This window comes from Grammomys surdaster, unplaced genomic scaffold (assembly GCF_004785775.1).
Source record: "Grammomys surdaster isolate TR1022 unplaced genomic scaffold, NIH_TR_1.0 125688, whole genome shotgun sequence".
Classification (NCBI taxonomy): Eukaryota; Metazoa; Chordata; class Mammalia; order Rodentia; family Muridae; genus Grammomys; species Grammomys surdaster.
The window spans coordinates 533,321-605,097 of record NW_021620524.1 but is presented as its reverse complement, the minus strand read 5'-3'; the positions used below and the strand labels follow the sequence as shown (position 1 = coordinate 605,097).

The following is a 71,777-nucleotide window of genomic DNA, read 5'->3' as shown; positions in this document are numbered from 1 at the left end:
GAAATCTGTCTGACTCTGCTCTGGTTCCTGAGTGCTGGGGTTAAAGGTCCACACTCTAAGCCCGGTGTTTATGAGCATTTTAACATGAAGAACTAGAGTTCCCTGTGCTCCATTCTGTCCCTAAAGCCGTAGATGTCTCCATGAGGGTCACTCCATAAAGGCTGGCCCGGAGGTCTAGCACCTGGTATTTATGTCTACCAGAGCTCAGCTGTCAGAGCTCTAGCTACTTGTTGTCCAGCCTGTGTGCTCTATACTCCTCTAGGCTGTGCTTGTGCATCATTAGTCTGTCATGGTTCTCAGAATTACTAATTATAACTTAAGCCTTGTGAGTTAGGGAACTGACTGACTCCCCGTCAGGCCCCTGTCTTGGTCCATTTGTGTTACTGTAACAGTATCTTAACACTAGAGAGGTCATAATTAGTAAAAAAACTTACTGTCTCTTAAGGTTGTTGGCCTGGTCAATATCAAGGCACTATCTACTTTGAAAACCTTCCTGGTGTGGCAGAAGGCAGGGTTGCTTGTTATTTTATAATGCATGCAGTCCCTCATAATGGCTCTAATTTACTGTGAGAACAGTCTTGATGCTGAAGCCACCGCAGTGACACTGTGTCCTGAGTTGGTGCTCTGTCTACACTTCCCAGACACATGTATTTGAGGGTATATATCTTCTTCCAGTTAGATTTCTGTCGTCACAGGAGGAGGGCATGCAGTGAGGACTGCAGAGCAGCTCTTGTTTTCAGCAGTGCTCTCAGCTTCTTAGCCTTGGCCTGGGGGGGAGGCTCTCCTGCCTGTGTTTGTCACAGCTCAGAGCCGGCGGGCAGAACCTGTGTGGGAACCATCTGTAGCAGAAGTGCACAAACTGGAGCTGAGGAAGAATACCACAGCATGAGGCTGAGGAGTGAGATTTGAGTTTCCAGATAGGCTGGAGATAGCCTGTGCCTAAGGATGCCCAGGCCACTTTCTCAGGCCCTGAGCACTGTGTCCTGCACACTTTAGGAATGATTAGGCATAGCCATGCTCAGCGTCAGCCACATGGGGAGGAGCTGAAAAGGGTAGCTAGTGCCTTCTCCATAGCTGCTTGATGACATGATTGCCACTGACAGTTGGATATGCCCTTCCCAGATTTTAACATGTTTTCCCAAGTCCCCATGGCAGCTCACGCTGCATGTACAATGGAGTAAGGATTGACAGAGCTTGCCTTGCATGCACAAGACCCTGGGTTCTATCCCCCAGCCTTAAAGAAGTAATAAAAACAGGCTGAGTGTGAGACAAGAGCAGGGTCTCCTTCTCCTCCATGGGTGTGTTCATGCTGTGATTATGTCTACTGGTGCCTGTGAGTTACAGGGCTCTGCTCTAAAGAATGGAACTTGAAGGGGCCTTGTCTACTTGGGCTGGAGGACAGGATTCTTTCCCTTTGTACGCAGTGAGGTGGTGTGAAGCAGCCAGTGTGTTCTTTCTGGGTTGTTCAGCTTGAGCCTTGTTCCCCTGGGACGTGATGACTTACATATATCAGGAATACCACCACCTGTGACAGGATAGCTTAAGCTTGAAAGAACAGTAGCAACCTCCCATTGGCACCTGTATTCTGGAGCTATCTAGAGAAACAACCAGCATGGCTTAATGTACGTGAATGTATGCAGTTAGGAGAAAAGAGACCTTGCAGGTTGTGGTGGCACGTGCTGGTAATACATGCAGGAGGATCACAACTTGAGAAAAATAGACCCAAAGTACTCTGCTCACTGGGGTGTGACATACAGACTTTCTGGACAGAAGAGAGGATTGCTGCAGTAGAAGGGCTGAGTGGAAACAGGACTCTTCTTCACTGAGAGTCCTCAGTCTTGTTCCTCAGTTAATGTAGTGAGAGGCCCATCTAGGTTGGCAGGTAATTCACTTTGCTCGGTGTTTATCTTACAATAGCTTTGACAGAAACTCTCAGATTCATTGTGTTAATAGTTAGGCACCTAACTAGTTAATAGGTAATAGTGGTTCCCTCAGACAAACTGACATGCAAGACTGCCTACTGCCTCAGCTGGAAGTTAGCCTTTAGAATATCAGGGCTGGGTGTGCTGTTGCACCTTTTTAATTCTGGCACTCTGGAGGCGGGGGTGGGATGGGTCTCTATGAATTCCAAAGCCACATAGTGAGACTCAATTAAAAATTAAAAGGAAGGGGGTTGGTGAGATGTGGGTATCTATCTATCTCCTAGATGCTCCCCACCAAAAAAAAATTTATTGCATAGGGGGGCATGCACATGAAGGTCAAGAGAGTAACTTGTGGGTCAGCTTTTTCCTTTCACCATGTATGTTCTGAGTATAGAATTCAAGTTCTCAGGCTTGGGTGGCAAGTTCTAAGCTATCTTCCTAGTGTAAGCATGTCTTCTTTGTAGATGACATATGCTTTAGATAATGTCTTGAACAGTTGAGAAATGGCTCTCAAACCACCAGAACAGCCTTATTTCTTATTTGGAGGGAACAGTTCTCTATCTTCCCAGTGAACAGAAGCCTCCTTGCCATGGCAGTTTTGAGATCTACAGTGACTTGTGCTTTTTGTAGAAGCTACAGAGGTCTTCTCACTGATGGGAATTGGCTTCCTCTGCTTTCCTCTGCCCAGGAACCTCTGGCTTTGGCCCTGTAGGGCTCTCCCTGGGGTTCTGTGTAAGGCTCAGAGGGTGTGGTTTATGCAATAGCATGGGTTCTGATTCACTGTATCCCTTCAGCAGTGGCAAGTCCTCTCCATATGTTGGCCACCCATGCGTCAGCATCGGCATCCCTGCCCACAAAGCGCCAGAATGGTGACCAGGCAGAGCAGCCGGAGCTCAAGCGAGTTAAAGCAGAAGATGGCGAGAGCATCGTCATTGCCCTGAGTGTGGACGCACCACCAGCAGCTGTGAGAGAAAAGGCAGTCCAGAACTAGCTGCGGGAGACCTTTTCTTCAGACATCAACTTTGTGGTGCCAAAAGGAGATGCTGCCTCTCACTGAAGCAGGGAGCACATCCTCAGTGGGTAAAGGGCCCTGCGGTTAGACTTCACCTCTCAGCACTGAAACCATGAACCCAGGTGGCCTTAAAACTTCTTAATTTAAAGACATCTTACACTTGAACAGACCCACAGCAGCAACCCTGGTTCCAGAGGTGGTGTCTCCGACAGAGCACTCGCTGGGCTGTCGTCTGTGGGCTCAGCTTTTACTACAAGCAAGAACTCCAGGTCCCAAAGGACTGAGTCTCCTGTGAGGACCCAGCACCTGCTACAAGTGGATCTCGCTGGCTTTCCTTTAGGAGACAGAGCCACAGCCACCTGCTGCCCTCATGGGAACTGCTGGCTGTGGCTGAGAGACAAGACAGTATTTTGTTGTCCACATGTGGAATTAGAATACTTGGGGATGTCCTTTCTTTACTAAATAATGGGGTCTTTGACATTTCATATCACTCCATTTCTACTCTGGAAATTTTAGGTTCATTTGGGGGAAAGAGCGTCATTCTGTTTGTTTCTGTGGTTTGATTTTAGCCCGTGGGATGGTTTGCTCTAGTCTGTCCTGCCTGTGTTTGGGTGGCTCTTCTTTAGGACACCAACCTGCCCATTTCCGTTTAGAGCAGTTACCTGATGAATTTGACCTACCTTGTGCCATTGTAGAGGGTGGGTGGGCTGAGGCTGCATGGACCCATGAGGCCAGGGGGCATCGGGACAAGAGACTCTGGGAGCCTTCTAGCCTTCAGGCTGCACGTACCTGCTCTAACTTGCGGGTTTTGTTGTCTGTTTCTTTATGTAGACTTTGTCCTTGGCGTAATTTCCCACTCTAGTAAAACAAGTCTCCTACATATTGTGTATGCTTAAAGCAACAGATCCCTTCCTCCCTCCTTGGGAAACAGATCCGGGCCTATATCACGTCTTTTTAGACCAAGGTCATATATCTCTCCCAGAACCTGGGGAATCTTAGGGGTCAGCTCTGGCTTTTGACTGGTTATCTGCATGGCACACTCATAGCAAGAGCTGTTGGAGAGATGTTGCCAGTTAACTTGAGGGTCTTGGGAATAAGACCCTGTGGCCAAGTATCAAGCATACAGGCCATTTTTTGATTCTCAAGAGGTTTCTCTGGCTTTTCAGCAAGACGTCCCACACTAATCCTGGCTTATGTCACATAGTAAGTAAAACTAAGAGGGAAGGGTGACGGGAGGTGGGAGGCCAGCAGCCCAGCAGCCCAGCCCACACTCAGGATCACCGCTCACCTTTCCGGAGAATTCTGGACTTAGAACTGAGCAACAGGCAGAGGGTGTTAGCCTCATTGTGAGTTTTGTTTCCTAATGTCATCATCATAACGTTATTTATTTAAATGTAGTTATTTTGGTATTTAATTTTTTTTAAGAGAGGGGGGGAACCCTGTATTTTCCTGGTAGAATGAAATGGCTCAGAATGGTATATTTAGGCAATTTAAAACATTATTTACATAAAGACCAAATATGATAAGTCTGTTCTAAGTATTGCTTCACCCACAGTACAGAGCTGTCACAATGTTACTGCAGATGATGCGTGTTGATGTGGAGTCACTGCACACAGCTGGATTTCTATAACTCAGCCTCTTAAACAATAAAGGTGAGACATCATGTGAGTGAGAACGCATGTGCCCACAGCAGTCTGCCTCCTCCATCGTTTTGCAGGTAACCTCGGAATGTCTATTTCGTCTAGGTTTGCAGTATGCAGAGTACTTTAAAGAACTTTGGGTGTATTGTGTCCAGCATGTGTGTCCAGACTATGGGCCTCAGTTAACATGGTGCGCTGGCAGGAGGCCACCCTAGTCACGGGTGGGCTCAGGTACCACCAACTGGACACACTGTGTATCTTGGAGATGTGTATGTAGCATGATCGACCAGGACTTGTTCCCTATGTGAGTGAGGTCTGCAGACTCATTACCTCTGAGCCCCAAACAGACCTTAGGGGTCTGCAGGAGTTTCTTTTGGGGATCATAGAAAAAAAATTAAAGGTGGAAGGAGAATTTTCTTTTTCTTTAAGGCCACCTTCTCAGTCTCAAGTGAGTGAAGTGTGCCAATGAGTACACACTCATCTTTTCTCCTTGCTGCTGTATGGGCCTTGCTGCTGCTTTGGTACATAGGAATGTAAAGCTGCCAAGGAGAGGGCAGAAGCTGAACCATAGGTTAACTGAGTACTAAACCCAGGTTTTCTTCCCAGTGTTTAAGGCACTGCTTTAGTTTTATGTTCATCTGAGTTCCCAGAAGCCCCTCCTCACCCCAGAGCTGGGCTCATGTGCGTTAGCCCTCAACAGGTGTCTGATGTGGGGACATACGACACAGGTAGCTTGCAGCAGTCCCCAGGTCCTTTGCAGCACCACTGTTGAATGCTTAAGGAGTCTTTCTTTGACCTTTACCAAACTTCTGAGCTCCCTCAGGGACTAGATAACTTCAGCAGCATTGGCTTGAACCACACAGAACACAAAGGGAAACTCACCTGTGTCCTGGGTACGCTGCATTCCAGAATGTGTGTGGTATGACTTTGTATAGCTATCCCCACACTGCAGAATATGTTCACAGACAGCAGCTGGTCTCCGTAAACACCCCACCCCACTTCCTTGTCCTCTGCTGGGGGCCTGGTCACAGAGTAGCTGTAGGAGTTCAGAACTGGGTGGGGAGCATCAGGACTTGGGTTTTCTATGCTGTGTGATACAAGGAGAGAAGTGACAATCGTGAAGTCCAAGCATCTGCGGTTCCAGAGTAAGCAGAGTGCTGATCTGTGTGCAAAGATTTGGAATTTTTAAAAAGTACCAAGTTCCTGAAATTCAATAAAATATTTTTATTAATTTTAATTGAATACAGAGTATCATTGTCTTCTGATAAGCAGATACGTCTATCTTACCTTTTAGCCTGTGCTGGGGAGACTGGACCAAGAACACAGATGGGCAGCAGCACAGGCTCCCTCAGAGCTGAGGGCACAGGGTACAGTCAACTGTGTGGCATCTTACTGACATCCATTGTTAGAGTTAAGAAAAGTATTCTGTGTTGTGATTGTCTGTCCCCACACATCCAATGCTTGCCCTTCGACCTAGGGTAATGAAAAGGTGTACAGATGTAGAAGTTCCCTGTAACACTGAATTGCTATCTTCCAGCTGCTGTCCCAGGCCACCCACACAACCAATAATAAATATATGGAAATGGCAGGTTCGGGAGGCATGTCCAAAGCCAGGAGCACCTACAGCCCACAGTGCTGACCTATACAGGGGCAGCATCCTGAGAAAGCAAGCATCCCATATAGGCAACAGTAGGAACTGCTCACAGTGCTCCTGCAAGCAGTGGCATTGGGAACACTGAAGACACAGGGCAAGGAATTGGGAAGGTTAGTTGGTAAATGTTTGTCTTGCATGTGCAAATGCCATTTGATCCCACTGTATGTGTGGTAATCCTTTAATCCTAGTAGTCAGAAGGTAGAGGCGGGAGAATCAAATTCAAGGTCATCCTTGACTACACAGCAAGTTTGAAGCCAGTCTGAGCTACATAAGACCAGCTCTTAAAAGAGGAGAATGGGACACTGGCTGATGGGTAGCTCTGATTGTTTCCTGTTGCTTCTGTCTGTTAGGACCCCAAGTTGAGCCAGTTGTAGTGTATAGAGAGACTAAGATGGGAACCTTTTCACGAACAGAAAGAATGCCAAGGAGACAGAGTCTGGGGATACCGGCATGCAGAGGGAGTTAGAAATTCCCTGTAATACTGTGCCCCGTATTTGCAGACATCATGGCAAAATTGACCTGAAGGAACTGAATTGTCTGAGCAATGCTTGCAGGGTGTTACCCAAGTAGCTCAGAAAAGGTGGGAGAATGGGCAAACATGAAGTCTGCTCAGCAGTGGTGCTTGCCAAGGTAAAACTCACTAAGCAAATGGCCAAAGGAAGCTCAACCTAAAGAGAACGGCTGTCAACACCAGTGGGACCCAAATGTAGGTAAAACAGATGGCATTAGATTAAAATTAGCTATGCTTCCTGAAGCTGAGCAAATGCTCTTTAAATACATCAACAAGTCATAGATCTTAGACGTAAATTGTTCAGTGGATAGAGCATTTGGAAATGAAAATAAGCTTCAGGGACATATATGTCCCTTGGTTCCCTGCAAAAGGAGAAAGATGGAGTTAGCTTAAAAGAAAAGTGAGTGGATGTGCTTGGGCCCATGGGTAGAGGCTATGCTCATGTAGCTCCACACAAGACAACAGTTATCTTAGGTCCATGGAGGGAGGGGACACTGAGCAAAACTGGAGATTTTAAAGACCTAAAGAACAAGCAAAACAAGTTGTTCTTGGAAAGTAAGAGTTCTGTAGAGCTTCTTACACTTGCTAAGGAAGTCCTTGTTTATTCATCTAATGGATTATAATATAACATGTAAAGGCTGAGAATTTTAAACCTTCAGCAATGAAAAAATACTGAGCTATTTGAGCAAATAAACTAATTTTCTCATGTTTTAAAAAATGTCATCTTCTAATTTGCCTCCCTATTAAAGTCATTCAAAGAAAATTTGCAATTTGGCTTTCAGAATTGTCATTGTTAAATTAGAACATTAATGTTGATTAATGTTCCATGAAGGAAGCAGAGTTTTGAAGTAAAATTCACACTGGAAAGTTAGCTTTTTATACTCTACTGTTCATTAATAACACCTAGTAAACATAGCTGAAAGTCCACAAGTGGATTTTTATTTTTCCTTTAAACAATTCAGAAAAATGCAGGAAAGAAAGTAGGGAGGGAAACAAACTTCATATACAGTAGAAATGCCAGTGATTAGCGTTAAGTGGTCTAAAATACCAGTTAAAGAGGCAGGGCTGTCAGGGCTTACTGGTATTTCCCTAGTACATGCAAAGCCCCAGCTTCAATTTCTCGTGAATGTAAAAAAAAGGAGAGAGAAGAAAAAATGGATCAAAGGACATGACTTCTAGGTATGATGGAGAAGTTTCTGTAGAGAAGGAAGAGAGCACAGGTAGAAGTACGGACAGGGACATCTGGGAGAGTCCTGAATGGACATGACCAGGCTCGGCTGGGCTGGGTGGGGAGAGCGGGAAGAAGGGGGAGAGGGAACCAGGTCCTGCAGCCAGGAGGCCAAAGACATAAAAGGGAAAATAACCAGAATGTCTGGATTAAATAGGGAAAAACAGTCGGGGTGGGGGGGAGAGGGGGGAATAGCAGCCCAGCCCAGCCCTAGCCTCTGGGCTGAAGAGTTCAGAATAGAGGGAAATAGGCACCTTAGCCCTTTGTTCCAGGTTTGAAACTTAAGACCTAACACTACAAAAATTAAATTTTTTTTAGATCTGGGATATAATTCAGTGACAGAGTCCCTTCCTAGAATGCAAAGGGCCCTGGGTTAAATTCCCAGCACAAAAATGTCAAAAACTGCAGATAATTTGGTTGTTGGGTGGTTTGTGACCCTTGTACAGAAAGCCAGTGAGTGTGATGCCAGCTGAGCCATAGGGCTGGACTTTCTTGGCAAGATGGCTCAGCAAGTAAAGGGGATTCCTGCCCAATCACCAAGACCACATGGTGGAAAGAAGAGAACTCCTGCAAGTTGTCCTTTAACCATCACACATGCCAAACATGGTCTGACTTGAATTTTTAAAAAAACAAAACAAAACAAAACAAAAAACCTCTAACCTGTTTGTAGGTTAAATGAGGGTGGCCCACTGGGTCATTGAATGTTTGGTCCGCAGATGTTGGAACTGAGTGGCAAAGATTAGGAGATGCATAACTGGGTGTAGACCCTGAGTTGTCCCTCCAGCTCCTTGTACCTCTTGCATATGGATGTGAGCACTCAGCTGCTGCTCCAGTGCCATGCCCGCTGCCATGCTCCCCCGTGACAGTCATGAGCTCAAACCCTCCATAAACTGTAAGCCTCCCATAAACTATTTTGTATGTTTGCTTTTCCAGAGGACTGAGGTTCAATTCCTAACACCGTCATGGTGGCTAACAACAACCTGTAACGCCAATGCCAGGAGGTCTGATGCCCTCTTCTGAACTCTGCAGGCACTGTTCACAAATGCAAATACATATAGGAAGACAAAATACATTAAATCTTTTTAAAAAGGAAATAAAAACACATTAAATCTTTTAAAAAAGAAAATAGATATAATCATTTTTATTAGATATTTTATTTTATTTACATTCCAAATGTTACCCCCTTTCCCAGTTTTCCCTCTGGAAACCCCCTATTCCATCCTCCCTCCCTGATATAATCATTTCTGTAAGCACAAAAAAATTGGACAAAGTTCAGTATTCCTAGTGGCATGCATGTGCCCTTGAGGCCTCCAATCCTCAGTGTACCCCAGTTTCCTTCCATGCTACCTGATCCCTAGAAGTGGAGTTACATACAGCTGTGATCTGCCATGTGGGTGCTGGGGATTGAACTTGGGTCCCCTGTTAGAGCAGCCAGTGCTCTTAACTGTGAGCCATCACTCCAGCCTGAGTCAGTTGTTTTCTATAGAGTAGTGCTTTGGGTTAGCAGGAAAACAATGAAGTGATAAATGACAACTGGGGTTTTTTGTTTTTATTTTTGTTTTTGTTTGTTTGAGACTGGCTAGCCATTTACTTCCTCAAGATTACAAGTGTCTACTATGCCTGTAATCCTTTGTACCACACTAGGACTTGAACTCAGTATCTTGTGTGTGTGTGTGTCTGTGTGTGTGTGTGTGTGTGCTAGCCATTCAACCAACTGAACTCCACCTGTAGCCCCAAGTGAGCCCAGCTTAAGCTAGAGACCAAGAGCCTGTCTCAAAAGACCAGTTGGCTACGGGAGGAAGGCGGGCATGGTGGTGCACACCTGTAGTTCAGCACTGAGGAGTTAAAGGCAGGAGAATCGGTTATTGAAGGTCAACCTGTGCTACATGAGACAATGAGCCAGAACAGTAAAAAATCGAAAGCTATACAGTTAAGAAATAAACACCTAAATCTATTTAATGCAAAGTCTTATAAAACAGGCACAGAAAGCGATAAGCACTTAAAAGTCACAGATGACTAACATACATGTTCAGACAATCCAATCTATTTACACATGAAGATCTTATTCTTCAAAGATTGGAAATGGGCTGGGCTAAGAGCAGAGCCTGTGATCCCAGGAAAGGCAAGAGGGAATACTGGCTTTGAGGCTGGACTGCATAGGAAGGCTGCTTCAATAAAGGTTTTAGAAATGTGCCTGCCATAGTCTGATCCTTGAGGTTTAAACAAGTGAGTGAGCACGGATGCTAAGAGCTCCTCTGGAGCCCTCTTGGTGCAAATGCCTTCAATTCTATCAATTCCAGCACTCCATAGGCAGAGGCTGAAGGTTCTCAGTTGGATATCAGCTTAGTCTACACAGCAAGTTCCAGGACAGCTTGCCATAAATAATAAAAACAAACAGATGTGTAAATAATGTATAAATAAGAACTGAAAACCTCCTGACCCAGCAATTACAGATCCTTTATTATACTAATAAAAAAAAATAGCCAAGTTTTTAAGTCTTTGTGCACAAGTATTCCCATCTTAACATTGGTCGTGCTAGCAAAAAGTGCAAGTATCTTTGCAGTCGCAGTATTTCTAACGTTAGAACTTGTTTTCTTTTTTTCAAGCAGCATTTGGAATGTGAAGGCTCAAGGAATTCATGGCCGTCTTTAGTCACATAATAATTTAAGCCCAACCTGGACTACATAAGACCATGTTCTCAAAAAAAAAACCAACTAGACAAACATTTCTAAAAAAAAAAAACTAAAAAAATCAGCACCTAATTATCTCTCATATCTTCTTACATCAAAGTCTAGGGTCTTTTCTGGTGGTGGAAGTATGGGACAATTCTACACTATTCCATTTCTCTGTTTCTAGTTCGAAGGACCTTCATGTAGCCAGGCATGGTTTAATTGCAGCACTCAGGAGGCAGAGTAGGGTGGATCTCTTGAGTTTGAAGCTAGCCTCATCTACATAGTGAGTTCCAGGACAGCAAGAGTTACACAGAAAACCTGTCTTTAAAAAAAAAAAATCCCTGCTTTTTTTTTTTTTTAACTATTAAGTACTTTCCAATCCATCTTGAAGAGAAAAAAAACTGGCAGAACATCAGTTCCAAAATGTAGAAGTCCATCAAATGTCTCTTACAGGCAACCGTAAGAGATTAACTGTACTATGGACCATGACTATGACCACCAGGCTATAAACCATGCTTCCACTTACAGGCATCCTTTGCCTGCAGAAAGAAAACATTAAACAAGAACCTTTGCTCCCACAGTGATGTTGGCCAAAAGGGCAGGAGGAATGACCAAAGATACACACAGGGCCAGTGTCATATATGGTGAGGTTCACTCAACCACGTAAGCCTGTGGTTTCTGAGAAAGTTGAATGAAGGGGAATGACTTGGCAGTTGCAGGGGAAAAAAGTGATATTTTATCTTGCAAGGCAGAGAATAAACTGCAGTTTTCGAATATCCATGGGGAAAATAGCTAATCAGGAGCTCCTGGAATCCCTGGGAGGGCATTCACAGTTGTGTCCCTTTTTGGGTCAGGCCCATACAGCAGCGGATGTTTGAAAACACTGTCTGCTGATCCCTGAAAACCTATAGAGCCCGGTAGTCCACTATTTTTTGCCTTTACTCAGAGACAAGCTCAAATCTGGGGAGCAGGCAGTTCTAGGATCTCCTTTTAACACTTTGCCACCCACAGGGAACAACGTGCACTCACTGTCCCTACAGAAGGAGTAGGAGCCTGAAAGACCCCCTGCAAGGTATGTCAAAGCTAATACCAACTTCAGATGTTGAAGGAGCCCCACCTCCAACCCCTCAGTTCTGAAGCACCAATTCACATCGTGGGAAGACCCACTCTTCTATACGGATTCTCTTAGCGTACCTTCAGGAACACAAGCTAGAAATAACACCACCTGCCCCCCAAAATTGCAAAATATTACACAAACCAGTGACACCAGCCGACGTCTATAGATGACTGTGTCTGTCTTATTATCTTCTAGCAGGGCAGCACGCTGACACCTATGAAACCAGGGAGCACAACACTTGTATAGCAGGGGGTAGAGACACCCACAACAAAACAAAAGAAAAAAACCCTGAAAATTCCTGAGTTATTTCATCTGTCCGTGTTCCCTGGCTTACCCTAAACCTTAAAAACTCTTTCTCTTTTCAATGGCTGTGCTGGTAAGGTGCCAACATAATAGGGCACTCTGCTACCGGGTCGACAGCCTGTAGGTCTGCCCTGAGGCAGGTTCGGGACCCCCAGTCCCATTCTATCAACAGGAGGAAGAGAACCCGTGGGTTCGATACACGTGGCTCTGCTTTTTACAGATAGAGTACAACAAAGTTAGTCACTTTTATTTCAAAGAAAACAGTACAAACAAGTGTGCAAAATTAAGTTTCATGATTAAATACACATACGGTAACATGCATACTTGACATCAAATCCACAGTTAGCCGATTACAGGAGCAGAAAGGAACTGGCAGAACTGAGAACCTGCTGCTGTACACAATTTAAATGTTTGCAACCTGAAATCAAAACCGCAAAACTGAGCTTCTTAGAAGATATGTAAAAAAAAAAAAACTAAACATATACCTCAAGTGGTACAGAAACACAGACTCTCTAGTCTGTGTCAGTACCAGGATGTGCCTGCCATCCCCGATGTTAGTGTGTTCCTATGGATGTTGGGAGAGATGAGACAGGATAGACGCCACAGGCCAAGGCAGTACCCTCCACACCAATGGGAGCTAGAGGCACAAGGACACTGCACGAGAAGGCCCCTAAGTAAAGTAATGCTTTTTCTGGGACTAATTTTTAAAGACTGTGTTACTCTGTTCCCTTCTGTTTTAACCCAAACTAAACCAGGAGACCGTGTCCCCCTTGCAGCCTGAGGACTGTGCCTCAAGCATTCTGCTCTCTGGTAGGTCTGGGATGGGACTCATTCTAATGGCTAAGGTCAGAACACCCCAGTGTGTGCTCTGAACAGTGCTCCTCATGTGCAGCAGAGGGTGCTCTACCAGACAAGTTGGTAGTATTATCTTATTGTCTAGTATGTGAGCCCTGACACACTCATTCCTACAAGCTTCCGTTGATTCGTGCTTGAATAGTTCCCAGGGACTGCAGGGAGCCTATTGGCATGAAGGTATGGTAATGCCACTAATGCTAGCATCACAGTTGAACTAAAGGGTAGTGGCCAGCAAGGGCACAAGATGCCCAGAGCCACGGAGTGTCTGCAGAACCATGATGATGATCCTTTTAATATGAGAATGAGAAGCCTTGCTCAGGAAGGCAGACAACCATGTATGGCTTCGAGACCAAGGTCCTCGAGGGGGTCCTTGAGCCCCTCACCTACAGGCCTGGGGCACTGGCACCAGCCCCAGGAATCCACAGGGCGGCTGGGTGGTGGCATCAACTGCACTCACAGGCACAGTCACAGCTTGTCATCGGTCATCTCCAGGAACTGTGCACACACGTCCCGGACACACTCGCCCTTAGGACTGAACAGGAACTTGTAGTAGCTGCCATCTGCACAGATAGCTGGGAGAGGAGACCAGATTGATACATAGCGTTACCTCCCAGAGTCAAACAAACAAGACTCAAGAAACCTGAGCACAGCTAGCCAGGAATTATAGCCTGCCAAGGTACATGCTTGTCCAGTGAGGGCTGACTTTGGAAAATAGCCTTGGGTCATCGTCACAATGCCCAGATCTGCTCTCAAAGCACTCCTGGGAACCTGGAAAGCAGGTACCAATAGTGCCCTCAACACTTGGGAGTTGGTGCAGCCTGGAGCACACACTGAGGCCCCCACAAGACAGACACTTACCAATGACTGCACTGGGCTCTGTTCCAAAGGCACAGATGCACGGAGAGCCTGAAGGAACCTGAAACTTGGAAAAACTCCACTTGGAGCTGAAGTATTTTGGAAGGAAACTGGCTGATGCCAAACTATAAGAACAAGAAGAAAAGAAAGGGTTTACACTCACAAAGATAATGACACAGAAGTCACTGGCTTAATTCCAGGGTGCTGATGAAAATTCTAAAAAGTCTTTACAGTGTAGGACTGGTTTTGTTTTTTTTTTTTAACTAATTTATTTTATGTGTATGGGTGTTGTGCCTGCACATATATCTGTGCAGCACATGAATGCCTGGTGCCCAGAAGAGGGCATCCAATCCCTGATAGTACAGTTACCATTGTGAGCTATAATATGGGTGCTGAGATCAATCTAAATTCAGTTTCAAACCCCACAAACATCAAATTAATAAGATATAATAAGCCCAGGTAATCCTATAATTTGGGGCTGTCCCCTGCCACAATACCCCTAAACCCACCTAGACTGTTTATTCCTTTTTGGATCTTCAGCTGCAAAAATGTGCACAGTGCCGTGATCACTGGACACACAGATGAGAGAAGCGTCCTGATTGAAGTTGATGCTGCAGGAAACCAGACAGAGCTTGGGTCAGACACAGAGGACCAGACATCCAACTCTCTTGCCCTCAACACACAGTGCACTAGCCCACACCCCTGGTCTCAGCATTGTCATATCAAAAGCAGTGATTTAAACATCTATTGTGGAGTCAGGATCCAGGCCAAAAGTCCAGGGAACCATCTATCTGTTCACCAGGGCCCCATAGGCACAACGGCTGATGCCTGCGTGCCAGTGAAAGGCGTGGGTTTCCTGAGATGACCTCCATGGCAGTCTCAGGAGGTTCAGGTGAGAAAGGCATACACTGAGCTATCAAGTGTGTTGTAGCAGGCCATGGCCATATGCATTCTGTACCGACAGCAGACATGTAGGAGAGTGTGCTACACACAAGGGCCAGTCCACACAGGTTAGTCTCCCAAATTTGGCTCAATACCCACAGGGCAGGGTGGTGTTATGGTGGGTACAGCTCTTGCTGTAGACATGGTATGAAATCTTGCCTGCCCGGGCTGTAGCACTACAGACAATGTGGGACCTCACAGACAAAGCACTCACTCTCGAAACCAAGTGGCTATAATAATTATAGACAAATCAGCAAGGCCTCTACCATAAATACCACAGAAAGCAAGCTGGAATAGAGGAGAGATGGATAGAATGTGGCAAACATATCCATGCTGCAACAGGGGAGGGAGGGCCCACAATGTTCTGTCTTTGTGCATACTTCCCAAAACAAAGTAAAGTGACTACTAAAGAGATGAGACCCAACAGCCCAACAGCCAGGCTGCACCCTCATGTCCCTGCCATTACCCTGGTTTTACTATTCCAGAGTGAAGTCCTTACCAATAGATATTAGCTGCTTGAGATCCTCTTCGTAGCTCCTGGATTAAATGCCCTGATGAAGTATCAAATATTCTTATAAGGGTCCCCTTTGAAAAACAGTGAAGTGTTTCATTATCAATGATTTATAACTCATTAGTTTGAAACGATTTATATTAAGACCCATTGGCCCAACAGCCCTTTCTTGACTCACCCACATCACCTAAAATTCAGTAAGCTCCTTGTCTGCTAACTTAGGCACAGCAGGAGTCATAAGACATCTCCTTGTGGGGTGGCCTTGACCCATCCCTGCCTGCTCTAGTTCCTCACTCAAAGACCTGTTACTTGTTAAAGCAATGTCATCTCAGACAATAAAGTATTCCTCCTCTTAGGAAATTAGGCAGCACAGAATAAAAGGCCAGAATAGCAATGTATTAATCTCCCTGAGGAAAAATTATACTTAACTCAAAACTTTCTAAAAAGTTTCATTAAAAGTAAAAACTCCTTATCAATTCTGGTGTTGGGATACACATGAGTGGTCAGGTTTTGTGGAAAATGACCTGGCAACCCTGTATTAGAATAAGCCCATCTCCCAGGCCCACTCCTGGAGATGCAGCAGCATTTCTGTGCAGAACCAGAAGGGAAACTCTCCCGCTCTCAAGCTGACTAAACTGCTAGATAGCGTCCTAAATAAACCATAACCCTGAAATTCACTTGATCCATCTGACCCACCAAATATACTGCTCAGCCTTAACAAGGATAAGGCTGTAAGAACCAAGTCTAACAAGGTGAAGCCGAAGTAAATTCTGGGGAAGAAAACATTAATTATTTCAGAAGCCAATGTCAAAACAGTATGTTTAAAATAAAAGCCAGGTGTGGTAGAGCATGTCCGGTAGATTTCTGAGTTTGAGGCAAGCCTAGTTTCATATATATAGTGAGCCCCTGTCTCAAACAAAAATGAAAACAGCGCTCCCAAACAACAACAATCCCCACTCCAGAGAAATCAGAATAACAATACCCTTGTAGTTACTAGTTTGTTTTATTTTCTACTTTTTAAATTTTTTGCGAGTCTCACACTGGAGCCAAGACTGGTCCCAGCTGGCCCTGAGGGCATGAATGTTCCTGCTTCAACTTTCCTGCCTCAGCTTCCAAGTGCTAGCATTACAGATGTAAGCCATTAAGCCTAACTGTAGTTACTAGACTCATAACATACATATTAGATTAACTGAGTGACAGGATAGAATATAAAAGGGTTTGTAATTGACATGTTAGGCATGATGGTACAGAAGACATCAAGTTCACAGCAGGCCAGGGTAGTAAAACTCTCAAAATCAAAATAAAACAAAACACTCCCCCAAACTACTGAGTTCTAGATAAGTCTACACAGTGAGCTCCAGGAAAGCCTGGGATACACACTGATACCTTGTCTCTTAATAAAAAGACTCTGGCAGCATAGTTCAGTGTGGAACATCAGTTGTTTTTCCTGACAGGTAGCTGTGGCTTGCTGCTGTCTAATCATCCATCATGTCAAGTTTATAATCCATGTGTAGTTTTATTATCACTATAAAATTGGAAAGGAAATACAAGTCACATCATCCTAAGCTGGTACTGGGAGTGCAGCTCAATGGTGGAGTGCTTGTCTAGTATGCATAACGCCTGAGTTCTATCTGTATCACTGAGAAAAAAATATTTAAGTTATACACTGGTAAATCTCCAGAGCACTGCTGAGTTGAGAAAACAAAGAGAAAAAGAATACGTATGTCCCATATTTCTAATGAGATTCTGACTTGTGTCACTCGTGTGGTGGCACTGAGTAGGTGGCCGTCCACACCTGTGTGTACAATTGGAGGCCCGAGGTCAATGTTAGGTACCTTTCTCTACTACCTTCAACCTTAGTATTTTTAAAAAATTATCTGAGGCTCATCATTTCAGCTACAATGGCTGGCTAGCAAGCCCAAAAAGGGGCTGGGGAGATAGCTCAGTTACTGAAGTGCTGGCTATATGAGTATGAAGACCAAAGTTGGATCTCGAAAACCATTTTTAAAAATCCAGGAATGGCACACATTTGTAATAACACTGGAGATATGGAGACAGAGGGAACACTAGTGGTCGCTAGTTGATCAGCATAGACTACTTGGTGAGTTTCTGGCCAATATCAGACCATCTCAAAACACAAGTGTCTTAGGGTTTTATTGCTGTGAAGAGACACCATGACCAAGGCAACTCTTATAAAGCAAGAACATTTCATTAGGGCTGGCTTCAGTTTCAGTCCATTATCATCATGGCAGGAAACATGGCAGCATGTAGGCAGACAGGGGGCTGGAGAAGGAGCTGAGAGTTCTACATCTTGATCTGCAGGCAGCAGAAGAAGGACTGTCTTCCATAGGCAGCCAGGAGGCTTTCATTCCACACTGCGGGGAGCTTGAGCATAGGAGACCTCAAAGCCCACCTACCTACACAGTGACTTTTCCTCTAACAAGGCCACACCCACCCCATGAAGACCACACCTCCGAATAGTGCCACTCCCTATGGCCAATTATCGAAACTCATGAATCTATGGGGGGCCAGCCATACCTATCCAACCACATCAAGGTTACCTGAAGAACATTTGAGTTGACCTGTATCCTCCACACATGCATGTGCACAGGATCACCTACATACACACGGGTAAGGTGTAGGAAGTTGAAACTGGAGAATCTAAGGATAAAAAGGATATGAAAAAAATCCTTTGCCTGATGAGCCATCCCATCTACATCAGTTTTGTTTACCCTTTTAAAAAAAAAAATAGAGTCTTATACACACTAGACGGATCAAGAATTGCTTCTCTTATCTCCACCTCCTAAGAGCTGGAATCACAGAGATGCATCATTATGTCATTTTTTTTTTCTTCCTTGTTTTGAGAAAGGGTATCACTATGTAGCTCTGCCTGGCCAGCCTAGTAGAACTCGCTAGTACACCAAACTAACCTCAAACTCATTCACCAAATGCTGAGATTAAGGTGTATGCCACCATACTAGCATTTAAAAAAAAAAAAAAAAAAGAAGAAGATGATATCTTATTGTATAGCTCAGAACTTTTTATAATCTTACTGCCTCAACCTTTCAACTGAGTGATGAGAAATAATGGTGTTTATAAACTTGCAAAGTTGGCATTTTTCTTCTCTGTCCTTTCCTATTCATTTCTTTTGTTTTGGAGACAGGGTGGCACTATGGCCTGAGACTTGCTGTATACAGACCAGGCTGACTGAGAACTTCTTAAGATCTATCTGCCTGTGTCTCTCAGTGGTAGGACTAAAGGTGTGCACTCCCACAGTTAACACACTTCTGGTGAGCACAGTCAGGAGCTGCAGGTGTCAGACAAGCATTCTATCCGCCACGCTACATCCCCAGCTTGAAAAATCCTATTTCTAAATTTAGATAAAATTGTACCTTGTCACCAGGTGGTGGTGGTGCACACCTCTAATCCCAGCACTTGTAAAGCAGAGGCAGGCAGATGTCTGTGAGTTTGAGAACAGCCTGGTCTACAGAGTTTGTGATTCCAGCACTCAGGAGGCTGAAGCAGAATCTGGGCCACCATAGGCTATCTACAGTTTCTGAACTTCACTCTGAGCAGCAGTATTTGCAGGTACCTAGGCCTCCAGGACAAGAAGCAGGACTTGCTTTTTCTCTGCTCTTGACCACTGCTGTCTGTCAGCCTCAGCTCAGGAAACAACTAGACAGAGTAGACCACAAGTGTGACCTGTTCTCCCAGCAGGCGGAGCCACAGATGGATACACTCTAATGAATGATTTCATACAAAGTGGTATTGGACTTATTGTCAAGTGGAAACCACAGTAAAAGGATGCTAATTTTTGGAGACTTGTGCAATAGTCAGCAGGTAAAGGTACTTGAAGCACAAACCTGGCAAGCAGAGTTTATTTCCTGGAAACCACACAAATGTAGAAAGAGAACCAACTTCACAAAGTTATCCCTGAGTTGCCCCCTAATGCCTACCACATAATCTAAAAACAGGTATAAATGATCAGTTTTCATTTCAGACAAAATAAAGGATAACATAGTTATAGGGGCTTGGATAAGCAATGTTCCCCCATAGGCTCAAATATATGAACACTTGTCCCCCAGCTGCTGTTACTATTTGGGGAGATTAGGGAATGCTTGAAGAAGTACCACTGGGGGTAGCCTTAAAAATTTGCCGGCTAGCCTCATTTACACTTAGTTCTCTCTGCTTCAGTGTTTCAGTTGAAGATGTGATCTCTCAGCCTTCTGGTCTAGCCATGCTTCCCCTATTATTATGGATTCCCCCCTCTGGAAGTATAAGTAAAAATAAACTCTTCCACGGTTGCTTTTGCTTATGGTGTTTTATCACAGCAACAAAAAGTGACGAATATAATGGTCAATACTTCAAATTTTAAGACTGTGATAATTCAAAGAGGAAATATTCTTAGGCAGGTGTGAAAGATACTTCTGAAGTGTCATCAGACAACCAAGACTAAGGCATTAAGTGGCCCTGAACTTAACATCCTTTCAGTCTCAGTCTCCCGAGGGCTGGCATTACAGACACCCAGGTTAGCGCTGTCTTTATCATGCTTTAACAACACACTTGTTTGTAAAGAAGAGGAAATAAACCAGACGATGTTTGAAGGCCTAGCCTAGTTCCCGTCCTGTAATTACATCAGACTTTCATAGATGGCCTGCACTTACTTTTTCAGATGCAGTTGCAATTCTTGTTCCCTGCAGGTTGAGAGCAATACAGCTCAGGACACCCTCATGTGCGGGAATGTCCACTGGTGGCTTTTCGGTGCTGGCCAGGTCCACAAGCTGTACGTGGCCAGTGTGAGTGCCGGGGAAGGCGAGAAGGGAGTTGTTACTGTTGGGACACAGGACACAGAGGCCTATGCAGAGACAAACAAACTGGTTGGGAGATGACAATGGTCAAATCCTGATTCCTGCAACCTAGACGGACTTCCTGCCCACAATCTTCAGTCACACTGCGACCCAGATGTACTTCCTGCCCGCAGTCCTCAGTCACATCCTAACTATTTGTGGAGTGTATTTACCTTGGAACTGTTGTCACTAAAAAGAATATCAGGGCTGACAAAGCTGCTGCCCATGAGACCTGTTTATAACTGGGAACATTTGCTGAACAACTTGCTACTCATTTATCAGGTGCCTGTCTTTCATAATACTAGCTACTGAAAGTACAATAAAAAAACGACAGTTTAAAAACTACTCCACTAGCAATAACAAAAACCCTCAATACTTAGAATCTAGAATCAATCTAGAAAGAGATGTACCACAAGATGCAGAGGCCCAGACATACCTCTCAAGGCCATGGCTGGAAAAGCCTGCTTTGCCTATGCCCACCTCATTCAGTCTTCAAAGACATAGCTAAAACCTCAACACACAGGCTGATAGGGAGAGTTATGAGGAAGAATAAAAGTACTAAGAGACCAAACTTTTAGTAAAGACTAGAAGGCTGACATGACATAATTTCAAGATTAACTTTAAAGTTTCAGCAATCATGACAGAAAGGTACTGGCATAAGGATCATTGGAAAATAATGGAGAGGCCAAAAGAAAGTTTTGATTCTTACTGAACAAAACAAAAGGAAGTAATGTAACACAAAACAAAAACAACACAGTACTAAAAACAATGGTTCTCAGCAGGGTGGAGAACAGCATTTGTAAAAATCCCACCACTCAGAAGGCTGAGGCAGAAGGAATGTGAGTTGGAGGCCAGTCTAAGCTGTGAGACACTGTATTAATAAACAAAACTGGCCTGAGCAGCCTAGTAAAACTTCCTTCAAAAGAAGGGGAAGGGGGATTAGGGAGGAAGAGACGAGAGAAAAGAGAAAAATATAGGGAAAAATGAGTGGGGTGAGTAATGTAATTTCTAACACAACCTAACCAAGAGAGAAAAACAATCCACAATGTTTACAACAGTATGAGGATGACAACTGAATACACAACTCAAGTATAGTCTACTCCAAAAAAAAAAAGGAAGAAAAGGCCAAATCTCAGTGGCTCCCAGTGTGGCTAGTGATGGCTCAGAACTGCCGGGGAGGAAAGGAGCAGAGGAAGAACCCCCGGCCTGTGTCAAGGCTGTGGCTTCAGAACTCTGACCCAGGAGGCTACTAAGGGAGCTCAGGCAGGCAGGGAAGCAAAAGCTAGCACTCCTTTAAAGTGTGTACAGGACGGAACAGAAGTTCCACTGCTCACATCAGGACCCACTTGTGGACGGGTCCGCTGGGCCTCATCCTTATCCACATGGACCCATTTCCCAGTGCTGCTCGTCCTCTCCAGACCTCACCTTTAGGGTTATAGCAGGTTTCAAAGACGTGCAACTGATGGGGATTGTGTGTGAATGTGAACACCTTAATCATGGAGTCCAAAACCACCACAATTCTGGAAAGAAAAATGTAATCAGAACTCCTCTTCTCAAAAGTAAAATAGTCATTTTTGTGATTTCTGTTCCCATACTGAAACTCAGAAAAAAACACAGGAAGTACCTCATACAAGGGCTGGGCTTTTTTATTGTTTTTGTTTTGTTTTGGTCATGGTCTCACTTTGTAGCTCAGCTAGCCAGCTTCAGCCTCAAACCTGCAGTGGTTCTCTTGCCTCTGATTCCTGAACACTGGGATTATATATATAGCAACACATCTGCTTTATTTTTTGAGATATGGTCTCATATGGCTCAAAATGGCCAAGTGCAAGCAGTTGAGGGGGGCCTTGACCTCCTTATCCTCTTGCCTTTATTTCCCAAATGTTGGAATTATATGTGTGTATCATCACTCCTGTTAGAAACAAGTTCTAAATATTGCCAAGAAGACCAAAGCATAAGGGCTGAGCAGAGCTGAGTTGCGCCCATCACCATGCAGAGGTCAGCCTCAGAGAAACTTGTGAGCTTAGAGAAACATCATGATCAGAGATCTCACCAAGAGCATTAGCATGGTGAGACAAATCAAAGAATTATCCTCTCATACTCTTAAAACATGTCTACAGTTAAGAAAATTGTCCCGGAAGTAATGGCACATGCCTGAATTCCCTCCTGACACTTGGGAAGCTGAGGCAGAATAATGAGGCCAGCTTGGGCTACCTAGTAAAACTCTGACTCAACAAAATAAACAAAAATTATTAGTTTGGTCTAAGCACCACCCTAGTGAACCTAAGAATGATGCAGAAACAGCCCTTATATAAACTTAAGTAGTTTTTTTTCTTCTGTACAGCTGATACAAATCTTAAGAATATGACACATAAATCACATCAAATTAAAACCCAAATGATGAACCTCTGCTTTCTTTTGGTCAACAAGCAAACAGGGCAAGCTCTATACTGCACTGCTGAGCAGAGCCTGTCACTTTCACCAGGTAAGACTCAATGATAAGATCAGTTTCCAGGTTCTCCTCTACTTTAAACATTGGAACACCCAGCATTTGACAAGGCCTGCCTGACACCTGAGGTGGTGGCTTCACATGCAGACCTGTGGACATCCCCATGCCTACCTAGAATATCCCTCTGAAGAGTCTAGAAGCCAATCTAATTTCCAGCCTTCCTCAGGGCAGGAGAGAAAACTCTTTTTCCCTGCCCTGAGTCACAAGCTACAGTTACTGACATTTTAAAGAAATGAAACTGCATTTAGAAAAGTAACACAAAACCCACCTATCTCTCCGCAACTTCACAGCCTTGACCTCTGTGGAGAACTCAATCTCGATGACTGTCTTCTTCTTCAGATCATCCCAGATCATCACTGAAAGACCAGAAGAGTTCATGTGGCATCACAAATAGCCCACAGGCCTGAACTGTAGATAGCACCTGACATATGAGGCCAAGCACACCCAGAAGATGTACCTGGCAACAGTGGTATACCATTGGCTAGGTAGGGCTTACCCTCAGAATCCTCTCCTACTCACTTAAGCCCCACTCCTAATGCAACAGACACAAGCATAATCAAGATCTTAGAAAACCAACCTGTTTTACACACTCAAGCACAGCTTCACCTGATTGAGCTAAAAGCAAATCTGACTATAGTTACTAAGTGTTTAAATGCCAGAGAGAAACCTGTGTCAAAAACTGAAAAGTGGGGCTGAAGATGGTTTATTGTTAAGAATGCTTTCTGCTCTTCCAGAGAATTCAAGTTCAGTTCTGAGCACCCATGTCTGGCAGCTCATAATCACTTATAACTCCAGTTCCAAGGAATCCAAATTATCTGTTCTGGCCTTCTCTGACACCCACAAACATGTGGTGTACTCTCAAACACATATACATAAATAGATTTTGAAAAAGTGTCTGGGAATATACATTGTTGAGTATTGTCTAGCACGCTTCTTGAGGCCCTAGGTTTACTTCCTAGCACCATAAAGGGGAAGTGTAGGGGAGAAAAATGAGAAAGGGAGAAAAGGAATAGGCAGGTAGCAAAGAGAAGGCTCGGCCGGTAATGGTCCTTGCCACCAAGTCTGATAACCAGAGTTCAATACCATGGTATTGAATCCATGGTGGAAAGAGAATCAATTCCTGAAACATCTCTCTTTCCCATCCCATGCATAAATAACTAATAATTTTTAAAGCCTTTAAAAATAATGACAAGTAGTTAAAAATATAGGATATAAGTTCATTCCCAGTACCACAAAGAAAAGGGGAAAGGGCAAGATCTCCAACTCATAGCTACACTAGTTTTCTCTTTCATTTCTCTGCTCCTGATTCTAAAGGCAGAACTACAGGGTCAACTCAACGTCACTTGAGTGCTGAAATTTCCCATATTCACAGAGCTCTGCTGAGAATGGTGAGCATCAGACCCAGAGTCACCTCTGTCTTGGTCCACAGTCCACTTTCTTTTCTTTTTGGGTGCTTGGTAATAGAACCCGAGCTTCAAGAACGCCAGGCATGCACTACCCCTGAGCTACCCTCAGACTCACAATCCTTTCCATTGCTTTGACATCAGGCCTGAGCTATTCCAATTCTCTATCAGACACCAGCTTACTCTCCCAGTACACCCTCAACTGACACTTAAGTCTCCACCATCCCCACCGTATGTCCCACTTCCTTCTCAAGCAATCTTCCACCTGCCCCCTTCCTGTGCTTTCCCTTCTGCCGAAGCCTATCTGCCCTCAAGCTTTCTTCCTTTAAGAGAGATCAGCTACATCCACTCCCTCCTTCAAACAAAAGATAGATTAAACCCAACTAAGGGCATGATGTCTACAGTGAAAAGAAAGAAAAGAAATTATACCACTATATACAATGACAAATCCATACCAATACTGCAACCCACGCACCCACAGCCAACCTGACTCCTTGTTCTATGTGAACAATGAGTTACTCTCACTAAGTCTATGGCTTTCAGCAGGGGAAACACCATTCTTAGATCTTGTTTTACCCTGAATCTTGACTTTCAACATACCTGCCTACAGGTGAAGCACATCCACACACACTCAGTAACTTCTGACATCCAGCCTTCCCATCCATCCACACACCTTCTGGAAGCTTCTTTCCCAGTGGTTAGCCCTCAACACCTCAAAGGACTTACTAGGGAAGCTCTCATATGACTGCAGGCACAGGATGTCCTACAAAGTTCAAGATACCACTACATACATGACAAGGTTTTTAAAGACGACAGACTACTGTACCTTTGTTGGGAGGGTATTTCGGCTTTTTTCCACCGCCAACTAAAGCTAAATAGTTACAGCGAAATAACATTTCCACGTGGCCAACTCCTCCTTCTAAAAATTCTGAAATGATAGTTTTAAAAAAGATAATTTAGCAAGTTAAAATGTTACCAAATAGAAAGAGTGAAATCATACTATATTGAGCATTTCATTATCTTATCTTATTATTTACTTATTTTCGAGACAGAGTCTCATTATAGAAGCCCTGGCTGGCTGAAATTCACCAAGTAAGTCAGACTTGCTTAGAACTTAGTGAACTGGCTGTCTCTGCCTTCTGAGTGCTAAGATTAAAGGTATGTATCACCACATCTGACCTAGTAAGTATTTCATTCTTAAATTATTTTATGTGTATAGGTGCTTTCCCTGCGAGTATCTGTGCACCATGTGTGTACCTATTGCCCACAGAGGCTAGAAGAGGGTGTAGAAACCCTGGAACCAGAATCACAGAGAGTTGTGAGCTGCCATGTGGTGCCAAGAATTGATCTTGAGTCCTCTGGAAGGGCAGCAAGTGTTCTTGACTACTTAGCCAGTCCTCTAGACCCTAGCATTTTAGTCTTTCTTGGTTTTTCAGTACAGGGTTTCTTTGTGTAACAGCACTGGCTATCCTTGACCTCACTTTGTAGATCAGGTGGGCTGGTTTCAAACTTAGAGACCAGTCTACCTCTGGGCCTTGAGTGCTGGAATTAAAGGCATGCACCACCATGTCTGGCACATTTTATTCTTTTTGTTTGTTTGTTTGTTTGTTTGTTTTTGTTTTTCGAGACAGGGTTTCTCTGTGTAGCCTTGGCTGTCCTGGAACTCACTTTGTAGACCAGGCTGGCCTCAAACTCAGAAATCCGCCTGCCTCTGCCTCCCAAGTGCTGGGATTAAAAGGCCTGCGCCACCACTGCCTGGCTTGGCACATTTTATTCTTAATCATCAACTTGTAACCAAATATCATCTGAAGTAGAAATGGTGACTACCTTAGAAAACAAAGTAGCCTATAAAGTAGCTTTTCTGACTTCTCTCAGCTTTTGTCAGTGTGAGCATTAGTCTCTTGATAGAAACTCCCCGAGAAACTAACTCAGTAAAAAGTGGAAAATATCTAAGTGTGTGTGTGTATGTGTGAGAGAGAGAGAGAAAGAGAGAGGGAGAGGGAGAGGGAGAGGGAGAGGGAGGGGAGTGTGTGCCTCAAAAACAAAAACAAAACAAAGGACAGGGTGTCACCCCATTGTCCTGGCTATCCTGAACCTCATTCTATAGACCAGACTGGTCTTAGAGCTCAGAGATCCATCTGCTTCTGCCTCCTGAGTGCTAGGATTAAAGGCATATATCCCCATACCCAGCTCCCATATTCTTATTTTTAAGATGTAGCAAGATCTATAAATGAAGAAGCAAACAACTATGGTGTACATCTGTAATCCTAGTACTCAGGAGGCTGAGGCAGGAGAATTAAGAACACAAGACAGCTAAATTGATAAAGACTTTGCCATGCAAAGCCTGACAATTTGATCTGATTTTGAGCCCCTTAACCTATATAAAGGAAGAAAAAAAGGGAACAGAACCCACAAAACTTTCTTTACTTCTCCATGTGTACCATGACATTACACAGTAAGTAAATTTAAATTAACAAAAATGGAGCACAAAGCTAGCCTGTACTATATGCAAAGACTTTCAAAAGTAAATAAATAACAAATAAATGAAAGTGTACTAAAAGCAAAGGCTAAGTCGATCAGTGACTTCATTGTAGTAAAAATTCTGCAAGTTTGGTTCCTAAAGAAAAAAACCAACCCACAGAAATATTACAAGCCTACCCTTTCATTTTAATCTAAGGAGTGGGGATGTAGGGTTGCTTTGAACTGTCCACAGCAGGAGACAATGATTTGCCTCGTGCTCTAGCAGAGGCATGGTTTTACCGGCTGCAGCTAGTTCCTGCAATTGTGTGAGTTCTGGGAATTTTTCAGAGGGTATATAAATGTTAGGGCCCCTATTTGGGGCGTGTGTGTGTCACTGGTCATTCAGGGGGGTTGGTTGCAATTTGTTAGTAGTAATGCTCAAAGAAACAAAGACATTAGATTCACAGATTTCTCTCTCTCTCTCTCTCTCTCTCTCTCTCTCTCTCTCTCTCTCTCTCTCTCTCTCTCTCAATCTCTCTCTCTCTCTCCTCCCTCTATCCTTCATTCTCTCCTACCTAGTGAAACCAGGAGGATAAAGGGTAGGAAAAAAAGAAGAACACACAAAGTAGCTAAGACTGGCTACACTTCATGTGTTAGGGTGTTAATGTGCATGAGAATTCTAGCCATTTGTTCTATTGAGCAGGTAATGTTCAGAACATTTCAAGGGCTAGATGTGGCTCAGGGAAGAACGCTTACTTTGTATGCACAAGGCCCTGAGTCGGGAGGAAAGTCAGGTCACAATTTATGTTAGAGGAAAATACCACAAAATTTCCCCATGTCCTCTGTGACAACAGGATACCCCATGCTCTCTCAAGTATAGTACCTAGAGCCCTGGGGACAAACTCCCTCCTTCTATGGGAACTCATGTAACTCAGTACAACCACTAGCACAGGTCTCTCTAGTCTATAACAGACTATAGCACCTGAGACAACAAGGGAACACACTACCAAGAGCAAGTCAGGAAGCAAAGCCTGGAACAGACTTTGACCTCTCCAGTCATAGCTTCCGAAAATGAGCGTCCCACCCCCAACCCCCACCCCCACAAAAAAAAAAAAAATCAGCTCTCTCAAGGTCTAGTAATAACGCCAGAAAAGACTTACAGTTAATATTATCTACAATCAGCTTTTCTCAAAGAAAATGTAATTGTTCTCTGACCCAAGCTCTCTCAAAGTAATTAGGGGTCTACTAAGTAAGACGTGTACTGTGCAGATTCAGGTGACAACAGTAGATGTCTGGGGCAATGGCTCAGTGGTATAAATGCTTGCCTTGAATGCATAAGGCCCTAAGTTAAATCCCTAGCACTGCCAAGTGGCTAAAACAGGTCCTTATCCACTGGGTTAGATGTATAGCTTCCAAAATATAACAGCCCACCATCTCTTTATCCTGGCAACACAAGAGGCCATCACTCATTTCCTTAAGCCTACTACTCATCATGCAACAGGATACATAGCTGTCAGTGAACACCGACTCTTCAGCCTCTTAGCTCCTTAAGAGGTGAATAGATTATAACAGGCCAAAGCTTTGGGAAAAAAAAATCAACCAAAAACAAATGGTAACTTCTCAAGTAAAGAGAGGACAGTCTCCTTAACAAATGATTTTAGGACAACTGGAGGTACAAATAAAAAAGAATAAAGCTGGACATTCGCCTTATACAACATATGAAAAATAACCCAAAATGAATTAAAGACTTATTAACAAGTCCCCAAACTATAAAATTACTAGTGGGAAAACCTTTACTAACATTTGGTTTTGAAATTAACTTCTTGGCTATGACATCAGTAGTACAAGCAAGAAAAATCAAAACAAATGAGACAAAACAAATTTTAAAAGTTGTACGGGACCATGAGATGGCTTGGTGAAAGCCATACGAAGCTGATGATCTGAGCTCAATCACTGGGTCCCATGGTGAAAGGAAAGAACCAACTCCTGAAAACTGTCATGACTTCCACATGCATACAACACACACACACACACACACACTCATAATAATAATAAAACACTTGAATGAGGTTATCTGCAGGAGCTGAAGATGTCTCAGTAAGTAAAGTTAGTGACATTCAAGCATTCAGATCTGAGTCTGATCCCCAGAACCCACAAAGAAAGAGAAAGGGAAGTGGGTTTATGTGTTGGGGGGATTCCAGGGGAGGAAGGGAAAAGAAGAGCTGGATATAGTAGCACATGAGGAAGTAGACAAAAGAGGATTCCTGAGCACCAGTGACCAGTCAGACTAGCCAAATCAGCAAGCCCCAGCTGCATAAAACATAAAAGTGCCTGCTAAGAAGCAAAAAAAAAAAAAAAAAAAAGATACCTTCTGAGAAATGATACAAGAGGTTGACTTCTGGTTTCCACATGTTTATACCCAAACATACACGCACTGGTACTATACATATGAGAGTATCTACAAATCATGTATTTCATAAGAGAAGGATAAACAGAATACACAACAACAAACAACAAAACCTAAACAATACTATTATTAAAGAACTGGCAGGTTGTGCTGGCACAAAAGGCAGAAGCAAGAGGATCAGGAGTTTAAGGCCAGCCTGGGCTGCACTTTTAGCCAGGAGTGGTGGTGCAGGGTTTTAATCCCAGCATTGAGGAGACAGAGGTAGGTAGATCCCTATGAGTTCAAAGCCAGACTGGTCTACCTTGAAGACCTCTCATCTCCTGCTCATCAGCATACTGACTACCAGACAAACAAGCAGCAGTAAGCATTAGTGAAAAGGTGGAAACACTGGGTACTCAAACACTTGAGAACAGAACTACTACAAGATCCAGAGGGCATGGTAGGACATGCCTTTAGTTTCATACTCTAAGGTATGTGGATCTCTGTGAGTTCAAGGCCAGCCTAGTCTACATAGCAAGTTCCAAGACAACCAGGGCTACATAATAGACAGACACTGCCTTAAACAAACAAACAATCAATCAAACAAGAAAAAAGAATCCATCAATCCTGCTTTGTAGTATATATCCAAAATAATTGAAATAAAAAGGTATTTGAATGTCCATGTTCACAAAAGCCAAGTGTTAACTCAAACGTCCACTAATGGACATACCCACAATGGAATTGTCTTTTGACATCGATACAGCACAAGTGGACTTTGAGAGCATTTTCTAAGAGATAAATCAGGCACAAGGCTAGTACTGTAACTGCAGGATTGCCTACAGGAAGCCTCTTCGGAAGTCAGGTTAGAGACAGAATTGCTAGTTACCAGGGAGGAGGAAGTAAGAATTCTGCTTTTTCTAGATGAAAATGTTAAACAGATCTCTAGAACACTGATCTGCACACTTTAAAAAAAAAAAAAAAAGACTAATTTTGTTAATTTTAAAATCTCTACCCCTGATACAAACAAGAAGATGCTCTACTTAAAAACTTCCTAGTTCCAGGGCATCAGGAGAGTGATTCTGTCCTCAATGCTGGTTCAATTAGTTTTAGAAACAAAGCAAGTAGCAGCAATCTGAGAATTATATCAAGATATAACCAGTGTATTCTTTAGTCTCTGTTCAAATGGAAGAGAAGTTTAATGCTGTGTGACCTTAAACTCACTTGTAAACTTACTAATGCACTTCTCAGCATAAACCTGTTCAAGTGCTAACAATACTCCCTCCAATGATGAAATGCAGAACTGCTGGTGGGTGCAGAATTTCAGAGCAGTGACTCAGAGTGAGACAACTCCCAGACTGCAGCCTCAAAAGCATGAAAGCTGAGTACTTACATAAAGTATGGAAGATCTTCACTAAAAGCCTGTAAGGAGTTCTTTTTAAACACTATAAAAGTATCCTTTATTCGTGGGCATTAATTGTTATCTCTGAGGCTTACTGCCTCAATCTGCTAACCCAGGTCTAGTCCTGGAAGCCTCTAGCCTCCATACAGTCTTATCTGGGTCTAGAATGTTTTCAGCCTCAGACTTACTGGTGAATAAGCTTACTCTTTCTAGCTCTTTCTGAACTCTGGCTGGCTAGTCAACTCAAGTTGTTCTATCTCAAAACTCCTCTCCAAGTTGACTGATTCAAATCTGGCTTCTCTCAGCTTCTTCTGAATTGCTCTGCTTGGCCTCAAACTACAGTCTGTTCTAATCTTCTGGCTCCTTCTCATTCTCTGGCCTTTTCTGTCTTCATCTGTGTCCATATTGTGTCTCTCCTCCCTCTCTCTCTCTCTCTCTCTCTCTCTCTCTCTCTCTCTCTCTCTCTCTGCAACCTGTCTCTGTACAACTTTCCCAGTAAAACTGTCTTTTTTTTCTCTGTGCTACTCTGTAAAGTCTTTTTTCTTCTCTTGAGAGTTGGGCAGATCATATTCTGTCAAATCTTTCTCCAATTTGTCACTTTGTCTGCCAATCAATTAGACATCACTTTCACATTAGATGATTCTTTCTACAAATTAACCTTACCTTCATTGTTTGGGACTAAAGGTATGTGCTAAGAGCTAAGCCACGCCACAACTAGAAAGTTTTTTTCAACAAACAAACAACACAATCTTGGGGTTCACAGTGTGATCAAATGTCCTGCAACAAAACACAATTTTATTTATCTTTTGATTTTTTTGAGCAGGCTCTCACACTGTAACCCAGGCTGGCCTGAAATTTACTATGTAGTGCCTGCTATCTCAAACCATCACAAGCAACATAAAAGTACTTTTACTTCTTGTAGATCAACCTTGACATTTCTACTATAGGTACACACAACTATAAAGAGGGCCATAACCAAGGTAATTTATGCTTTAATGAAGGTTATTCAGCACCTACCTATCTTCCAATTTTTTTAAATTAGAAACTGTTCCAAGTAATATCTTCATACAAATGTCTTAGTGTCTTTCCCCTAATTTTAGTATCATGAACCATCACATGCAACCTAAAAGTATTTTTTATGTTTTAAAATCTTATTGGCAGTTATTTTCTCCCTGTGCCTTTTTAGAAACAAAATAATCCTAAAAGTAGTATTTAACTGAAAGGGAAAGAAGTTGAGGAAACTTGAGTTCAATCCCCAGCACCTATATAAAAAGCCATGAGTCCCAAGGGACAGAAAGGAGGATCCTGGGGGCTAGTCAGCCAGCCAGATCCCAGATATCATCCAAAAAAGAAAAGTGAGCAAACTGAAAATCATCATCTCAGGTTGACCTCTGACCTACACAAGCATATAAGCACATATGGACCACCCCACCCCTGTGTGTGTTTGCGCTTCTGGCTGACAGATAAAATTTAAAATATCAATGTTGTCTTAGTCAGGTTTTGTATTTCTACACAAAACATCATGACCAAGAAGCAAGTTGGGAGGAAAGGGTTTATTCAGCTTACACTTCTACACTGCTGTTCATTATCAAAGGAAGCAGGATGGGAACTCACATAGGGCAGGAACTTGGAGGCAAGAGATGATACAGAGGCCATGGAGGGGTGCTGCTTACTGGATTGCCTCCCTTGGTCTGCTCAGCTTGCTTTCTTGCAGAACTCAGGGCTCACAGCCCAGGGATGGCACCACCCACAATGGGCTGCGACCTCCCCCCTTGATCACTAATTGAGAAAATGTCTTACAGCTGAATCTCATGGAGGCATTTTCTCAAGGGAGGCTCCTTTTTCAGTGATAACTCCAGCTTGTGTCAAGTTGACACACAAAACCAGGCAGTACAAATGTCAAGTCACCAAGATCTCAGACCTAAGAGTTAAAATAAGAGGCCTGGTAAAGTGGCACAGGCCTGTCTGAAGCAGGAGGATCAAAGTTCAAGGCTAAGCTACATATTCAAAGAGTCTGAGGCCATCTAGTACATTGTGAGACCCTAGCCAATATATGAATAAACAATCAGGGTTGAAGGTGTGGCTTTGTAAAGAGTTAGTGGTGCTTATTATGTGAAGTGCAATCTCTAAACCCACAAACAGACTACATAAATAGCTGTTTGATCGCTGTACTTTGTACTTTGGGGGAGGGCAAAGGAAGGGAAGAAAGGTGTGTGTGGGGGGTGGAACAGCTTTATATGGCCAATTCCAGAGGGCCACAAAAGGGATGGTTAAGGCTTTCTGTGGGACAAGTAGAAACAATCTAAGCTGAAGCTTCATCTACCTGAAGTTGTCACAGAAGGCCTACCATCTGACCCTACTGTCCCTGAAGTAAGGGCATGAGCGTCTCCCAAAAGAAAGACTGGGGCTGCCTTCTAAGCCACTAGGCTGTAAGACCCAGAGACAGCACTGAGTATTACTAAGGGCGCTTCTGATTAAGAACTTAAGGTACCAAGTAATCAGGATATCTATCTCTAGTCACTAGGGTATGGGTTACCTAAGAACATGCCACAGAAGTTCCCGGTAACCAGGACTCAACACTCAGGCAAAAAGTATCTGAGGTCTAAACTCCCAATAGCCTCTACTTTGGAAGAGTGTGCTAGGATGGGCAGGGACATCTATCTGTACAACAATCTCACTTCATCACCTACTTCACTATTTTTATGGAGTTATTTTATTATATGGAAAAATCTAATTTCTCATCATGAAAATTATCTCTTGGGCAGTGGTGGCTCACGCCTTTAATCCCAGCACTGGGAGGCAGAGGCAGGCAGATTTCTGAGTTCAAGGCCAGCCTGGTCCACAGAGTGAGTTGCAGACAGCCAGGGCTACAAAGAAAACCCTGTCTCAAAAAAACAAAAACAAAAACAAAAACAAAAAACCCAAAAATCAAAAACAAAAAAAAGAGAAAATTTCTCTTATTCCTGCTCTCATAGAACAGTACTGACTGGGAACTGTCCCCCAACCCTGAGGTGTCAATGCCACCTCTCTTCAGGTCAGGATGCAGATCAGTCTTGACATTTCTACTGCAGGCACACACAACTGCAAGGAGGGCCATGACCAAGGTAACTAATGTTTTAATGAAGGTCATTCAGCACCTACCTATCTTCAGTGTTTTTTACGATGTTTTTTAAATTAGAAGTTGCTCCAAGTGTTATCTTCGTGTCTTTCCCCATGTTTTTCTTTAGTTGAAATCTTTTAAGTACAACTATAATATCAACCAGCTTATTTATATAAGCTGAACCTACACTTCCAAACTAGACAAGGTTCTAAAAGTTGAAACTTTTACCAGGTTATAAAACACCACCTGAGCTGTGAACCATCTTCACCTCATTCCCAGCTAAGCAGGAATGGCCTTTGCCTCCAAACTTCCAATTTCTCTGGTACCTTCCTTAAAACACTGGTGATCTTAAAGTATGAGGACATTATGGCCCAAAGTGAGGGCAGGTGCACTGGGTACTATGGTCAGCATAAGGTCTGATAACAGGTAACTGAGTTGCGAAGTTTGTGCCTCTACTCCACGTATCTCCAGCCCCTAGAATCCAAAGACCAACAGGTACCTGACAACAGAATTAGTCGTCCTCACCTGTGTAAAGAGAGAAAGTGACAACAGGAGCATGCGTATGACTGCTTTAGCTAGGCAAGGCATGTGTCACACACATTCCATTCAACTTTGTACAGTGTGAGAGAACTGTGCTTGCTTGCTTCTTTCACTTACTTGGTTATTTCAAGACTGGGTTTCTGTGTGATAGTCTGGGCTGTTCTGGAACTCACACTGTAGACCAGGTTTGGCCAGAAATCTGCCTGCCTCTAACCTTAACCCTAACCCTAACCCTAACCCTAACCCTAACCCTAACCCTAACCCTGTGTGCTAGGATTAAAGACATTTGCCACCACACCTGGCAAGAATTGTTTCTCAACGAACAATTTTTTTTTAAATGTTTATAGTTCTACAACTAATGAATACAGTAATTCATTCATATGTATCATCCTTGGGTGTCTTTCTTTAATGTTCTCAGTGCCAGTGTGATCCTACAACATTACAGTGGGACCAGGACAGGATCTGTTTATAAACTTCAGGCAGCCCTTCCCTGAACTCCTCAGCTGTCCTGAATTAGCCATCTTGCTCAGATGGCTGAGTTGAGTGTAATCAGAAGACACAGGACTACAAACTGGGAGTAACATGGAAAATGTTGTCCCCAACTGGAAGAGTTAGGATTTTCAAGAGGGGCTTCTCTTGCCCCTAGCTTCCTGTGTGTGCAGTGGGTCCTTTGAAAGAGACAGCTGCTCATCTGACAGCCCATCTCAAAGGCTCTTACTAGGAAAGAGTTACACTGGGAGACAACACAGGACTCAGATAGAGGATAGTACTGTACCAGTGCACAATTCCTACATCACTATTCAGGAAGAGTGAGCCATTGAAATAAAGCAGTTACAAGAATTAAAGGCATATGAGCCCCAAAGCACTGCAGAGGCTGAAGAGATGGCACAGCAGTCAAGAGCACTGGCTGCTCTTCCAGAGAATCCACAAAGAGCCAAACTTTCCTTCCTTCTCAGATGACCAGCATTCCTTTACCTTGTTTCTCTTTTTCTTTGAGTGGATCGGTGTTATAGACTCGGAATCCATTTTCCATTCCACATGCAAAACACCCTAAAGCAAGAAATATGAAAGAAACATGTTAATTGCCACACCGCTACCAGCAAAAGGGGTCCAGGAAAGCTTCTGTCACATGTTCAAATCATCTATGCTGCATAGTAAGCCAAAGCTAATTCAGAAATATCATTTCCTGGGATGTACTCTGGACTGTCATTTAACATGCAGTTTCCCAACTGTAGATTCTGCTCTGGCATTCCCCTGAACCAGGTTCTGTTTAAGCATTGGGCATGCTACCTACGTCTCACTAATGACAGACTCTCACTAGACTCTCCTTTGGGCGAACACAGTGCTTGAGAGTTGTGTCAAGTGTAATATGTCCTGAAGAGGCAGTGACAAAGTTCATGTACAATAGATACACAATCCTGGTCAGTGTGGACACAAGGTTAGTTAGGGACATGCAGTACACTAGGAGACAGGACAGGGCTCATGGACTCTAAACTGGGGAAGGAGACACAAGGCTGCTCTTTTCCCCCTCCAGAGTGGTCTCCCATGACTTCATCCTTGGGTTTACAGACAGAAAGGCCATCTGACGGGCTGTTCCACCACCAATGCTCTGCCTCTTTACCCCTACAGCCAGATCTTATATTCTCCCGCTTCCAAACGGAAAAACACATCCAATTCATCCCATGAATTGCTCAGATTCCTCAAACTTCTGTCCTAGTCACAAGCAGTGACTGACTTAGGACATCCCAGTCACTGTCCCTAATCATATACTCAGACTGTCAAGGTCCAAAGAAAAGGCATTGTTAAGAACTGAGAAATCACCCAGCTTTCAAGATAATACGGTGGTTCTTATAACCATAGCCACATAAGCCTACATTAATTAACTTCAAACACAATGCCCAACTTCTGTTCATATCAAGCTTTGCCTAAGAGAAGGAAAACCCAATCCCGCATGGTTTGTTGTTTCAGTTCAATGTTTCCTCACTCACAGCAGCTGTATAACGGGTTTAAAGGAATGCAAAGGCTCTGAGGGGCTCCGCCCCATCTCTTCACTTCTACAGCCAGATTTTGTATTTCCAGTCACTTTCCAACTCACTTACAAAACAACAGATAGAAGCCGGGCGGTGGTGGCGCACGCCTTTAATCCCAGCACTTGGGAGGCAGAGGCAGGCGGATTTCTGAGTTGGAGGCCAGCCTGGTCTACAGAGTGAGTTCCAGGACAGCCAGGGCTACACAGAGAAACCCTGTCTCGAAACAAAACAAAACAACAGATAGAGATCCAAAGAGCTTGACAGTTGTGAACTAAAGACTAATTTTAAATCAACTCTTGTGCTCTAAAATGTAATTTATCTGGCCTGGAATCTGAAACTGAGTACTATGTTATCAAATTGTACTAGCTTATAATATCCTCTTTATGTTAATGAATCATGTAACCCAGGAAGAAGAAAAAGAAAATAGAAGGAGGAGAAAGTGAGAACAGATGAAAATGTGGACATTTAGATGTCTGGTAATATATAGATTCAGGAAAAAAAAAAAAAAGCAAACAAAACAGCATAGTAAGATCCACTACACAGCAGCCAAAATCATAGAAACAAAAGCACACTGGAATGTAGAACTGAGAGTTCCTCAGTGGAAAGCAAAAACAGAAGGAATACAACCAGTACCTCAGAAATTGGACACACGCTCACCAAAACACACGGTTTAGTAAGTGCAGCAGTGACACCACTACACTTATGGGGGGGGGAACCAACACCAATAGTAAAAGAGCTAACTTCGATAACTTCGACATATTCTGACAAAGAAACACTATGCATTGAGGACAACGATTCACCAACAAACTAACCAATCCAAAAAACCAAATCAAAACAAAAATCCTCACTGAAAATACAAAAACAAAGCCGGGCAGCGGTGGCGAATGCCTTTAATCCCAACACTTGGGAGGCAGAAGCAGGAGAATCTGCAAAGTTTAAGACCAACTATAGTCTGCAATAGTAAGACTCCACCTCAAAAATCAAAAACAGCTGAGTGGTGAACATTTTTAGGGAGTTCTAGGCCACCCAGAGATACACAGTGCCAACTGTCTCAAAAATAAAAATAAAAATAAACTTAAAAAAAAAATCAAAACAACTCATCTTCTTAGTCAGGGGCAATAGAATCAGCATGTAATCCCACCTGTTCCAGAGGCTGTGGAGGGAAGATCCCAGAAGCACAGCTCAAGATAAGCTTGAACCAGGACAGCAAGATCCAGTCCCAACAATAACAAAATTCAAGTTAAGTTCACTTTCCGAGACCACAAGTCATACATTTGCCTAAGTACCTCAAAATTTTACATATGAAAGCTAAGATGTTAAAACTCTTAGAAGTCCAGAGTATCAGCCTTTACTCTTTTTCCCGTCTTGAGGAGATTTAGAAAAGAGAAGTTAGCTGGGCATGAAGCACATTTCTTTAATCTCAGCATTCAGGGAGGCAGAGACAGGGTCAACAGTGTGAGTTCCTGGACAGTCAGGGTTACTCAGAAAAACCGTCTCCGAAAAAGCAATAATATAAAATACAAGGGGAAATCTGACATCTGAGGAAGGGGATACAATCCCCACCAAGAGGAGTTCCCGCCCACATCTTGGAGCACAGAATCAGTAGCAAAAATACCTTCTCCAAGACCCCAAACTCAAGAAGCAGTTCCCGAAAACGCAAATCATATAAATCCTTTTATTCTACTGAACAGGAGAAAATACTAGAGGTGTACTGCTAGGACACACATCAAGGCGAAGAACCTACACTTCACGAAGGTGCCAGCCCACAAGAACCATGACAAACTGCCGCCCCGCGACGGGCAGGTCCTGCTACGCCAACCGCTGGCAACGTAAGCGCTTGAGACCCTGACGCCCGGTAATAAGCCTGCGGGTTCTAGGTACCCGGTAAAAAAGTGACACTGCCCAACGACCCCGGCAGCGTCCGGAGGGATGGGGTGGGTGGTACTCCCCACCGTGGGTGCCCTGGCTGGAGAGGGGAGGGGTCTCCCTACAGGGCGGTTCGGAGATTTCCTGAAAGAGCCGCCAGAGTGAATCGGAGATCTCAAGGCGTGACCGAGCCTCCGGTTAGGATCCGGGGGACACTCGCGACAGCTCTGGGGCCCTGCGGTCGCGGCAGCGTCCGGTCTGGGTCTCCTGGAAGGGTTGGGGTGTTACCACAGAGCTGGGCCCGGGGTCTCACCGTGGTCCTGGTTGAAGCCGGCGTACAGCAGCCCGTTGCCGTGGGGGTTACACGGCAGGAGGTTCATGGCGCCGTCGTAGGGTCCGTCGCTCCTCAGCACCGCATACCGCTCAAAACCAGACGATCTATCCGGTCGCGCGGCGCTAGGGCCGCCGCGGCCGGAAGCGAGGGTCCTAGGGGCTTGCGTCGTGCGTGTGTCGTCAGCGCTGCGTCGTCAGTGCGCGCGGACCTGTGCGTGCGCGTGCGCGCAACTGGCAAGCGCCGGGCGCCAGACGCGTCGGGCCATAAGGGGCGGGGACGGAAGGAGTAGAGGGGAGACTGCGGAGGGAGGTGGGTGCCCAGGCATGCACACCAGCAGGGCAGGACTGACAGGACCAAGGACAGGGTAGAGAAGAGACCTCGCCAACATTCCTGCCCACAACACACAATCTCCCGGAACCCTCGCCACGTTCCCACGATACACATCTTGTTCGACCAGAAGCAGTACCTTGTACTGGTGCCTGCATTTTCCAATGGACACACTATCCCCTATGTCTTCCCGTGCTTCCCCAACCATCTGACACGTCTTCCCACGGACACAAATTCCCCAAGAGACATCTTACTAACTCTTTTTAAGACAAAAGTTTAATAGGACACAACCCCACAGGAAAGATCCTCCTGCCCTGCGACTGTTGTTCGAGGTGCCCTGGTTACAGAGTTTTGACAGACTCCAGTTTGACAAGAGTCAAACTGAATGGCTGTGGAAGCTGGTGTTTTCCTCTCACCTACCCTTCATTCTCTGGTTCCCCTCTCTCCTCACAGGCCTCTCCCCTTACCTCTTTATGATCCTTTTTCCCAAGCGAAGACTGGTAGCATCTTAGAAGTATTCAAGAAGTGAAACAGAAGGACTTGTCTGGCCTGTCTTAGTCCCACACAGCCCACCATCCATCCCATCAGCACTGAAGAGGGGAGGGAAAACCACTTCAGGGACATAATTGACCTGCCCTTTCATCTCCCTAGTTACGAACCTAAGAAAGGGCAGCTAAGGGGTGAATGTCCAAGTCCTAGATGTTCTTACCTCTGTGAAAGCATCTGCATAACAATAAGGTGGGTGTGAAGGCCCTGGCAGGACGTCTTCATAGTTGGCTACTGTCAAGGAGGCCTTATTCCTTCAGGTTTCACGGGCTTACACACCTGCTTCTCTGTGGATATCTATTCACTTCATCTCCACAGAGCTGGATTACCCCAGCTTCAGGCCTTCAGTGGTCCAGATGGCTACACTTCATCTTCTCTAAGGACATTGTTACTATGTATCTAGAGCCTCGAAAATTGGTAAACCGTTGAAAATCACTAGTAAAAACTTAGAATATCTGAGCTTTATCTTATTTGAGTTTTCCTGTTGTTGAATCCCTCACAGTGTCTAGCTCCCTAAGTAGCAGGGCCAGAAAAGAGACCTATACTTGAGCCTTTATAATGCCAGATAAAAATGTTGTGGTGTTTTGTTTTTGTGGTTTTTTTTTTTTCAGAGAGTGACAAGGGCTTCATCTCTAGGGAAGTGTCTGCAAACCTCTGACACTTACCAGGAGACACACCTTGTCTTTTAGTATTTCCACTTGATCTTGTTGAGACAAAGTCTCATTCTCTAACCCTGAAACTCAGGATGTAGTTCCAAGTTGGTCCAAATATCACAGCAATATTGCTTCAACCTCTCAAGAACTGGGATGATAGGCATCAGCCATGACACCCAGAACTACTTTCTTTCTATGCGTTTCTTCTCTGGGAAGAAATCCTTTCCAAAGGTGACATAGGACAAAACTAAGCTTTGCAGTAAACGTAAAGTAGGTGAGGAGACAAGCGGAGAAAAGAGATGCACGTATCTGGATCTAGAAAGAGATACCATGACTCTGTCAAGAGAGGAGCAAGTATCCACTTTATTGAGAAATATTTCCTTAAATAACTGTTTTTACTTCTCCTTTACTGAAATACCTTTCTCCTTGCTAATCCGTTGAAACAATGCTGGCTGTGTTCAACATAATTGGAGATATCTTTGGCATTTTCTTCCCATAGTTTCATAACTTGTAGGATACTTTGTACAAAATATGTAGGTTTACAGAAAAATATGAATATAGATTACTTATTAATCTCAAAATGTAGTAAACAACATAGCAAAAACTTTATCAAATCCATGTCTACCCAAATGGGACAGACCTGTTGTACACAATCTCTAGGTGCAACTGCAGCATTTTTTTTTATAAGTTGGGGCTTTGACATTAAAATGTTTACAAAAGGCCCCTCTTGTAGTATCAGTAATGCTAGACTATCTGATTATCATTGCTTCTGAAATGTCCTTGAACATGTATTCACTACACATTTTATCAGCCATATAAAAGCAGTTACAGAAAAAGTTGGACAACAATCATGATAAAAAGTAACATCCATAATTTCATATTATCAAGAGTAGAGCAGAATACTAATTTTTCCCTTTGCACACACAAATCTAAAACAAGAGCTTCATGCACATCTGCACAAAAGTGTCAGTCACAGCGCACTACTGGGCATTCATACCACATCACTGTCATAGGCATTCCGAAGGAAGCAGCATCGTTACCGTTAAGAGATGGAGAATGTGTTTCTTGAGTCTGGAAATGTCTGTCTCCAGACTCTCCCAGAGAACCAGCCCACTTTTTAATTTTGACAACAGTCTCAAAATTGCCCAAGCTGGCCTTGAACTCACTTTGTAGTTCAGATGGGCCTTGAGCTTGTGATCCTCCTGCCTCAGCCTCTTGAGTAGCTGGGATTACAGGCCATTGCCACCAATTCTAGCCTCTAAGAAATTTTGCAGCTGTTCCTGGCACAGTTTCTGGGTGGGCTCTGGGGTGGGCGGATGGTCCTGACTTTTCGGAAGCTGTTCCTCTTATGGCTGGAGTTGGCAGTGAGGGAGTAGGAGCGGCCATGCATCATCCTGGTATTCAGGCCGTTGGCCATGGAGAAAGACTTAAGATGGCTTCTTAAGGCAACAGGGAGGGGGAGCTTATCTACCAGGTGCACAGGGGTGCAGGACACCACAGCACGGCAGCAGAGGTCTTGCAAACTCAGTACTTGGAAAAAGAAAAAAAGAGAATTGCTTACCTTATGTTTTCTATGATTAGGGATAGTTACAATGGGGGAAAAGCCCCATATCTGATTGCCTCCCTCCAGGAACTAGGAACACTCACAAGGGAAGGCTATATCACTGATGTCTGTAGCAAACCCTGTTCTGCCTCCACCTCTCCCCGTGTACAGACCACAGAAAAATCTTATCATGAGCTTTCTTCCGAAGCTGTAATAATTATTCCTTTCAAATATATTTGATTTTTAAAATGAGCATTTATTTAGTGCATACACACACACATTCTCTCTCTCTCACACGCTCACTCACACATGTGTTATAACCCTTCATGTGGAGGTCGAAAGCCCTCCATGAAGTTTTCAGAGAGCAAACTCAGGTTGAGAGCTTGACAGCGAGTACCCTTACCATCTGAGCTATCTCATACCCTTACCACTGGGCTATCTCATAATCCCTAAATGCATTTGATTTCTGAGAATGGCCACAGGAGCCTTGAGATAGGTCCTAGGAGGCAGACAATTATGCAGAAAGCTACAGAACCACCTCACATCTGATGGGCCGGGGGCAGGGGGGCACTAAAGGATACTTAGACCATTCCTCCGAGCGTACCCTTGCTCGGCCTCCAGAGACGGTCCATCCCATGCCGCAGCAGCACGATCCTAGCCAGCTCCGTGAAGGACTCTGTAATGTTGAAGTTGCACAGAGGGCTAACCTCAAAGAAGGTCACACCCAGGCGCTCAGCGTAGGCCTGGGCCTGCTCCGTGGGTACCTGCCGCTTGAATGCCAGGTGCAGCCGGTTTCCCACCAAGATTTTAGGAACCCCAGGGGCATGCTAGAGCATGAGAAAGGCAAGGAAAATGGATTGAGTGTTATTGAGTGTTAAATTCCTGTCCTCCCAGAACCTCAGAATAGTATTTTATTAGAAAATATGGTCTTGGTGTATGTAATAACTTAAGATGAAATCTTATTGAATTGGAGGGGGCATTATTCTAATGACTGGCATCTTCATAAGGAGAGGAGAGGACACAGAGGGGGCACAGGGAAATGCCACGTGACGATGCTGGCATAGGATGAAGTGACTGTCAAAGACAGCTACCACTACCAGAAGCTGGGACAGGCAGGAAGAGTACTGTCCTGAAGCTTTCGGAAGAACATGGCTCTACCAATTTCTGTCCTCCAGAAGAAAATCAATGTTGTTTTAAAACACTCAACCTGTGGCCCTTTAATAGGAAAGCCACAAGACCCTAATCAGCAGGCTTGATGCTCACCCACTAGGTCTCTACTAGTAGTTGGGCAAGCAGCAGTTCCATCCCTGCCCACCCACTATCCCACCAAATGGGAGTGGGGCAAGCAGAACCCACATGCCTGAGCAGAGGCATGGCAGAGCCAGTTTCCTGAGCCTTAATTAAGATCCTTTTGCCATGCTGCTGGGTCTATCCGTGAGGTGAACCATCCTCCCTATTGTTGAACCTCTGGCCAAAGGCCACGTGGGTCAATCCCTGGCCAACATCGTGTGTCATACCTCATCAATCTCCTTAATCCATCGATTAATGCCATCAAAGGACCATCGGTTGGCAATGTCATAGACCAGGATGACACCCTGGGGGAGAAGTCACAAAAGTCAGCACACAGAACATAGAAGCAAGCTTGATCCAGAGACTTGCAGAGACATAGCCAACCAATCATTATTTTTTAAAAATAGAAGACGGAGTCTCATTGTATAGATGAGGCTGGACTGGAACTCACTGACATCCATCTGCCTTTGTCTCTCAAGTGCTGGAATTAAAGCTCGTGCCACTATGCCAGGTCCCTAACTAATCATTTTACTTACTTCGACAGAAGCATGTAATTTTATCTGTTTTTATAAGAGTTACATTGTCAATCCCAATGTTTCATGCACTCACTGATAGATGCTTAACTATCAAATTGAGCTGGAGGTGGACCTTATCCACAAGCTGCTCTGGGGCATAGGATGTGGGGACATTGCCACCTAATTCAGAGCAAGTCCCCCTCCCCATAGAGCAGACACTTGGACATGCTTACACATATACAAGAAGCTCAAGTACATATATGCACATGCTCGCACATACACACACACAGCATCTGGGATGCTGAGAAAACACAAGCCACCAGGTTATAGTGTAAGATCACAACCACATCTGTTTATATGCATGCTTAATTGCCTCACCCTCCAGTTAGCCATAAAGGAGATTTCTAAGTAAAAACTTGTAAAGTTATTCTTCAAAATCAACTCGCTCCCAGGCTTGGAACGCTGTTTACCTGTGCGCCTCTCGAGTATGAGCGGAATATGGTACAAAATCTCCCCTGCCCTGAGGTGTCCCTGAAAAAGATGTTGGAGACTGTTAATTGGTGCTTCTTCCTGATAACTATCTTCTCACTTTGGAGCCATAGCCGATTTTACAGTCTTAGTGTTGGTGGCCATCACCTTGCCAGTCCAAGACAAAGAGCCACAGAGCCAACCTGAATCTTCTGGCGTGATCTTGGCATCAGCATATCCTTCTGGGATCATTCCCTTGTTCATTGTTGTTGTTTTTAGTGTGTGTGTGTGTTTGTGTGTTGTCAAGCATATATATGTGCATTCATGTGTACATGTGTGTTCATATGTCTGTGTGAACATGCATAAGCCAGGATACATGAGTGGAGGTTAGAGGACAATTTGTAGGAACCTCTCCTAACATCATGTGGGTTCTCAGGTTCAAATCCATGTCATCAGGCTCGGTGGCAAGCACCATTACCCACTGAGCCATCTTGATTTGTTTTTTGAGAAAGGGTATTACTCTGTAGCCTCAGCAACCTAAACACTGACAGTAACGGTAAATACCACCATTCTGTACTTGTTCTGAGACAGTTTCTTTATGTAACTCAGCCTTGATTCAAACTTACAGTGATCTTCTTTCCTTCTCCCAAGTGCTGAAATTATGGGCATGTGCTACCAAGCCTAGCTTTGTTTATGTTTTTTTTGTTTGTTTGTTTTGTCATTTTTGAGACAGGGTTTCTCTGTATAGCCCCGGATGTCCTGAAACTCACTCTGTAGACCAGGTGGGGTTTGAACTCAAAAATCTACCCGCCTCTGTCTCCAAAGTGCTGGGAATAAAGGCATACACTACCACACACCTGGTTCCCAAGCCTAGCTTTAATATTTACTTACAAAAATATTTGTTTATTTTTATTTATCTGCATCTATGTGTCTGTGTGAGTTTTGTGTGCTGTGTGCATGCTACAGAGGCCAAGATGGAACTGATGGGGGCACATTCCTTTAATCCCAGTTCTCTGGAAACAGAGACAGGCAGATCTCTATGAGTTCAAGACCAGTCCGGTCTATATAGCAACTTCTCAGTAATCAAGGATACTTAGTGATATCCTGCCTCAAAATAACAACAACAAAAGAAGTCAGACTAGAAACCTAACAGTGGGTTTTTAACATGATTCTGAGACATTTAATTAAACCTAATATAATTTCTCAGTTATTTTAAGGTTGGGGATATAGCTTGGCTGTATACTTCTCTCATAAAAGCAAGGCACTGGGTTCTATTCCTAGCACAGAATAAACATTTTGTTTCAGTGATAGGGAAGATCTTTCCTTGACATCCAGTTGTACCATAAACAGATCTTCCAGATATGTCCCTAAATTGATCAACACAAGGAACTGGCAGAGCTTCTGCTCTGCAGATAATGACATACAGGAGTATGGTACTCAGAAGGTTAGATCAGCATGCCAAGAAACTACCAGGGAAAAGGACGGTTCCCAGGGTGGGTTCCTGGTATTGCACATGCATGGTCGTAACTCTCTAGAGTGTACACTGATTCTTCAGTCTTTTTCAAAAGCTACATGGATACACATCTGTACATACTATTAACATACACACTTCAGCATTATTCTTTGGAATGAAGAGTTTCCTGGCCATGTATACCAGGCGAGCCTTCACAATGCCCATGGAACAGATGTTTGTTTCTTGTACATCATTTATGGCTGGTGACTAACCCAACACATGAGAGGAGTGCTGCAGCTCAGGAAGAGCTTGAGCTGGAGGCACTGACTTTTGTCAGAGACACAGAAAGGACCATCTCACTGTTCTGAGAAGTGAAGCAATCAAAGATTTCAGAACCAGCCTCAACAGAATCCACAGGAAGCCATTAGAAAGCCTGTGGCAAGACAGTAAAATGGAGTTATATCTGCTGACCTTGCATAATCACATAGGCTCATGAGAGCCCCGTACATAGCCACAGCGCCCTCTACAGACATGGGAGGAGAAACAGGCTGGAGGCTGGCAGAAGGCCTGGTCTTGGACATCAGAAAACTAGAGTGGAAATGTTAACTGTAGAAGAGTCAGTGTGGATACCAATACCACCTGAGAGAGGCCTCAGGTTATACAGGGACTGGGTTTTGGTTTTTCTTGAAATTTTACTTATTTTTATTTTATGTGTATGGATGTTTTGCCTGCAATTATGTCTGTGCACCATATGTGTGCAGTGCTCACGGAGGCCAGAAGAATGCATCAGATCCTCTGGAACTGCTAGGTGTGATCCATCATATAGGTTCTGGGAATCAAACCCATGTATTCTGGAAAACCAGCCACTGGTCCCAACCATTGGGCTACCTCTCCAGCTCCTGGGATTGTTTTTAAGCATGATGAGAGTCCCTGAGGCCTCTGGAAGAGTGCAGTAAAATGGACCTGGCTTCCTGAAAAAAACGTCAGCAGGAGCTGGAGACTCAGGAGAGACCAATTCCATTGTGAAGTTAGGCCATTCACACAGCTGTAGATTCAGCATCTTTGGGCAGAGCCAGCAGGACTAGAGATACAACCTCCAATGTATCTCCCCACAGGTCAAGGGGGCTCAGGAGGGAGAATGAGACCATAATTCTCAGGCTTATGGCTGGCTTAGTACCTGTAGAAGCCAGAGCAGAGGGAGCTGTTGCCTAGGTGGTCAACACATCCTCTGCCCTTGGCACTAGGGCACTCTGAGCTCCAAGTGGTACAGTCAGAGCTAGGAGTGGGAGAATTTGGCTGTCCTAGTCACTCTACTCCTATCTCTGATGACACCAGGTGAAGTGAAACAGAAATCAGGTGACAATTGAGGTGTCTTCTATCAACAAAGGCTCTTTCTTGGACACAGCTTAGCCCTGGGTACACATCCCCTTGAGCAATGGGGTAATAGGATTCAGTGGACCCAGACAACTGCATCAACACCTTTTGAGGAAAACCACTAGCTGAAGCTGGCACTAAGGGGCACAGCTTCAGGGCCGTGACTGGACATCCTGACTAGAATAGCCCCCACCCAACTCACCAAAGTTGCAGTTTCACCCTCCGGCCATCTAGCAGGATGGTGGTCGTCTTGTGATCAATTCCTGCAAAAGAGTTGAGGACACCTTAGGTTTTTGGGCTAGATTTATCACCCATAACAAAATTATGAAGCATGTGAAACTCTTGCATTGAAAGAGAAACAGGTTTCTCATTGTATAGCTCCAAGTTGACGTTCGTGTGAGACCCTGTATATGTATCTTTGAAGATTCCCTTGGACCCCAGACTGACCTACTGGGGGGATAACCACTCAGATTCTAGCACTGTGACATCTACATTGGCTACCATCAGCTCAATGTTTCCCAACTGGGTATGCTGGGCCTTGCTCATCCCCTGCTGCTGTCTTGAGGATGGGCACTGAGCCAGTGGGCCTAGGATGAGCCCACAATGCTAACTTGGACCTTCTGAAGAACCACTCTAAGTCTTCACAGAGCCATGTATGGCCTGGTGGCTGATGGATTTGCTGTGGTGATGTAGCCCATCGGGTTTTGTATACTTTATCTGTCCTTCCTTACCTCTGCCCTCTGTTTTAGTCACCCTACACTGCACAGCCCATCTCAGCTGTATCCATGGGAACAAAGTTAAAATGGCAGCCCTGGCAGCAGGGGTGTGTCCTCAGGTATCCAACTAGGAATCTGAAGGAAACACAGTGTAGGAGCAGACAGGAAGATGCCAACTCTGAGTCTGTGACACAGGAAGGTAGGCCGGGGAACAGCCTTAAGCCAGGAGACCTCTAGACTAGACATTATGGGTATTTTTCTTTTTTTTTTTTTTTTTAGATTTATTTATTTATTTTTATTTATGAATACACTGTAGCTTTCTTCAGACACACCAGAAGAGGGCACCCAATCTCATTACAGATGGTTGTGAGCCACCATGTGGTTGCTGGGATTTGAACTCAGGACCTCTGGGAGAGCAGTCAGTGCTCTTAACCGTTGAGCCATCTCTCCAGCTCCGGGTATTTTTCTAAACTTTCCTCTCTTTTCGAGATTTGTTGGTGTAGGTGTGGGTGCGGTGTATGTACATGTCTATGTCTGTGCACATGTGCCCAGCATGTGTGAAGGTCAGAGGTTAACCTCAGGTCAGTCTTTTGCCTTATTTTAAGATTTTTATGTTTAATTTGTGTGTGTGTGGGTGAGTGGGTGGGGATAGGTGTGTTTGCTGTGGTACTCATGCAGTTAGAGGACAACCCCCAGGAATCAATTCTCTACTCCCACCTTTGTATGACTATGAAAGTTCAAACTCAGGTTGTCACTGTCACCACCTGTCAACTCCACAATCCCTATTGCCAGGGTTACAGACATGCCTCTAAATTCTGATGTGGATCCTGTGGGCAAGGGGCCGTGTCTACATGCAGGTCAACATGCTTTTGTGGCAAGCACTGCACTGGCTGAGCCATTTCAGTAGCCCCTCAAGGTTTGTGTTTTATTTTTATTATGTTCATGGTCAAGAATGCATGTCACGGCACTCGTGCGCATATGTGTACTCAGAAGACAACCTCTCCTTCTGCCTTGTGGGTCCCAGGGATCAAAGTCAGGGCCTTATATCCAGTGGCAAGAACATTTACCTGCTGTCCCATCTCACTAGTCTCAAGCTTTTATTTTATTTGCATTTATCTTTGTTTTTTGAGACAGGGTTTCTCTGTGAGCCTTAGTGGTCCTGGAACTTGCCCTGTGGACCAGGCTGGCCTCTAACTCAGAGATTCACCTGTGTCTGCCTCCTGAGTGCTGGGATTAAAGGGATGCACCACTGCATCTACCGAGAGCCTTTATTTTAATAAATAAGCCTTTCTTCTAAGATAAAAGTTGAAAAATGTTGTATGTGTGTAGGTGTGTGTGCGTGCGTGCATGTGTGTGTGTATGTGTGTGTGTGTGTGCTTTGCTGGGAATGGAACTCAGGGCTTCACAAATGCTAGGTAAATACCCTACCAAAGGGCTGCATCCCAGATTTCCCCAAACTTTTGTATTGTTGTAGTTTTTGAGACAAGATCTCATGTCTCAGTCTAGGCTGGCCTCAAATTGTCTATGTAGCTAGAGAAGGCTTCCTCTTGTTTCCCACCTTCCATGTACTGGGATGACAGGTATGCACTATCATGTCTAGCCTCCAAAAACTATTTTTAAAAACAAAAATATATCTTCCTTTATCCCAACAGAAACCATTTTTCTGCTTCTTAAAAACAAAACAAACAAAAGATTCCAAACACCTAGTAGGGCTGGAGATTAAGGACACTGACTCCTCTTCTAGAGAGAACCCAGGTTCAATTTCTAGCACCCAGTTGGCAGCTAAAACCATTTGTCACTGTAGTTCCTGGGGATCCTATGTCCTCTGCAGACACGAGGTACATACAGAATGCACATACATCCAGAACGCTCATATAAAAAAAAATAAAAGAAGAAACTGTCTCCTGAGATGGGTGTGGTGATTGATGCATGTCTAGAATCCCAACACTGGTGGAGTGAAAGCAGGAGGAACAGGAATTCAAGATTATCCTTACCTACAAAGCAAATTCCACACTAGCTTGGGCTGCCCAGACTCTTGAAAGAAAGAAAGAAATGAAACTGTCCATTCACTTCTGGTGTCTCTGGATGATAGTGAGATCTGGAGACTAGAATACACTCAGAGCTGATGAAAATAGGGCCCAGAAACTGAGCTCAGTAAAAACACCAGTAAGGAGTACACCCTTTTATTTTTTATCACAAATGCCACCAAGTTTGTAACCTGCTCCACCACTGTTTGGCTTTTTTTTTTTTTTAAGACAAGGTCTCACTGTGTAACCTTGGTTAGCCTAGAACTTCCTTTATTATACAGGCTGGGCACAGACTCACAGATACCAGCTTGCTTCTGCCTCTCTAGTGCTAAGACTGAAAGATGCCTTGCCTGAGAAGTAGATATTGTATGGGTCAGGTATACAACTTCATCATGCTTCTTTTGATCATCAACACTAAAGGAATAGCCTTAGAACTAAGTGGAGTCCCCTGGAGAAGTCTAGATGTCTAAGTTTCAACTATAAGTTCCCAGTCCCAGGAGAAGAGCTGCAGCTTCATCTGCAGAGTGCAAGACATAGGAAGGCAGGAAGGAGACAATATATGAGTTGGTAGCTTCACCCCAGGTCGGCAGTAGAGCCGATGCCCCAGGAGCTGAGATCTGTGTACTCCACGTGGATAGAACAGTGGTTGAACATTTCCTGAACCCACCTATCAGTTACCCCACAACTCTTTTCCCCACTGTCAAGGACACATCCCCTACCCCAGTCTCTTGTGACACAATCCCTCCTGTTTCTGGTCTAACTCCCTAACCCAGGCCCCAGCCTATCAGTACTCTAATAGTCCATATCCTTTTTTTTTTTTTTTTCGAGACAAGGTTTCTCTGTATAGCCCTGGCTGTCCTGGAACTCACTCTGTAGACTAGGCTGGCCTCGAACTCAGAAATCCACCTGCCTCTGCCTCCCAAGTGCTGGGATTACAGGCGTGCGCCACCACTGCCCGGCCAATAGTCCATATCTTAGTAAGGTTCTGAGTCTCCATTTGTTTCCTGTTAAGCTTCTGTACAGAGGAGAGGGTCCATCATGCTAGTGGACAGTGAATCAATGGAGAAATAAAATCCAGCTCCTTAGAGAGGAATAACTGCTGTTCTTTTTAAGAAACTCAGAGTCAGGAGCACAATACCCCCTATCCCATTAGTGAAAACAAAAAAGATGCTGGCACACCTCTGGTTTGGCTGTTCCTTGACCTGGGTCTGTCTCACCCCCTCACATCCCTCCCCTATTTGTCAACCTGTGTGTTCTTTGGCCCTTCTCTCAATGTTCCTTGTCTTTGTCTCTTTCCTAACCTGGAGGATAGCAGGGCATTTTCAGTATCAGACACTGACTTCATTGCCATGAAAATGGCTACAGCTTTTATTGCCTGTCTATTTTTCTTAAATCAGGGCTCCTGAGGAGGCTTCTTCATGTGACCACCAGAGAGAATCCCTTCAGGAGAATGAAAAGCCCTCTCTTTTCTGAGGTTCTGCTCTGGCATGGCCCAGTCATCCTGCAAACAATGTTGGACAAAGAGAAAAGCTAGAAACCTAAGAGTTCTGGTAAATGACTGAACAGAGGGGCAGCCTGCTTATTACACAGTCTATGTGCCACCATCACTGACAACACCCACCCAGTTTAGAGGTCCTGGACCAGCTTCCTCCCTAGGTGGGATACAGAAAACACGAGAGGCAGTGTAACACACAGGCTTGAGCATGGAGTTGTCTGTGGAAAATCCTGATAGCCTTGGAATCTGGCCACTCCTGGAGTAAGACCTGACCTGATTGGCAGATACATGATGTAGGAATATACTTTTGAGTTAATCTTTCTGTTCACCAAAAATGTTCAGGGCACAATGCCCAAAAGGAGGAAAGGAAATAAGAAGATATTGGCGGGGGGAGAAGAGAAGGAGAGTGGGAATGAGGGAATGGGGAATGGGGAACCTCTAAGCTGGGAAAGCCATTGAAGATACACTTGAAGATTCCCTACATAAAGTCCACTGACCTCCATAAGCAAGAATTTAGAAGAAAATCTATCTAGGGGGCCGGGAGATGGCTCAGCATTTCAGAGTGCCTGTTGTAACTCTGGTTCCAGGATATCCAACAATCTCTTTGTTTCTGGCTTTTTGTTTGTTTACTTGCTTGTTTTGTGGTTTTGTTTTGAGACTAGGTAGTTCTGGCTGGCATAGAACTTGCAGATCAGGTTGGCCTTGGACTCACAAAGATCCCCCTGCCTCTGACTCCTGAGTGCTGTGATTAAAGGTATGTGCCATCAGAGGTGTGTTTAGCCTCTGACACCCTCTTCTGGTCTCTGTGGGTGGTCCCATACTTGTACACATATCCACACACATACACATAAATAAAATTTAAAAAGAAAACATACTATAGCAACAAAAACCATTTAACTCAGACTTCCAATATTAGGGTGATCTGCCTGAACAACCTGCTCCCAATGAACAATTCTCAAAAGGCAGGAAACAGCAGGCCTGACCCCAGAGCTCTGAGGGCTATGAGTGACTTTCCCAACATCTGTGCTCTGGTGAGGGAAGGCATGTCCTTGTGGACCCTTCACTTCCTTTTAAGGCAGTGAGTGATTTGATCTTTCTTCAGAGTTACTTTATCTCTACTCTGGATGCTATCTGTTTTCCTTACCCTCTCTGTAGCCAGGACAGGGCTAGGTAGGATGCTTTCTCAGACTATTGTGGTTATCCATAACAAAAACATCATAATGTTGTTTTTAAACAACTGAAATCTTTCTCACAACTTGGAGAAGGGAGTATAAAATCAAGCACCAGGGGACTCAGATCTGGAAAGTGTGCCCTCCTGGTTCCCAGTGGTGCTGTCTTTCAGCCCAGGAAGCCAGGGAGCTTACCTGGCTGTTTGTAACTCATCAGTGAGACTCCACTCCCACCATCTAACCTCCCTACATCCTACAATCATCACGATTTCAACATATAAATTTGGGAGAAGGGACACATTCAGTTTGTCACATGCAGGATGGAGAGATAGAGCTTTCACCTCACTTCTACTGCATAGAGTAGTCGCTCAAGACAGGCGATCCGTAAGCATAACCCACTGGGGTTTGCAGGTCCTGCTGTAGTACCATGATGATCAAGACACTAATGTACCCAGACCAGACTCTGACACCAGCAGCTTCTTCACCTTCTCCGGCCACGACGCAAAAGTCCTTGGGGTGGGTACAGTCATGTCTTTTCAGCACCTTGGGTCCCACCTAATATAGGTGACCTTTGGTGGTCTCCATATGCCACCCCATGTACAATCATGTCTCTTCCTGGGGCGTCCATTATCCCCTGTGCTCTGAATGGTTCTCACTCATCATCTCTGTGGGCCTGTCACCACATCCTTGACTCTGAAAGCACTTAAAACCTAATGCCAGTTAACTTTTTCTCTGACTAGGAAGTGCTATGAAAGTCAAAGTCATTAGGATGAGTCACAACTTTTATTTTGAACACAGAAGGTACCCTTTTCATGTTTGCATTGCCAATTTTGGCACCTACGCCTCTGGCATGCTTTTTAACCTTTATAGAACCCATTTTCTTTAAAAAAGAAAAAAAAGGAAAAACTAACATCCAACTGTATTTGAACTAATACCTGAAGTGAAACAGACTCTGCATTTGGCAACAGCTTTGGTTAACAAACCTAACTCTTTTGAGTAGATCACAATGAGAGCTTCACACAAAAGAGCTCAAACCAGTAACTGTTGCCGTCCCAAACTAACCAGAAAGCAAAAGACCCCTAACCAAGGCCAGGGAGGGAAGTCCTGGTACCAAATGGGGACTGTTCAGGTGCTACTATCCGTGGTCAAGTTAGTCTACTCTGTCCCTTTCCTGATGCTCCACCATGCTGTAGACCTATGCCCCATGGGGCCTATGGTACCTAGCTTGGGAGAACATTCTACCAGCATTCCACAGCCCTATACCCAGGGTCTCATCCCCCTGTAGGGAAGAGGCAGAGGAAACCCAGGCTTCAAGTGTTCACCTTCTACTTCCCAATCACCCATTACCTGAGTCAATCAAACATGTATTCTGGACTTTTAGTCAGAGGCCTGGCCCCTGAGGGAACCTGAAACACCTTTGCATAGGACACACTCACCTCTTTCAGGATCCCTGATGCCTTGATGAGGCCTTTGCCTTGCTGTGGTACTGCCTGCTTAGATTCTGGCACCTGAGGAGGGTCTGTGGCCCACCCCCAACACCTCCACAGAGTTTGGAGGTCAGGTCCTGGGAGAAGCTACCAGTACTCTGTTAAATATTATGTCTGTCTGTCTGTCTGTCTATCTGTCTGTCTGTCTGTCTCTGTTTCTGTCTCTGTCTCTCTCTCTTTCTCTCATCAAAGATAAATATCTAACATAGCCATAGGGCCACATATCACACAGACACACAGAAGCCAAAGTCTCTCACAAGCTAGATTTAAGCTCACCAACACAAGACTCTTCCATAAACTTAATTTCTGGTGTATTTTGATTCATTCTCTCCAGTTTTTTTCTTGATATTGGCTCCTCATTTGTTGTCTTACCACTTCTTTTCCTTTGTTACCAATTGACCCATGAGACACTAACATTTCTGACACTGATGCTGTCACCATTAGCATAAAAAAATGTGACTCAAATCTGTTGAATGTGACTAATGTACTTGACTATCAGAACATGATGACTCGGGAGGTGAAGGTGCTTGCCAGCTGTACAAGATCCCTGGGACACCATTGGTGGAAGGAGAGAACCGACTCCTTCAAGTTTTCCTCTTACCTCCACAGGTATGACATGGCATGCAAGAACGTGTGTGTGGGCCAGGCAGTGGTGGCACACGCCTTTAATCCCAGCACTTGGGAGGCAGAGGCAGGTGGATTTCTGAGTACAAGGCCAACCTGGTCTACAGAGTGAGTTCCAGGAAAGCCAGGGCTACACAGAGAAACCCTGTCTCGAAAAACCAAAAAAAAAAAAAAAATCAAAAACAGAACATGTGTGTGTACATATATAATAATCACTGAAAAACAATATGATTAAAATAAATGGAGCTTCTAAAACAAACCTTGTCAGAGTGTTCACTGAATGAATCAGAATAACAAGGTTATTAAGAGAAAGATAATGTTAACCTTAAAAGAAAACCTCTCTCTCTCTCACATACACACAAACAACAGACTATTCTCTACACACTTAGATGAATACGTGATTTAGTAATCTATTTTGATTCCTCCACCAGCTGCTTCCTTCTATTTCTGGAAGTGAGCTGCCAGGAAAGTGCTCCTTCATACAAGAAGATCACTTGTGGTGAAAATATTGATTAAATGTAATTTATAACATGTTTATTTCTGAGCACCTGACTTTTAAAAAATTTTTTTTTTGAGACAGGATTTCTCTGTATAGCCCTGGCTGTTCTGGAACTCAATCTGCAGACCAAGCTGGCCTCGAATTTATGGAGATCCTCCTGCCTGTGCCTCCCCATAACCCTGAGTGCTGAGATTAAAGGTATGCCTCATTAGAACCTAGCTCAGAGGATGTAAAGGAGGCTGTGACTACACTCAGCCCGAGAACAGCAAGTCACTTGTCTGTTCTAGAAGACAGGTTAGGAAGGCCTGAACAGGGAGCCACCAAGATGCTAGGATCTGACTTTAGAGAATCATGATATCAGGACACTGACATTCAAAAAGATCCTGGGATTAGAAAGGGCAGGTAACTGCACATATGAGGGCCTGTCTTTGTCTTGCCTTTACCCTTGCAGATAACTAGAAAGCATGAAGGAATTGGGCTTCCATAGGGCTCTCAGGAGCAGTTGTCCTAGTGTTTGTGAGCTATTGACTCTAATGGGCTAAGAGCTACGTGATCCAGAGAAGAAACATGAGCATGAAGCCTAGGGAGAGACGTCGTCTCGGGAGAGGATGTCTACAGGGCATCGAGTACTCCCTTCTCTGGTACTCTGCTGGCCCATTAAGGTACACCAGCTCAGTGCACATCCTGAGTCTCTGGGCTGAGATGAATATCTTGTGGCCATGAGTCCCTAGAACTAAGACAAGGCATGGGCTAAGTTATCCTTCTCCAGGTCTGACACAGCTCGAGTTGATCAATTTTCTACCACTGTCAGAAATGCCTAAGAAAATAAACTTGAAGGAAGAAAGATTTGTTTTGTCTCACAGTTTCATCAGTTTCAGTCCACAGTCAGCTGACTCCTGTGCATTGGCCCTGAAGTGAGATGATAAACAGCTGCTTACCCCATGACACCAGAGAAGCAGAGAAGAGAAGGGGCCCCAAAGAATGCATAGTCTCCAAGGGCATGTTCCCATGTACCTACTCTCTTCATCCAGGTCCCACAGTCTCTACCACCTCTTAATAATGCCATTAAGTTATGAACCCATAAAGAGGTTAATGAATCAATTGATGAAATCCAACTCTTCATAATCCACTCACTTCCCAAAAGCCCACCAGCTGGTAAACAAGCCTTTCTCACATGACCTTTATAGGACATTTTACAACTAAACCCTAACAAGGATTTGAGCTCACTTTTGACTAGCATCTTAGTCACCTAGGAACCAGCTCCTAGAGCTGAGTGCTCATGAGAACCTCAATAGCCTCTAGGCCTGGTTTTCTTCCATGGTCTACCACAACCAGGGACACACTCTCTAAACAGGGTAAAATGCTTCTTTATAACCATTTTCTCACTAGGCCCTGAGCTCCCATATCAAGTAGTACCTTCATTTCCACCAACTGTATCTCCTCAGGGAGAGGCTCTGAGGCTTGATCATGTGGGAGACCAGACTGCAAGGCTCCACCCTTACTCCAGCTCCTTGTATGTTTCCACAAGTGTTTATCTAGGAACCAGAGCTGACCAGGCATTGGAGCAGGGGAGAGTCCCAGCAGCTGTTTCCAGCCACACAGCCATCTTCTGGAAGCGAGCCTATAATGAGTGTGGATGTTAACATGGTGGTGCACATCTGTAACCACAGCAACTGGCAGACTGAACCAGAAGGATCTTGAATTTGAAGTTAGACTGGTCTGTATAGTGAGACAATGTTACTTCCCACAGACCAGCCACTGGGCCATCTAGACATTTCCTTGTACTTTCCACCCCATTACCTCTCTATATGATCTCCCTGCCACAAAGTAGTATTATAGGCGATACAATCTTTAACATTGTAAGAAACTGATACAACTTGTAGTTCTAAAATATACTTTGTTTTGTTCTTTTGAGACAGGGTATCCCTGGCTGTTCTGTAATTCACTCTGTAGACCAGGCTAGCCTCCAACTCAGAGCCTACCTCAGCCTCCCAAGTGGTGGGATTAAAGGTGTATGCCACCTCTGCTCTGTTTAAAATATACTTACAGTTTGGGTAATATTCTTCAATTTTTCAAGGTAACAGTAACTTTATAATGTGATTAAAATATGTGTTTATATGTATACACGTGAGTGTATCTGCATATATTTTGTTTTATTTTTTAAAGGTTTATGTCTTTATATATTTATGTATGAGGTCTTTGTCTGAATATATGCTTGATCACCATCAGTGTACATCAGATCCTATTATAGATGGTTGGAAGCTACCATGTGGATGTTGGGAATTGAACTCAGGACTTCTAGAAGAGAAGAACACCCAGTATTCTTAATTGGTGAGCTACCTCTCCAGCTCCTTTCTATATAATTTGAATTTCATCTAATATAGTGAATGGGTAATAATGTCAATTATTAGAAATAAAAGACTATTAGAGATAGTAGATAAAAATTACTTTCATGTGGGTTAGAGAAATAACTCAATGCTTAAGAACCTTAGCTGCTCTTGTGGAAGACTTGGGTCCAGCTTCCAGCACCCACATGGCGGCTAAAGAATGACTGTAACTCTAGTTCAAAAGGCCTGACACCCACTTCTAATCTCCGTGATCACTGGATACATAGAGTACAAACATATGTGCAGGCAAAACACCCATTCACATAAAATAAATATAAATAAATCTTTTTTAAAAAGTTATTTGCACATCTATCTTTTTCTCCTTTGCAATTTAGAAAATGTTACTGGAGAGACTGGATAACGGTGACGAAAACAGATGACTGTGGCAAAGCCCCTGTGTCATCTGCAAGCTTATCGGGCTGGGGTAGCCCAGTCACCATATAACCAGGAGAGCCTAGCAGGAACACTCACTCCAGTGGCGAGGGCTCTATGCATGTGGCTTACCTTGGGGGAGGTCCTGGGGAAAGAAGATCCTTTGATAAGGTCCTAGTCAACAGACACCAACATGGGCAAGGGGTCCCAGTATTAAGCTGCAAGAAGAAGAGGTCTTTTGGGGATCCAAGTTCTCAGTTCTGCTTTCATGAGAAGAGTAACACCAGGCTAAGGGTTTAGCTCAGCTGGCAAAGTACTGGTCCCAGCATGCACTGTACAGCTCTGAGTCTGATGTTCAGCCCTACATAAACCAGGAATGGTGATGTATGTCTTATGATCCCAGCATTAAGGAGGTGGAGACAGGAGTATTGAAGTTCAGGGTTCTCGGGTGTGGTACACATGCCTTTAATCCCAACACTTAGGAGGCAGAAGCCAACCTTGTCTACATAGGATTCTAAGTAGTCAGAGCTACATAGTATGATTTTCCTCAAAAAAAAAAAAAAAAAAGTTGTCCTTGGCTACATAGTAAGTTCTTGGCTGGCCTTGCAAAACTCTGTCTTTTAAAATGGGGACAATACCCATTCATTTCAATACCATTTCAGGTATTGAAAATGTGAATGTTCTCACTCTAAATGTCCTGTCTTCCTGGATTCCCAGAATGTAACCTTATACAGAAATGAAAAATATGGTTTTCTCAGATGTAGCCAAGGTAAGACCATGATGAATTAATGTGGGCCCTATATCTAGTACCTGAGATGTTTAGGAGGACAGGCAATGTAGCGACCTGGGAAAGCCTTATGACAACACAGGCAGAGACTAGAGCCAGCCTGCCTTATGCCAAAGAACCAAAGATTAATGACACTAAAAAGTGGGGTGGCAAGGAAGGGTCCTCCCCTCACCCTGTCAGCAGGGTTGTCTGACACCTTGATTCTAGGCTCTGCCTTTAGCTCTAGGAGAGAATCACTGCTGTATTTTAAGCCCTCATTAAAATCACTTGTCATAGCAGCTCAGGAACCCTTCCTCCACTGGCAGCACGTGAAACGCCCACCTCCCTCTGCACCACTCTTCAGCAGCCACAGGCTCCAGGGAAGACATCACAGGCTAAGGATGTTGAAAACACTCCTTTGCAGGTTCCTCCTACACCAGCCATTTGGCCCCCAAGTATTATGGTATTAGTTTCTGCACCATGCTGAATTGACTCTACTCAAACCCCACAGTCAGTCAGTGACCTCCCCAACACACACAGCATTCTGACTGGAAGAAACCAATTTCATCTATGGTTAGGTATTATTAATCTAAGAGAGAACGGTGTACTATTCGTAGAAGTAAATGAATATTTTCCTGTTAAGATAATAACCTTTTGTATTAATAATTAACAGTCTACATGTCAAGGCCAATTACTGCTTAATATGGATATTTATGAGTCTTTCTCTCTAAGCCTGCTTTTTTTATTTTTAATTAAACCAATCAAACCAATCCTGTCACAAGCTACAATGTAAACAACACACTGTTAATTCAAATGCCATGTTTAGAGGAGGGTAATTAACTAGTAGCTGCAAGAGGTTGGAATACACAATCCATACAATGTAGCAACTGTTTGAGGCTCATTTTACCTCAGGTCCAAAATTTGAGGAGCATTTGTGAGGGCCTATACAATCCTTTACCAACAACATTATAGGATTCCTCCCAAGACATGACCGTCAGCATCTAGTGCCAGGGAAACCCTGCTGAGACCAAGGCACCCTGGACTTTAGCCTGGCTGTCAGCTGTGGCACTAACACACAAAGGGAGCTTCTCTCTACCTGGGCTCCTGATGGTGCAAATGTACTGCTGTCGTCCTCTCAGCTGAGGCTAGCAACAAAAATCACATGGTGTTTTCCCTGTTAATAAAGGGTTCGGGGCTCAACTATGACCTGATGGAGTTTTGAATTCTATACAATATGTTAAGAGTTTAAAATCATTGTGCTGGAAAGATGGTTCTGTGGTTAAGAGCACTGGTTGTAGCCTGGCAGTGGTGGTGAGTACCTGTGATTCCAGCACTCGGGAGGCAGAGGCAGGCAGATCTCTGAGTTCGAGGCTAGCCTGGTCTACAGAGTGAGTTCTAGGATAGCCAAGGTTACAGAGAGAAACCCCATCTCAGAAAACAAAACAGAACAGAACAAAACAAAACCCCACTGCAGAGGATCTGGGTTCAATTCCCAGCCACCCACATGGCAACTCACAACCATCTGCAATTCCAGATCCAGGGGACTCAATGCCCTCTTCTGGCCTCAGCAAGCACTGCACACTTTTATAGAGACATGTGTTTGATGTCAAACACCCTTACCTACTGAGCCATCTAGATAGCCCCAAAGTCCAAATTCTTGTTTTGTAGAGGCAAAATGTCTAAGATATTATGAGATTATCACAGTTTTGGTCATGTCAATCTTTCAATGAAGTTTTCATTGTGGGGAAGAAGGGAGTTTAAGATCTATGCCAGCCATGGTGGCACATGCCATTAACCCTAAAACTTAGGGGACAGAGGCAAGCAGATCTCTATGAGTTCAGGGCCATCCTGGTCTCTTCACAGTGAGTTCCAGCCAGGGATACACAGTGAAATTCTGTCTCAAACTAAAACAACAGCAACAACTAACTCCCGACAAGAGTTTAATATCACAAAAAAGCAAATCCAGTTACGAAAAAAAGGGGGGGGGAGCCAAAGCATATAGCCAAATTCATCCATGAAAAAAACTATTTTGTAAGCTGGTAAGATGGTTCAGAGAATGAAGGCACTTGATGCCAAGCCTAATGCTTCAGATTCCGTCCCTGGAGCCCACATGGTAGAAGGGACAGGACCAACTCCCACAAATTGTCCAATGTCTTTAAAACACATGCCTTGGCATGCATCATAACTAAATAAAATGTCAATAACAAAATCGCACTGTGGAAAACCAAAGCTAAAATCATCCAAATTACCCGAAGATCATACAGATAGTTCCATCCTTATGAACCTCTGTAAATGTCAACGAAACTTTTCTAAAAATTACCTAGTGGGTTGGTAAGATAGTTCAATTAGTCACGAGTTCTTGTTCTTCCAGAGGCCCCAGCTTCGGTTCCCAGCACCCACATGGTGGCTAGCAACCCACTGTAACTCCAGTTCCAGGAGATCCAATGGTCTCTTGTGATCTCTGGGCACTGCACGAATGTGATCCACAGACATACATGCAGGCAAAATACTCGTATACATTTTTTTTTTAAAAGAAGAGAAACCATCTGTCCACTCTACAGGGGTCAACAGTATACCAGGTACTAGATACATTGCTGCTTACAAAACAAGGGGAGATGTTCCACTCTATCAACCCACTGTCCACCATCTTGGAGACAGTGTAGGCCAGGTGGAGATGAGATGACATAATGCCAATACCTGGAGATGGCTTTCTGGGTTCTCTGCACTGATGTCTTGCCCAGACCACTTGTGGGTTGGAAGCCATCTCCAAGTGATAAAGAAAGGGCTGGTGGTGAAGCCCAAAGCTCATCACAGGTTCTAAAAAGCCTCAAAAGGATGAGACCAACTGGCTCGAGTCTGGACTGAGGCAACATAAAACATGAAGACATTTTTGCGAGCTATGCCTTTATGTCATAAATGTTTTTATTTTCAAAATAAGATAGAGTCTCATTATTTCAGGCCAGCCTTGAACTTCAGATATTTCTGTCCCATCACCTGAGCAACAGGAAGATAAGTGTGTATCAGTATGTCTAGCATACATAGCGTTGAGGATTGAACCCATGACTTCATGCATGCCAGGCCAGCATTCTATCTACATAGCCAGTCCATGTACCAAGTCCCATATAAACTCTTTGAACATTCATTTTGAGGCTGGAGTGATGACTCAGACAAAGACTTCAAAACCTGATTTCCATCCCCAGGATTCACATAGTGGAAGGAAAGAACTGACTACTGAAAGTTGTCCTATACCTATGAGATGTAGCACGCACACACACACACACACACACACACACACACACACACACTCACACACACACACAGAGAGGGAGGGGGCTATGTTTGAATGTTTGAGCATTGCCTTGCACCCAGGAGGCCCTGTGTTCAATACCAGTACCACAGAAAAGATGCAAAATTCAGCTTTATTGTTTTCAAGCACACCGAAGCATTTCTGAACATTAAAAAAAATGCATTTAAAAATTCATTGTGTGCTTCTAAGTGGTACCACTGTCTGTAAAGCAGTAGAGAATCAGCCTCTCCTTAGGGAGCTTCTGCAGAGGGCACGGGCTCAGGTTAGGACTCTTGAGTTCACACTGGGAGGCAATGACTTTATACAACATGTTTTAAGTCTTAAAGGGGTTGCCATGGGAAACCAGCAGGGTAGCTTTTTAAGTGAGCAAATGTACGGTTGTGCCGGCAGAACAGAGAGATGAGGAAGCACACAGGTCTTGGAGGAACATTTGTCAGGAGCACAAAGAAAGGGGGAAAGATTACAATTGAGTCACTGAGTACAGAAGGCTTAATGCTCTTTGTGTGGAAGACAGAGGACTTTCCTAAACATTATCTCTAGATGCTTAAGGGTGGTGGAGATCTAGCACAGCCTCCTGGGACAGCCTGCCTGCCTACATCCTAGCTCTTCCACAGGACATGAAACCTTAAGGGTGTTATTCACCCTCTGATAATATAACCTTGCCTTGTGAAATGGCTCTTGGGCACTTTCAATACACAAAAATTATTATTACCTCTGTATTATTACATAGAAATGCTTCTGTGTGCTTGAAAACAATAAAGTTGCATTTTGCACCTTTGTTTTGGTACTGGTATTGAACACAGGACCTCCTTGGTGCTAGACAATGCTCAAACATATAAATGGTGATTTTCCTGAGAAAAAGGAACTGGAGACGTAGCCAGGAAGGGAAATAGTCAGAGAACGTGACATGCCTGGTTTCCTGGAGACATTTGGGAAGCAACAGATGTAGCATTCAGGGTCTATTTAATCTACTACCCTTCCTCACCACTAATGAAATTCACAAAATGCAGAAAAGCCCTCAGAAGGTCACAAGCTGGTATGGGAAGTGTCACCAGCTGAGGCAAAGAAGAAACCTGTGGTGGGATGGGTATGAGAGGAAATACGGTGTGGCTTCTGACCCTCTTCAATGCCATGCCTGCTTGGTGGAAAAAAAAATAAAAAGAACATTCCAGAAGGGCTGAGCTGGAGACATGTTTGCTGAAGTGGAGTGAGAACCTTAGGCAGGACCAGTGTAGGAGAAAAATCACCATAGTCACCACAGGAATGGAAGATAGCTCCCCCAGGAAACAGACACTATAGCAAGGGTCCTCATAGGCTGCAGGACAAAGGATAGTAAAATGTCCAAGAGGACACATGAGAAGGTTTATTTATACATGGTTAGGATAAAGAGAACACGCATCTCACAGGAATCCCTCAGCAAGACAGGAAGAGATTACATGACTGACAGATGCTCAGGGGGAGACAAATCAGCTACTATCGTCTGAATGAATGTCCACAGTGGCCTACACGCTTAAGGTTTGCTCTTAGGATGACAGTTTGGGAAATGGTGGAACCTTTGAGAGGGCTTGTGTGAAGCTTTAGGTCACAGTGAGACCTCAGCCCCTCTTTGTTCTCTGTTTGAAGAGATACAGGGCTTTCCTCCTTCACATGCTCACACCATGATGTACTTGCTGATCGTGAGTTAAACCTCCAACACTGTGAGCTAAATAAGCCCTTTCTCCTTCCTAAAGTGAATACCTCAGATATCTGCTAAAGAAACCAGAAGTTGTGAGATCAACTGCTCACACCCAGAGGGTATGCCAAGCATGCTGTCTGTCAAAGATGTAGCACAAAGAAACAGAGATATCTCTCCAACTGCATAGTTAACTGTCAAAAAATTAAAAATGGACATTGCTTCCTGTGTTCGCTGTTTTGGGTTTTTGTTTGTTTGTTTGTTTTTTGTCAGCCTAACACAAGCTTGAGTCATCTAGGAAGAGAAAGCCTCAATGGAAAGAGTACCTCCATTAGATTGGCCTGTAGGCAAGCCTGTGGGGGCACCCTCTTGATTGACGATTGATGTGGAAGGGCCCAGCCCACTGTGGGTAGTGCCATCCCTAGGCAGGTGGCCTCTGTATATATAAAAAATCAAATTGAGCAAGCCAATCAATAGCGTTCCTCCATGGCGTCTGCCTTCATTCCTGTCCTGACTCCCCTTCATGATGGACCAAGCTGTAAGATGAAATAAAACCTTTCTCAAATTGTTTTTGGTTGTGATGGTTATCACAGCAATAGGAAAACAAACCATACCGTATTCCAGCTGGAAGGCAGCCATCAGTATCAAAGGTAGAACATCAGAACTTTTAGAGGGGAACATATTCACTGTTTGGCAATAGGAAGACACGTGTTACAGGAAACTCTGTTCTAATCATGAGATGCTGGTAACTTGAATTATGTTAAAATTATCGTCTTCTCTTTGTCCAAAATCACTACTAAATGACTGACAAACTGATGCACAGAGGAGAGTCACTATGAACAACTAACTGACACAAACACTCACAGACAGAATAATATTTTTAAACACGCCTACCAACATTAAAAATAATCAAACTACAAGAAAAGACAAAGATAGCCAGGCAGTGGTGGTGCACATCTTTAATCCCAGCACTTGGGAGGCAGAGGCAGGTGGATTTCTGAGTTCGAGGCAGCCTGGTCTACAAAGTGAGTTCCAGGACAGCCAGGGCTATACAGAGAAACCCTGTCTCAAAAAACAAAACAAAACAAAACAAAACAAAACAAAACAAAACAAAACAAAACAAGACAAAGACTTAAATATTTTATTAAAGAAGAAACTTAAAAATAAAAAAATGTTTAATCTCACTAGCCATCACATAAATTAAGAATCCTAAATAAATGCTTTAATTTTGTTTGTTTTTTGAGGCCTGACCTCATGTAGTCCAGGCTGCCTTTGAACTTGCTACATATCCAAGGATAGTCTTGAACTCCTAATCCCCCTGGTTCAAACTGTTCTCTCAAATGCTGAGATTACTGATATATGTTACTACATATAGTTTTTAAAAAATGATTAATTTTGGCAGGGCGGTGGTGGCACACGCCTTTAATCCCAGCACTTGGGAGGCAGAGGCAGGTGGATTTCTGAGTTCGAGGCCATCCTGGTCTACAGAGTGAGTTCCAGGACAGCCCGGGCTATACAAAGAAACCCTGTCTCAAAAAACAAAACAACAAAAAAAAAGATTAATTTTTTATTTGTTTGGGTATTTTGCCTGCAAATACACACACACACACACACACACGTATTCTACATGCATGTCTGGTGCCACAGATCCCCTAGACTTGGAGTTACAGTTGTCTCTTGCTATGTGGTTGCTGGGAATTGAACCCAGGACCTCTAGAGAACAGCCAGTGCTCCTAACCACTGAGCCACCTCTCCAGCCCCTTGCTTTGTTTTTAAATATGGTGTTGAGGAGCAAATCTATGGCTTCATGTGTGTTAAGAAAGCACTCTGCCAAGTGAGCAGAGCCCTTCCAAAATAAACATTAAGAGGGACTAGAGAGATGGCTCAGCACTTAACCGCCCATGGTGGTCTTGCAAGGGACCTGGGTTTGGTTCCCATGTAGCTCACAACCTTCCATAATTCCATTTCTAGGAGATCCAATATCTTCTTCTGATATCTATGGGCACCTGGTATGTACGTGGAGTACATACATACAAGAAGGCAAAATACTCTTGAAAAACCATAAAAAAAAAAATCTAAAAACCCAAACAAATGGGAACAGATAAAATGGAGAAGAAAAGTAATAAGTGTTGGTGAGGTTACAAGTCACCACAGCTCCTGTAATTTACAGGTAGACATGAAAATTTAGGAGTATTTACCAAAGTTAAATGTATACGTAAGTATCCATATCTGTTACTTTGTGTGTGTGTGTGTGTGCCTATTGGAACATGGCCCACAGCCACACATATGGTAAGCACATTCTGTATGACCAGGCTACACACTCAGCCCTACACACATCTCAAACTCAGTACTGCTAACAGAAATGAAAAAAAAAAACATTAATTATGTGGGTACAGCAAAGAAAATCACTGTAATCAGTAACTGGAAACCACACAAATTCTCATAACCAGCAGGATCAGTAGGCCATAGGATGGCCACACAAGGGATTTACAGACAATGCGATCAAACAGCCATGACTGCATATACAGGGGAGATCCTCACATGCAATAAGGAGCAGGAGAGGCACTCTGAGGAGCATACACTGTGTGATTCTCTTTTCTACAGGGTAAATTCAGACAAGAGTGATCCATTCTGTCAAAATCCAGGGCTGTGACTATACTGAGGGTATGGTGTGACTGGAAGAGGAAACATGGGCTTCAGGAGCCCGGCAGTGTCATGTCTTAAACTGGATACTGGTGACATGACATGCTAGGTTTGGAAATCCACTGAACTATGTAATAACAGAGTGTGCACCATTCTATACATATATTTCACCTCAAACCGTTAAGAGGAAAGAGAAACATGACAAAGGACCCAAAGAACAACAACAAAGTTCACTCTGACTGCTTTGACAACACAGCAGGCAAGTTAACAGGACATTAAGTCGGGGAAGTATGAATTCATTAGTGGGTTTTTTTGAGCATTTTTTCTTTTCAGTTTATTAATTATTTTATTTTATGTGCATTGATGCTTTGTCTGCATGTGTGTCTGCCTGAGAGTGACAGATCTTGGAGTTACAAATAGTTGTGAGCTGTCATGTGGGTGCTGGGAATTGAACTTGGGTCCTCTGGAAGAGCAGTCAATGCTCTCAAGCACTGAGCCGTCTCTTCCCCCCCCCCAAACCCCCGTTTTTCCTTTTTAAGACTCATTTATTTTTACTTTCTGTTTATGAATGATTTGTCTGCATGCATGCATGTGCAGCATGCACATGTATGATGCTTATAGAGGCCAGAAGAAGGCACCAGATCGCTTGGAACTAAAGTTATAGGCAGTTGTGAGTTCCAGCATTATGTGGATGCTGGAAGTCGAACCCAGGTCCTCTGGAAGAGCAGCGAGTGCTGTTAACTGAGTCATCTCTCCAGCCCCTCGAGGAAATTTTAATGAAATGTAAAAACTGAATTAAAAAATAAGAAAATAGCAAAAAAAATGATACAACATCATTCTTGAATTAACAACTACAGAAACTACTGTAAACAATTTACTAGAATCAAAATACTCAACAACAACAAAAAAAAAGACAAGTCATAGAAAGTCAGAGGAAAGAGAGAAAAAAAATAACCAAAGCAAGTAGAAAGAGGTAAATTCTCATGGAAAATACACCATGATGTCCAGCATAGAAGTGCAAGGCAGAACAACAGACCTGTAGTCAGTGCACACACTGATCCTACATGATGTGTGAATGTTAGGGCATATGGAAAGGAAGATTTAAGATTGCAATGGAATGAAAAGTGGTCATAGACAGCACTCAATGTCTCAGATTGTCAGAGATACTGTCTTGGATTGTCGATGTGGACAAAAAATTATCAATGTGTCCTGTGAAGTGGAAAAAAAAGGAAGCAGGAGAGTTCATGTCAGAGAGAAGGGACCTGAGAAGATCACTGGCTATCAATGTCTCTGAAGACCAAGAAAGAGGCCAAGAACCCTGGAGTGCAGGAAGGTTCCTAAAGTTGAAAAAGACAAGAAGACACCTTCCTAGTGCTCCCCATAGAAACCATGTCCTACTGATGCCAAACTGTGCAGAGAATCAACTTCTGTTGTTTTAAGCCAGTTTGTAGTCATTTTTTGTAACATCAAATGAGAAATTAATGCAAAAGCAATAGGAGATATTTTATAGACATAAAGCAAATTCCCCTGAAATTAAGAAAGTATTTTTTTTATCTAGGAATTCAGAATACGTATCAAATTTTTTAAGTCATAGCCTGATTAAGCAAGGTAAGGCAAAGAAAAACATTCTTAAAAAATTCCTAAAGACAAGGCAAATCGCCCATCTAGAAAATCAGTTGATATAATGTTTTCACCATGACAACATCAAATACCAGAAAGACAGTGATCATGTTACCAGGTATTGAGGGGAAAGCAATATACTCTAAGAACACTGTGTACAGCTAAAGACAGACCATATGTTCTCAGAGCAAGCAACTTGAGAAAGTTTTTGAGTTCAGAGGTGAAGCTGCATTGTAAGGAACTCAGAAGTAGCTATAGTTAAAAGAGTTAGCCAGCGCTGATTTCATTTAAATACTGCATGAATACCAAGCTCTGATATTATATATACAAAACAAAATTGAATGTTAAGAACCTCTGCAGTATGGAAATTGCTAAGTGGGCTACAAAACCCGGACACGGATGAAGAGAGTGGAGCATGAAGCTGCAAACACCTCACCTTCCACTGCCAGAACACTGAGAATCTCCTCCTGAGATGTCCTTACAACAAAATAATGACCCAAGCTTTTTAATGTTTGTCTCTCCCCCACTTGTTTACCTTTCTTCTGTTTATCTCTTCTCCCCAGTTTACTCCCTCCCATTCTGTTTTGTTTTTTCCCAGATAGTGTCTCATATTGTAGCCCAGGCTGGCCTCAAACTCATGGCAATTTCCCCCCTCTGCTTCTTGAACGCTGAGATTACAGGTGTGAGCCACAATACCTAGCCTGTTCTTCCCATGCTCTTTCCTTAGCCCTAGAAGAAATATATAGCAAATCAAAAGGCCACAAAGACCACAACTACAGCACCAGGTCCCCGCAATCTCTTAGATCATATTGACAACAGAATACAAAGGAAAGCAACAGCTCAGTGGGCCTTGCTCAAGTCAACCAATAGTAAATCTGCTCACACGTCATCAACATCTTTCTCTCTGTCCATATCAGTCATCTACTGTGGGACTCAAAACGTTTTACTCTTTTGCTTCTGCTGAAGCCTGGCCTTCACTGAGCACCAGAACAGGAAGACAGGGCTGTATACATGCCCTTGCTCTCACGGTAACGCTATCCAACAGAGCTATGCCCTATGCCTGTCCAGGCTGGCAGTTACTGGCATCGGGCTACACAGTTTTAGACCCTTGTTAGCCCTTGTGGCATTGCCAGGGGGCTGGAGATGCAGGAAGCAATCTGCAATCCCAGAGAACAGAGGATGGAAGGCCTCAGGACAGGGTCTGTATTAGAAAGGTGGGTTGAAACCCCCATAACGACACCTTAGGCAGTCACAGAAGTCTGTGCACAGCCACAATCTGAGGGATGGATCACTGCGTGACTATTCTGATGTTATGCTCAGGATTCTGTCACTCTTTCTTCTTCCTCTGGGGTGCAGGGTCTCAAACCTTGAGCTTCTAGGACACACACTGCTCACTGCCCTGGAGCCTGAGACGCTCTGGTCCCACCTGTGTCCAGTCTCCTAGACTCCAGCCTCTTAGCTGAGTTCCTTCCTACACCCTAGCCAACTCTACTGGGTCACTTAGACTCCTCCTACTCCTCTTGGAAGTACTGTCCATTAGGACACAGAGCTTGGTGCTTGGAATCAAAGGCTGGAGTCTAGTCTTGCTACTCTTTGCTTGCAGTCCCACGCGCCAAAAGGTCATAGTCTCTGAGACTGTTGTCTCCTCTGCACCATGGTCCGCTGCCTCTCTGCCCACGTCTCCCGTAATCCCACGCACTTCTCCCAAACACGTCGCTCGCACCTGCGATCTCCCTCGACGCCCACCCTGAGCTGCTTTGCGGACTCCGCCCACAGAGTGCAGTCTTCCCCAACATGTGGGACCTAGCCCTGCCCAGCCGCTCCGGGACTAGACCCACGCTGGAGAGGCCGCTCGCACCGACACCCCAGCGCTGTGCCTCCGGGTGCTGCGGCCGCGCTCACCCGCCGGGTGGCCGTAAGGAGACTCTGCTGCTCCGTCCTGCAAGCTGGCCAGGATCTCCCCCTTGCCCACGTCGCTGTCGCCCACCAACAGGAACTTAAGTAGAAAATCGTAGGCCCGCACCGGGCTGCCCAGGGAGCTCATCATGCCGTCTCAGCCACCCCTCCCATGCCGGCCCCAGGCTGCGCGCAGGCGGCGGAGGGTCCCCGAGCGCCGCGAGCCCCTCGAACGCCCTACCGGCCGGGGGCGCTTGACAGCTGCAGAGCCCCGCCCACTTTACCTCGCCATTGGCGAATCTCAGTTGCTGAGGTGTATACACATACTCATTGGTTAGCAAGCTCGCCCATCTATTTCTTAACGCCTCCGCACCACGCCCATTGCCTCTCTTGGGAGGACTTGTTGCCTAAGCCAATGGAGGTCCGAAGGCCGAACCAGAAGAAACAGAAGGCGGGAGAGGTTTGCTCCCGCAACCAATGGAAGAGAGGCATGGCAAGGAGGGGCGTAGTCAGTGTTTACTCCCTCCCCTGCGTTAGTGCATAACAGATTGGTGTGGGAAGTGTTTGAGTCCCTGCCTGGTAACAAGGACGTGCCCCGCAGCTCCGCAGAGCTTCGAATGCTAGCCTGAGAGCTTAGGTACATGTGCATGTGTCCATGTAGGCATCAGATGTAGCTAAAGCTACAGGCAGCTGTGAGTTTCAGCACCAAGTGGGCACATGGACAAGTGCACTTCTAAAGGTGTCTGCTAGTGGGTGCCTCAAGGTCTCCACTGGTTTCTGTCCATACATCCATACATGTCAGTGTGTGTGTGTGTGTGTGTGTGTACATCTTGTGCCTGTGAGTTTGTTGGCAAAGAGCACGTGATGGGGACGTGCCTGTCTTTGATCTCTTTCCCCTAAGGGAGCAGTGGACCATCAACAAGGCCTGCTCTCTGCTCAGGAGCATCTCACCAGTAGGAACTAAGTTATTTAGAGTCATCGTAGTTTAGCATCTCTGCTAAGTTTACATCTTTGTACAACCTGAAGCGGAAGCACCTCTTGCACTCATGCCTTCTCTCTGCTAAGAAGCATATGTTTCCGGATGGAAAAGAAAAAGCAGTGGAAGAAAATTACAAAAGCGTTTGTGAACATTGCTCTAAGAGCCATGGCTGTGCTGTGATTCAAAACAAGGCTGATTTGGCTCAGAACAGGCTGGTCTCAGAGCAAGGTGACTCTGCCTCCCTGCAGGACCATTATCCTTTCAAAAGGAGTTGACGATAATAAGCCCTAATTACAAGATGTGATTGCCAGTTTAGAATGGATAATTGAGATAGGGTTTTTTCGAGACAAGGTTTTCCTGAGTAGCCCTTGCTATCCTGGAACTGGCTTTGTAGACCAGGCTGGTCTTGAGATCTGCCTGCCTCTGCCTCCTGAGTGTTGGGATTAAAGGTGTGAGCCACCACTGCCCAGCTAGGATGGATGATCTTGCTGAGCAATTTTTGACTTAGAACCAGACTATCTTCGACTCAAGATTACACTGTTGCTAACCAAGATAAACCTGAGCTGTAATTACTTCAGAGCACCGTGACATTGTAACATTGTCTAACTGCCCACACAGAAAAGCCTCCCTTAGAGAGCCCTTTAGAATGCCTGCTTCCAGGCAGTCTTTCACACTGTTTTGTCAGCTGAAGCTGCACTAGGGTGTATTAGATAAATTCTACTTTTGCCCTTTTCTGTCACAGCTCATATCTCATGAGCCTATCAGTGTCATCTATGTGGGATGACAGCATGTGAGGTAAGAGTTTAGCCAGTGCGATGGCTTGCCTGTAATCTTGTGACAATCTCCTCAACTTGGTAGGATCTGAAATCATGTAAGAATCACACTTCTTGGCATGTCTGTGAGGGCGTTTCCAGAAAGTATTGAGGGAGAAAAGATTAGTTGACATCTTACATGAAGATATACAGACATTAAGAGGAACAAGGAGAAGCAGTATCACTTGACTGCTTTCCTTTCATCCTACGAGTATACATTGTTGCCACCACCATCTCCATTGCCATCTATCACATTCCAGCTTCCGGCATGGACTGAATACTGAATGGTAGCTTTCCAGGAATCTTCCAGGTCTTCAGCATTAGACCCAGAGCTGAGTCATCTTTCTTCCTGGGCTGATCAGCTATTGGGTTCTCAGCCTCTCCATCATGCCATTCAAGCTCTATTGTGTAAGTCAATCTTATAAATCACTCTTTATCACACACACACACACACACACACACACACACACACACACACAATTAGTTTTATTCCTCTGAGAATCCTGCCTAATACAAATACCAACAGTAAGGAGGCTGAGGCAGGAGTATTGTGCATTGGAGACTAGCCTGGGTAAACTAAAGATTTTGAGACCAACCAGGACTATACAATGTGACTTTGTGTCAACAAAACAAAACCAACCCCAACACACAAGAATTTTACCTTTGCTACTTGCATCCATTCTGGATTTTTTTTCCTTTCGAGACAGAGTTTCTCTGTGTAGCCCTGGCTGTCCTAGAACTCACTCTGTAGACCAGGCTGACCTCGAACTCAGAAATCTGCCTGCCTCTGTCTCCCAAGTGCTGGGATTAAAGGTGTGTGCCACCACTGCCTGGCTGGATTTATTTTTTATTATTATTTCTAAGTGTATGTACATGAATGACTGTGTGAGTGTACACTGTTGTGCATGTAGTTGTCCACAGAAGTCTGAAGTTGTCAGATTTTTTGGTGATAGAGTTACAGGTGGTTGTGAGCCACCTGATGTGGGTACTGTGAACCAAACTTGGGTTCTCTGGAAGAGCAGCAAGCACTTTTAAATGATGAAC

The 71,777-nt window shown here is 44.2% G+C and overlaps 3 protein-coding genes across 3 annotated transcripts in view; 1 reads left to right on the top strand and 2 right to left on the bottom strand.

Moving 5' to 3' along the window:
- Window positions 1-5,811, top strand: part of Foxk2 (forkhead box K2) — a 56,348-nt gene extending 50,537 nt beyond the window's left edge. Inside the window, exon 11 of the mRNA XM_028787905.1 lies at window positions 2,717-5,811. Coding sequence (XP_028643738.1) covers window positions 2,717-2,913 — 197 coding nt within the window. The 3' untranslated portion in view covers window positions 2,914-5,811. The remainder of the gene's footprint in view (window positions 1-2,716) is intronic.
- Window positions 5,812-12,280: 6,469 nt separating this feature from the next.
- Wdr45b (WD repeat domain 45B) lies at window positions 12,281-38,293 on the bottom strand. The gene is made up of 10 exons (XM_028787928.1): window positions 38,073-38,293; window positions 34,839-34,913; window positions 24,805-24,906; window positions 22,844-22,931; window positions 21,495-21,589; window positions 19,887-20,077; window positions 15,211-15,296; window positions 14,279-14,380; window positions 13,773-13,894; window positions 12,281-13,486 (listed from the first exon to the last, which is right to left on the bottom strand). Exons 1-10 carry the CDS (start codon window positions 38,137-38,139, stop codon window positions 13,380-13,382), a joined length of 1,035 nt encoding a protein of 344 aa, XP_028643761.1. The 5' UTR covers window positions 38,140-38,293; the 3' UTR covers window positions 12,281-13,379.
- A 1,661-nt stretch (window positions 38,294-39,954) lies between these two features.
- Window positions 39,955-69,203, bottom strand: Rab40b (RAB40B, member RAS oncogene family). The gene is made up of 6 exons (XM_028787927.1): window positions 68,949-69,203; window positions 46,465-46,525; window positions 43,438-43,498; window positions 42,680-42,757; window positions 41,767-41,989; window positions 39,955-41,149 (listed from the first exon to the last, which is right to left on the bottom strand). The coding sequence occupies exons 1-6, from the start codon at window positions 69,091-69,093 to the stop codon at window positions 40,878-40,880; spliced, it is 840 nt and encodes a 279-aa protein (XP_028643760.1). The 5' UTR covers window positions 69,094-69,203; the 3' UTR covers window positions 39,955-40,877.
- Between the last annotated feature and the right edge of the window lie 2,574 nt (window positions 69,204-71,777).

Coding starts and splice junctions, on each gene's coding strand:
- Wdr45b (XM_028787928.1), bottom strand. CDS start 38,139: ATGAACCTCCTGCCGTGTAACCCCCACGGCAACGGGCTGCTGTACGCC. Junction 34,914..38,072: donor CGGCTTCAACCAGGACCACG/GTGAGACCCCGG, acceptor TTCTTGCTTTAG/GGTGTTTTGCATGTGGAATG. Junction 14,381..15,210: donor CAAGCAGCTAATATCTATTG/GTAAGGACTTCA, acceptor GGTTTCCTGCAG/CATCAACTTCAATCAGGACG.
- Rab40b (XM_028787927.1), bottom strand. CDS start 69,093: ATGATGAGCTCCCTGGGCAGCCCGGTGCGGGCCTACGATTTTCTACTT. Junction 46,526..68,948: donor TCCTTACGGCCACCCGGCGG/GTGAGCGCGGCC, acceptor ACTCTTTTGCAG/GAATTGATCACAAGACGACC. Junction 43,499..46,464: donor AGGGTGAAACTGCAACTTTG/GTGAGTTGGGTG, acceptor CATCTTTTTCAG/GGACACCTCAGGGCAGGGGA.